This window comes from Natator depressus, chromosome 12, assembly GCF_965152275.1.
Source record: "Natator depressus isolate rNatDep1 chromosome 12, rNatDep2.hap1, whole genome shotgun sequence".
Taxonomy (NCBI): Eukaryota; Metazoa; Chordata; order Testudines; family Cheloniidae; genus Natator; species Natator depressus.
This window is the reverse complement of record NC_134245.1, coordinates 7429490-7500836: the sequence shown is the minus strand read 5'-3', so window position 1 is coordinate 7500836 and position 71347 is coordinate 7429490. Positions and strand designations below refer to the sequence as shown.

The 71347-nt window shown below is 49.7% G+C and overlaps 2 long non-coding RNA genes across 3 annotated transcripts; both read left to right on the top strand.

Moving 5' to 3' along the window:
- The first annotated feature begins 23907 nt into the window (after nucleotides 1–23907).
- LOC141996775 (uncharacterized) lies at nucleotides 23908–28868 on the top strand. Its single transcript, XR_012641610.1, has 3 exons — nucleotides 23908–24793; nucleotides 25324–27675; nucleotides 28233–28868. It is a non-coding gene; the product is annotated as an uncharacterized LOC141996775 (long non-coding RNA).
- Nucleotides 28869–61326: 32458 nt separating this feature from the next.
- On the top strand, nucleotides 61327–66330 carry LOC141996774 (uncharacterized). Of its 2 annotated transcripts, none has more exons than XR_012641609.1 (3): nucleotides 61327–61428; nucleotides 62142–65183; nucleotides 65741–66330. It is a non-coding gene; the product is annotated as an uncharacterized LOC141996774 (long non-coding RNA). The 2 variants fall into 2 exon arrangements; XR_012641608.1 differs by lacking the exon at nucleotides 61327–61428 and adding an exon at nucleotides 61457–61649.
- Nucleotides 66331–71347: the final 5017 nt, after the last annotated feature.

Below are 71347 nucleotides of genomic sequence, written 5' to 3'. Positions count from 1 at the left end.
ACCTGCTCAGAGGTTAAGAAAGGAGGTTGCAATTCTAGCCAATGATCATGAAACCTGCTAATTTCCCCTGTCCAGGGTAATGCCATTGGCTGTTCCTACAAGGATGTAACAATGAAGATATGAATATCTCTCACCAGCAAAAAAGTGCAACTAGGCACAGTTTGAAGGTGAGCATTTAAAGCACTCGTACATTTCCACAGATCAGTTGTGCAACTGGTTAAATTTCTGCCAAGGATTATGGATCATTTCTGCTTATTTACTGGAGATGCATGAAGAGATGGTTGTACCTGGCAAAAAGGAGTAAGTGAAACTGTTCATTTCCATCAAGAGGTAAGGGATATACCCGTGTATAGCACCGGAGTGAAAAGCAGTGGATCTGTTTCTTCTTTCAGTTGAAAGAAATGCAGTTCTTGCCTTTCGAGATGTGCCTGACTTCAAAAGTAAAGTCAGACATGGAACAATGCCTGTCCAGCAGGCAGGAGAGCATCTTCTAGTTCTAGTTTGGGAAAAAGGAAGGCAACCACGTATACACATCAAGCTTCCAAATCAGTGCCATGAATTCAGCAGAACATCACTGAGTAGGAGGTGAGCAAGTTGGAGCTTCTGGAAGTCAAATGATACTTAGTAAAAGGCCATTTCCCTTTATGTCTCTGTATAACTCAAAAGCAAGAATTATAAATGACATTTTTTTCAAACATTGACTATTGCAGGTGATCCTAATGCAAAATGGGAGGAGACCAGAGGTGGCCTTTCCTACTGGGAAGAAATGAGTGAAAGTAACTGTCCTGGGCAAGAGGTACCCAATGTGATAGCAACCAAGTGGCTATTAACACGTCTGGTTTTACTTGCAGGTAGAAGAACTGCCATTGATCTTAGCTGAGAGACCAGGTGGGTGAGGGAATATCTTTTATTGGACCAACTTCTGTTGGTGAGAGAAATAAGTTTTCGAGCTCTTCCTCAGGTCTAGGAAAGGTACTCCGGGCTTTTCTACACTTCCAACACTACAGTGGTACAGCTGTACAGGGATTCTCCCATCACTGTAGTTAATCCACCTCCCTGAGAGGGGGAGCTAGGTTGATGGAAGAATTCTTCCGTCAAGCCTAGCACCGTCTACGCAGGGGTTAGGTTGGCTTACCTGCATCACTTGGGGGTGTGGATTTCTCACACCCCTGAGTGACATAGCTGCCCCACCTCACAGTGTTCCAGTGGACATGAATTGATGTGATCATACTTACAGGTACAAGAAATGCAGCTGGTTTTACCTACTGAGAGAAGAAAGCTCTAAGCAGCTGACAAGCTTCGTAACTGAGCAAATTTAGGAGAAAAAAGAAATTGCAACTGATCAGACCTGGGACTGGATTGGGAGTAAAGTAACCTGTTACCTTGGCCTGCACAGCAAAGAAGTTGGCTGTGTACCTGAAGGAAAGGGATCTAGGTTTATCTGTTAGTGGATAAGCAATTGAGTTGTCTGTAATTTTCAAGATGACGGTCACACAGTTGTCACAGGATGGCAGTAACACAGAAGTGTAAGAAAATACTGCTATTTGCGGCTTCTGAATGATAAACAGCACCACTCAGTCTACCTCTTGTCAGGTTATGAATCAGAGAAGGTTGGCTGTTCTAAGGGGGAAGCAGTGTAGCTGTCTCTGTCAGTGAGGAGTGCAGCTGGTTGTATGTGCAATGGTTCGCAGTGCATCTGCTTCTGCTGTGAATGGTGTTGAAATCTGTCTGGCAAGAGAGAAGCCAAGGAGCTGGTTATGGATGTAGAGGGAGGGACTGGAAGGAGAAGTTAGTGCAGTGGAAGAGGAAAGCAATGCAGGAGGTTGGGTCTGTCAGACCTGAAGAGTGGAGCTGGGCATGAGAGTCCCAGGTCAGAACTATCTGGTTGTATCTGTGACTGTTAACGAAGGAGCTTACTGATGCCTGTCTCCGGAGGAAGTCTGTTGGACCCACCAACGATAGAGCAGTGCAGCTGTTCAGAGCAGCCAGTAGGGAAATGATGAAGTTGCTGACAGTACTGGTGAAGAAACAACCTTCCCCTTGACAACCCTTTTGGAGAACTTCAGAAATGGATCAGGTCGCCTGCCAGGATAAGGAGAGCAGCTTGTTCATTGCTTCCATCCTTGTAGAGATAAGTGAGTTGTGCCTGACAAGAGGAAAGCACTGGAGACTGGTGTATACTGGGACACAGAATGTATCTCAGGGTGCGACTGGGTCAGGGTGTGTAACCACAGCAACCAGTGGCTCCTTTCCCATTGTGGTCCTGGCTCACATGCACAGGGTCAAACTGATCGCCATGTTTGGGGTCAGGAAGGAATTTTCCTCCAGGGCAGATTGGCCAGAGACCCTGGAGGTTTTTTGCCTTCCTCTGGGGCATCGAGCAGGGACCAGCCCTTAGGGCCATTTAGAAACAGACAATAAAAAATAATAGAAAGCGAAATCTGTCCCCTTTCATCATTGCCTCTGTGCTTCTTTAAAAAAAAAAAAAAGCTGTCCTTCCCCTCCCCCATACACATGACCCTTCCCCATCTCTCTGCACGTGGGACCTTCCCTCCATGAGCAGTGTGTCACCCTCCCCCACCCCAGTCATCGCACCTCTCCCCACTTGTTTCCTTCATTTTCTCTCCCTGTATTTATTCTATTTCCTCTTCCATCCCCCCTTTTCTGGGGCTATTTTCATCAGATCTTTTCTTGTCTTTTGTGTTTTTCTTTTTTCTGCTGTCTTTTGTTTTCTATCTTTTCTCTCCATTTACTTCCTGCAACGGGGTGAACTAGGCCCAGAGGCCCCCAGCTGGAGGCCTTAGGGTCCTGCCACATCCCTCCCAGGAAAGGAGCAGTGGAGCGAAGTCCTCTGAGCAGCCTAGAGAGACTGTGCAGGAAGTGACCAATCAGGGAAAGGCTGCAGAAAGCAGCCAATCAGGGCTCAGGAGGGTCATATAAAAGGAGCTGCAGCGGCTGAGCCAGTCAGTTCCTTGTTGGACCTAGAGAAGTGTAGAGGGCCTTTGGCTGGCCAAAGGGAATGGCAGCACTATGGTGGAGCTCCTGGTTGGCTACTGGGACTGAATGTTGAAGGGCCATGAGGTAAGGGTGAAGTATTGTTGAAGGCTGGGGCTGTGGGGAAGTGGCCTAGGGAAGTATCTGTGGGGTATGGCTGCTATTCTTAGGATCCCTGGGTTGGGACTTGGAGTAGTCAAGTGGGTCCCCTCCCATAAGCCCACTTCCCCAGTGGCCTATAGTTGAACTGTGATGCATCCCAGAAGGGGAACTGAACTGCTTGGAGGCCCAGTGGGTGACAATGACTGTCTCCAGGGAGGTAGGACTTCCTGGGGGTATGGCCTGATACTATTTGAAGACTGCAGATGCACTTGACCAGGGTGCTCCTGAGAGGTGGGTGCCACCCTGTTATACTTCCCCTTCCCTCTTTCCCTTGCTGTTCTCTGGTTGCTTCCCCTTCTGGCCCAGTGCTTCCCAATCTCCTGCCCTGCTCCCTGGCTGTTCCTAATTGGCTCCAGCTGTTAACAAAAAAGCAAAATTAGATTCAGATACTATATGAAGGAGTCTTCTGACTACACCTGTAGTAAAGAGATATTGACAAGCTCCCCTATCAGGTGAAATTCCCCATGGTGCAGAGAGGTAGGCCAAGGCCTGTGCCCCAGGTAAACTTGCAAACCAGGGGTTAGCTTACCACCATTCATACACAAGCTCAGAGTTGTGCACTCCACTGTAATGCAGGAGAGTGGCATTTCCCCTGGGTCCTCTAACACCCTATTGCAGTAAAACACAGCCATGTCCTTTGTACCCCTTCAGAGGAAAGCTGTGTGAATGTTCCTAGCTGTGATGGGGAAGGAGCACAGGGTAAAGTTCTAGCCCCACTGAAGTCATTGGGGATTTTGCCATTGACTCCCATAGTGCTGGGATTTCACCCATAGCCTTGCTGATCACAGGTAAAACAGAATCATAGAATATCAGGGTTGGAAGGGACCTCAGGAGGTCATCTAGTCCAACCCCCTACTCAAAGCAGGACCAATCCCCAATTTTTGCCCCAGATCCCAAATGGCCCCCTCAAGGATTGAACTCTCAACCCTGGGTTTAGCAGGCCAATGCTCAAACCACTGAGCTATCCCTCCCCCCAGAAGCATGGACACTCCTCTTGGTTCAATGCACATAGGGGGTGTTTGTTAACCAAGAGATGAACTGCTGTCGGAATGACCTGCAACTGGGAATGCTGGCAAAGTCCAACTGGGGGACTGGATGGGGGATCAGCCATGAACACATGAGTGCAGGTGCTTGGAGAGAGCAGTTATGGAGACTGAACAGGGGGGCAGAGGGAGATTGAGCTGGGTGCATATCTAGGGGCTAGGTAGCATGGTGGGAGGTAGGAAGGGACAGAAGGATTAGGCATTACCAGAGGGTTGATCTCCTTTAGGAGAAGGAATGACCAGTTGGCACCAGAAGTGACTTTACTTGTTCTGGGGACCTGTGAGGATCCGAGGACTGAGTTGACTTGTGCTTGGTGCTCTAAGGGTTAAACAATAAATCTGACCACACAAATAACAGCAGGCACTGCTGTTCCTGACCAGGTGCCGGGGCAAAAGTGCTCCATCAAGAGGCAATCGAAGTGGTAGCTGCTGGTACCATGCATGCCCCACATGCAGCTGCCACCTGGGCTATTATCTAATCTCATCATGTGTGGCAGAGAAGGGGCAGATTTCTGGGTTCTATGTAGTGTTTTATTTGGGTTTAATCTGTGCATCACACTGGGGAGAAATAAAGCTGTTAATTTATGCAAATGACAGATGTGCATTGGTTGCTCAGAGACAGGTCTCCTCTTTAACTGAGAGCTGATTGAAAACCCATCATTGGGAGTACCTCCACTAATTTTAATGCTCATTGGACTGAGCTCCAGGTGTTTTATTTGACTAGGTTGGATCATGTCCAAATCCCACCGCCATTTGTCCTGCCTGCTGGGTAATGGTGTCTACCTGTTCCCATAAAGGTTCACAGGCAGACTCTACCCATTCTCCTCCTAGCTGTTTGTCACCAATTCCCCATTGCCTTCCTGCCCAGATTCTTTTCCCTATAATGTTCCCATTGGCTATAAACAAGGCATTCTATATTGGACAGCAGGCTTGACCTCAATGTTGCAGCAGGACCTCTGTGGAGAGTTGGCTGGATGTGACTGAGTGAGTTTTAATGAGTGGAAGGCAGTGAAAAGCCCAACAACCCAAGCAGCTGTCGATAATAGACTACCCCTGAACATGAAAAGTGGGGCATGGTCCTGTGGCTCCAATTAACCACCAATCTTCTCAGAGGCTGCTGGTGGGAGAGGTCTGGGACCTATGTCAGACCCAGCTCACTCCACTGCTGGAAGGAAAAGCCATGCTAAAGAGCAACAGACTGCTTATGAAGTGGCAGGGGCTGTACTAAAGACCGCATCAGATCTGTCTGGTGACGTGACCCCTTGGAAAAGAAAGTCCTGACTTTAGGGGAGTTTAGGTACAGGCTGAGGCCTACCTCCATATAAAGACTTCAAACAGACAGGAAAAGAAACTTTAGGTTTCTAGAACTTGGTGAACTCATGGGGAAATGGGACTATAAGCAGGTGTAGATGATAAAATAAATACTACAGCAGTCCTCTTTAAAAGAATTGCTACATTCTCTGGCTCCCCTGACACCCTCTTTCCTCCTCCCCCTGTCCCCCCAGTAAACAAATCCTGTGGTGGTCAAGTCACCCTGGCCCACCAGGCAATCACTGATGCTGGGAATTTTTCCCCACAAAAAACTCTTCTGAAAACTAACAGTTGTTCTTGCTCAGATTTCTGTTTGAAACTTTTTTAAATGGACACTCTGAAAAAGTTTCCATGATTTCATACAGAACATTGCTTGTCTGACATGTTTTGATGGGGAAATGTGATTTGACCTTTCTATGTTGCTTAAATGCTACAAGCTGAAGAGCTCGCAGTAGTCATGGCTATATTTTAAACAGTAGATGCCTTTAATTATGTCAATGATTAATATGATCAGTACAGCATACCCTCTGCATTTTACTATTTTTATGCTGTATCTCAATTTATAATTGTGATTGTCTGGCCGAGTTTGGTATTCATTCCCCAGACAGCTTTCACTTGCATTTTTTCCTCACTAGTTCCCATTTGTGAGATAAACACGCTGGTTGCTGATCATTTTAACAGCCAATGAAAGTGAAAATAGACATTACCAATTTGGTACAGAATTAACACTTCTGTTAAGATGCACTGAGCAATTCACATCTCTGAGCTATTTCTGCCTGCCTGCAGGCTCAGGAGGACAGCTCTGCATAAGTTGCACTTGATTAGCAGTAGGAAGGGCTTTTTCTGACACCAAAGGCTAGAATCTGAGGCTGGGGTTGTTAAAGGCTCCCAGGAGAACTGTGACCAAATGCCATCTGTGTCACTGTGGTGGTGGCAGTGTTCAGTGCTGTCTGCTTCAGAAGTGAAATTGCAGTGAAGTCAGCAACTGGGCCAAAGTAAATCCTAGAGCTGTGGAACAAACAGGAGGTGGCTGTCATGCTCCCAGAACTTATTCCCATTCCCCATGGTGGCTCCTCCTTTGCTTTTCTCTCCACACATGCCAATGTGGTTTCTGAGTGTAACTAGCCTGGGTTTCTCAGGCTCACCATTGCTGCTTCTCCCTGGGACCAGAATGTGTTGCTGTCATTCCACTGTTGAATCTCCAGTGACCCAATATTGGGGGTACAAGCTGCTGCCATCCCAGTAATGAGTCATTATTTCTTGGGACACGGTAGACCTTGGGCAGGAGGCCTCCCTCTGAAATACCAGGTCTCAACAGGTGACTGACATCAGAACAAGAAACACAAGAATCAAGTGAGGCAGGGCTTTCTAATGGTCAGGACTCCAGGATCCCATTCCTGGCTCTCTGCTAGACTGTGTCGCTCTGGGCAAGTCACTTCTCCTTTCTGTGTCTCAGATTCTCCCATCTCTGTAAAATGGAGCTAATACTAGTGACCCCTCTGTGCCCCCTTAGTACACTGCTTTCCGCTTCTGTGATAGGGCGTGGTGCTGGTGGGAGTGTTCCTAACAGGGTTCCCCTGCGCTGGGACCTCACTGTGCTATGACCCCATTTTCACTTCAAATGACCTCACAAATGGGCAGGAAGCCCCACCCCATGGCCACTTTAAAATCAATGGAGGCCCTGCTGGAAGAGCAGTGACCCACCGAGCTGCCTTTAAGGAGTCGTCGTCAATGGCCGATCAAGCTGTGGTCTTGGCCACACCACCCTTGCACTTAAGAACTTTCCTGGAGAGGGATTTCAAGGAAGTTCAGTTTGGGTAGAACCAGAGCAGAAACTTTCAGCTTCCAGGCTTCCCTCGGGGAAGGGTCTAGTCAATTCTTTTAAACTCCCCACCCCCACCTGTCCTCACTAATCTGGTGCTGCATAGGGGTCCCTCACCAGAGTTCACTTCCCTCTACTGCAGCTTCAGCCAAGATCCCCCTCAATGCTGCCTCTTCCTGGGAAGTCTCCTCAGTGCCATCTCTTTGCAAAGTCCTCAGTGGAGAGGGTGACAGGATCCCTGAGTGGAGTTCTTGCCACAAGGAAGGAGCCTTGTTCCCCTCTCTCAGTTCAGTCCCATTACCTGACAAACTTGGAGCTCATGTACAGTCCTGCTGAGGACCCAAAATGTCATGGAGGATTTCAGGTAGAAAGCTTAGGAAATGAGTTCTTCAGCTGTACTTTCCCCTGTTTGCTGACAGAGGGTGGCCGAGTTCCTTCTCGGGACGGTTCCTGTCTATGCAGTTCCGGGTAAAGAGCTGATGGAGCAGCTGTTGGCTGCTCTTTCCTCTCTCCATCAATGGATGGTGGTAATGAGCTGTGTTTCAGGCTGCCAGACACACAGGCTGCATGGACTGGTAGCTGTGATCTCTGCTACCAGCTCCACAGAGTCCCAGGTACCCTGGTGACTGACACTCGTAAAACAGAGACAAGGTGGGTGAGGCAGGTAATCTCTTACTGAACCAACTTTTGCTGCCTTTCAAGCTCCACAGAGCTCTTCAGGTCACAAGAAGCTGGAAAGCTTGTCTCCTCCACCATCAGAACTTGGTCCAGTAAAAGAGATTACCTCACATCTTGTCTGACTCCTCCTGGGACCAGCAGAGCTATAACACCACTCCTGAACTGGATAAGTTACATTCTGTTCCAGTGGATGGATTGGTGCATGCAGCCTGAAGGAAAATTGTACAGGGACTCTTGGGCTAGACCTGGTCAGAAACTGTTAAATATTTCCCACAAACTTTGGAAAGGAACAAATGAATGTTTCTGTGAATTCGTTGGGTTTTTCTTTAAAAACACAAAATATTTCCCTAAACTTTTCAGTTTTCAAAAGCTGAATTTTTTGGCTCCCCTACAATTTTGTTTAATGAAACCCTTCCACTGTCGATCAGCATTCTCTCCTGCCTCATTTGAGCACTGGACCACTTTCAGTTTGGTGCTCGGTCTATCGTGAGGTTACTGGACCAGATCCGCCAAGATGTTTAGACTCCTAATTCCCAGTGAGTTCAGGGCCTAAATGCCTTTTGAGGATACAGACGACTGACCCATTCCAATTCTTCATTCCTCTACCAAACCCAGGGTAGGAAAAATGTGCTGTTTCAAGAGTGAAATGCAAGCAAGAAAAACCTTGTCCCAGGTCACAACCCCTATTATGTTCCCTTTTCAAGTGAGCTCACAATGCCCCAGTGATCTAGGAAAGTACAGTTAATCCTAGCTAACAGGCTGGAAAATGGATGAAATGTTAAGGCTGATGGGAGAAAAGGACATTGTATCTCTAGTAACTTATCAGTATCTTAACATGCAGGAGACTGGTTCCAGGGTCCGTCATGGGAGGTAGTGATCAGCTGGCAATAATTCTGCCTGTGGTCAAAGCAGACGGCTATTAAATCCCCAGTGACATTACGGGCTGAAGTGTCACCACTTTGAACCTGGAAACTGCTCCCCTCCCGTGGTAGTGTTACATCCCAGCAGCAATCACAGCAAAGGGGTTACCTGACACGGGCTGCAAGGAGAGTGCGGTGACTCTCTCCTGAAGCGGGGGCAGGGAGTGCTGACACAGCCCATGCAGCAGGGGAGCTGTAGCCACAAGCAGGCTGTGGAGGGGAGACCCTGGAGGACTCGGCAGCACAAACGGCATTTGAAGCCACGGCTGGTACTGCCTCTTGTGGGGGGAGAGGCAGAGAAGTGATGGGCTTTCCCTGTGCTAATTCAGGAAGGAGCAATGAGTGCCCAATAAAAAGAGCTGTTCGCTGAATTTCCCAAAATAAAGTCTCTGAAAAACCAGCTCTGTCCTGTCTCCAGAGGACACTGCTTAATACTTTTGAAGTTTTTTGGGTTCATGAAAAGGGGTTCCCTGACCCAGGCAGAGCTCAGGGCTCTGTGTGTGTGGCGGAGGGAAAGGGGGGCATAGGGACCCAGGTGGAGCCTCCAGGGCCAAGGGAAAGCAGTGATCCCTTGCAGAAGGGGAAATGGGACACGCATTTTATGGTTCCTGTAGTGAGGGCGGGAGCTGCCCCAGGAGGACTGGAGGCTGCAGGATGGAGGTACCGATGGTTCAGTGACAGAAGGAACAGCTGTCTGCAGGACATCAGGGCACTGGGGAGGAGAGGGGTGGCCTGATCCTGACAGCAGAGGGCATTCCCGAGAGGGAGGGGCTGTGAGGAGGAACTGGCTGAGGGAGACTTAAGTAGGAAATGGCAGGAAGTATCTGCCAGAGTCCCCGGAGATGCAGAAAGTGAGCTGAGAAACTGTCTTGATTTGTTCCACTTTGGGACTAACCTGCATCAGAGCCTGGGTGTGGCAGTGAGCCCTTGGCAAGCTGGGGAGAAGCCCGGCCGTGCCACGGTTCCCATTGTGTCCTTTGGAAGGAGTCTCCTGTAGCGCTAGGCTGTGACAGACGCTGCCTTCAATCCGATCTCCCCTCCCCTGCCGGGGTCTCCATCACTCTCCCCACTCATGTGCCTCTGTCCCTGGCCACACGCTGAGCTCCTGCATCTCCCTCTGAAACCAATATGGAGCTGCAGGTGCCCAGCCTCTGTGTCTGCCCTGTGCCTTTGTGCCATCAGCCCCTCTCTGCTTTGTGTCTTGGGGTGTTTGACCCTGGCTAATGCTTGGGGCTCCAGTGTGTGTGGCAGCCGGATGCACAGTTAAGCTCTGCCCTTCTCCATGAAGGGAGGGAGCAGCTCTTTGTGTTGTCGGTGGGGCTGTGATCACCAACGCGCAGAATGTGTCATGTGTTGGGCTCTGGGGTTTTAACTGGTGGTTTTATAGCCCTGCAGCCAGCTCCTCCTAGGCAGGGCGTGTACAGACCGTGGTGCCGTAAGAGGGCCAGGCTGAGACGGGCCGGAACCATCACTCCACCGCTCCATGATCTCTGGGGGGTTACAATAAAGTAAAACCCTGATCTGAGCTTCCTCCCTCCACCCTAGGTTTCGGTTAATTTTGCCAAATAGAAGCTGAAATCCAAGACCACGGCCTGCCCCCATTTTGCTCTTCTCTACTGTTAGGTTCCCTCCTGCACTGCAGTTTGTGAGCCACGCCTACAATTCCCATGGTATCTTAGCACAGGATATCGCATTCTCCCCCCAACCGCCTTCCCAAGGTACGAGTCACTTCCATTGACTTCACCTTGGAGACGCTGTCTCCCTGCAGGGAGAATCAGGCCCCAATGGCTTTCAGTAGATGGGTTTATAGAGGTTTCAGGCCCCACAACAACGTTTTGGGCATTGCCCTGTGGTTTGGGTTCAGCGTGCGGCTGCGAAGCTGACTGGGGGGGCAGGAAGTGGACGCAGGGGGGGTGATAGGCAGGCAGCAGGAACTGGAGGTTAAACAGAAGTGCAGAACTGAAGTAACGTGTTGCTGGCCCCTCTCCCTTCTCCATCCCCACCAGCCGTGTGCTACTAATACTAACTGACCCTGTCCCGTGTCCCCGGGTCGTGCTCCCAGTCCCCCTGGGGCAGATGATGGAGTTCTGATTTCCCAGAATGCCTGCAAGGAGATCTACAGACCCCACGCTGGGCAATACAGGGGGAATGAGCTCGTGTGGGCCAACCCAGCACTGCCCTGAGAGGTGCCAGACTTGGAGCGGGGGTTAAAGGAGAAGACAGCACAGCTGGAGCAGACTGCAGAGGACAGAGGCTTCCAGCCCCCAGATCTGGGGAAAGGGCTGGCTGACGGCAAGAGCTTCGTGGATGTCCGATGTCTCCCTGAGCTGAACCAGCCCTAGGGGACTATTATTCGCTGTTAGCCTGTTTGCCCAGTTCAGATGCTCAGGAAGCAGTGGCACCACCTTGCCAATGGAAGAACTTCTTTGGGGTCTTTGACCACCCCTTTCAGAGCCACTCATCAGTGGCTTCGCCAGAGGGGCTCTTATGACCACAGCAGCGGGGCAGAGCAGGTGGATGTGGCCGACCAAAGGCCTTGCCCTGGCCCCTCAGGGCATCCTGGGAGAGGAACGTGGTAACAGTGCCGCTGTGCTTCCTGCTTTCCCCTCGACCGGTGCACCCGACCATTTCCCCTCCCTATCCCTGGGGGGCTGCGCACATGGCTGTTCCTTCTCTGGGATGGCAGGCTGGTCTCCCCTGTGCTGGGGCCTTGCTGGGGTGGAAGAGCGACATGGGGGGCCATGCTGACTCTGATGGGAGGAGCAGTGCAACAGGGAGGGACTCTGCCCTGCTGTGTGGCTGGGAGCAGGGGCCTGCCAGAGGGGCACAGGATGGGTTTATAGAAAATGCAAAAAACGAAGGTAGGCAAGATCTCTCGAATGGATTTTATTGTCAGTTTCTAAATAGCCCAAAGGGCTGGTCCCTGCTCGATGCCCCAGAGGAAGGCGAAAAACCTCCAGGGTCTCTGGCCAATCTGCCCTGAAGGAAAATTCCTTCCTGACCCCAAACATGGCGATCAGTTTCACCCTGTGCATGCGAGCCAGGACCACAGTGGGGAAAGGACCCACTGGTCACTATGGTTAAACACCCTGTCCCACGCCCCTCCAGGGGATTGTCCCTGTCCCAGAACTAACCAGTGGCCAGTTCTTTCTTCTTTGCTTCCATCCCGGTAGATGGGACCAGCTGCTCCCCTTAGCCCAAGAGGTGACCCCAGGCAACTTTTGAAAATTATTTCTTGAATACTGACCACACTGGCTGTGTTTCCTTCATCTGAAAGTCTAAGCAAAGCCATTGACAAGCAGGTTCATCATCTCCTGATAAAGATGAATCCCCTGAGGTCTGCCATGCCCCTGAGCTCCTCTTCGATCCTGAGATGTGTGATCAGCTGTAACAAACTCTTTGACACAACATAAGTTAGTAATTTTGTAGAGTTGATTATATGCTCATTTGGTAGACTTACCAAATGCTTCTTACCTCTCTTCAGAGCCAATTCTGTTGCTTTATTGAATGAAGGGTCTTTTTCATGGTTTCATATCTTATGAGATCCAATTGTCCTTTCAGGTGTTGGATCTGTTCAGCTCCATTCCTATTCCTTTGTGCTCAAATCCTGAGCGTCTGTAACTCTTCTCCTGAAAAGACAAATCAGCTTCACAAACTAGTTCCTGCAGAGCACAGCTGTGGCTGTAGAGATCAGCATTTGACAGGTAACTTGTTTGCTTATTATCAGTTTTACAGGCCCATAAATGTACACGATGCATCATGATCTGCTCCATTTGGTAATAAGAGAATCCTAAGCGCTCACATCTGTCAGGGACGGTCTCCTGCATTGTGGGTTTGCAACTTGATGGTGATAAGGGATTGTCTTCCCATTCTAGTCAAGGAAGGCAACTTTTTTCCTTCTCTGCAGGTCTGGGAATATGTGTTCCTGTATTCTTAAGTAATATGACTGCTTATCGTCCTCAACCCCTGGGAGATCAGATCAGCTGCATTTCTTTCACCTGAAGGGAAACCAGATCCATTAATTTCTCCATTATGAGGTGAGTTCCTTACCTCTTGGCAGCAGAGATGAGTTTCACTGGTTTCCTTCCTGCAGATATCTCAGATCTTCTCGCAACTTCCTGAAGTTTTCACACCCTCAAAGTTCAAATCAGCTGCGTTTCTCTCATCTGAAAGTATAACAGGATCTATTCATTTCCACCTGAATGTTAAAGAAATGTGCTTTTCCCCCTCCCAACTGAGATGCCCGGTTCAGCTAGTTGCATTTGCATTAATCCCTACAAGAGCACAACAGCCCCCTGGTCTTCTTACCTCTGGAGATGTGCGACGTGTGACCTATTTATTTGGTCTGTAAGTGTTGCTTCAGCATGAGGTTCATTTGACAACCAGGGAAACGTCAGTGCTTACCTCCATGTCAGTGTTCTGCTGACTTGCTTCCTATTCAGATTTGCAACTAGCTGAACTATGTGAAGTGACTGTTTGTCTTCTGTTTGTTCCTTGAAATAAAAGCGTCTTCTCATTGGAGTCCTCCATGGATTGAGCAGCTGGCAAGTCCATCCTGCTTTGTCTTGCCTCTGCTTTTCACACTCTCCCCATGACAAGTAAGGTCCACCACAGTTCTTCTCCCTGAAAGGAAACTCCACACCACTTGATATACACATGGATGTTTGGAGACTGGTATCGCTTACCTCCTTGCCCGGGACAGCCACTTACCCTCACTTCTCCCTGGTAGGAATGCCCACCTGGTCTGTTCACATCTCCAGTTAGGAAAACCTGACAATTATTTATTATTATTATTACTCATTACTAGTTATGAAGAGTCATCAATAGAAATGGTTCCTTACCATCCAGATCGTTAGGCTTCTACAGAATTTTTCGTGCTCACCTACTTGTCAGTGATGTTCCACGACAAGGCTTTGATTCTTCGAGGTACAGCCAGCTACACTGGTTACAACCTGAAGCGTATAATTGGCTGCTTTCCTCTTTCTGAGCTAGAAGTAAAAGATGCTTTTCTTCCCCCTGGCCAGATATCATTACCTGTCTGACTATTATTAAATTCAGCAGCCTCTTATCTTCCCCCACCCACTTAATGGTAAGACCTTCATTTCACCTGAAAATAGAAATAGAGCCAGTTATTCCTGCCCCTGTGCTGAGAGGAGGTGCGTTCCTTACCTCTTGATAGAAATGATCAATTCCACTGACTTCTTCTTCACATTTGATAAATAAGCAACAATGATCCATTCTGCACAAAGAGAATCAGCTGGACAACTCCTCTCTGCAAATATAAGAGAAGGTTAAATGCTCATCTTCACACTCTGGTTAGTTGCACTTCTTCTGTGAAACATCCTTGTCGGAACAACCAACCATTAGCCGGGAAGGAGAAAGGAGCAGATGTCATGATCATCAGTTAGAATGACTTTCCTTACCTCTGAACAGGTAACTCCCTCTTTTTTATTGCTTTATTCAGGACAGCAACTTCTTGTGCCCTTTCGAGAGGTGACGATTTCATCCGTTACATTTCTTCCACCTGAAAGTGTGACCAGAACCATTGACTGTTACGGCAATGGTGTGTTGTATTTCTTACCTCCTTAAAGGGCCAGATCCGCTAATTCCTTCCTGTATCCTACAGCCATCTGTCATCCTTGCCTCTCAAAATATGACCTGCTGCAAAGATCAATGTTTGACAGATTATTTTTGTCAGGGAAGAAATGTCAATGATTTGTCACTGGATTCGTTTTGTAACGGTGAGTATAAATGCACACCTTCTGTGGGATGAATGGCTGTCTTGGTTTATCTTGTTTCTCTCCATACAATCAGCTGTTTTCTTACCAATCTAGTTGGTACAAGTGGCTTCCTTATTTTTGACTAGAAGAAGTAGATATTTCTGTAACCTCTCAGAAGCTTTGGTTCTGTATATTGCTTTATTCTGACGAAACTACTGGTAGCCTTTGACAGCAAAGTATAGATTCACTTCCTTCACCTGAAAGTACATTCACATTGGTTCATTTCCACTCCATTTCTAGGAGAAGGTGCATCCCTTACCTCTTGATAGGAACAGTTTCTCTGACTACTGAAGTGGTACAATAAGAACTTCTAACAGAAAAGCTGCAATGATCCAATCAACAGAATCCGGACCAAGTGCAATGTCATCTCTTGAAAGGTGAGAACCCAACTTATGCCACCTCTCAGCTCCGGCCACTTGTACCCTTTCCTTTCTGAATTGTACAAATGCCTCCATTATTACCCCTAGTCATTACACCTGGCTACTTTGCCTATGTCTTGACAAAGGCAATTGGGATTCTACCTGAAGCTAAAGAAATCCATCCAGGTTCTTACCCCCATCCACTTCCTCTGTGCTTCTCCTTTCTCTTCTCTTGTAGCCTCTTTACCCATTGCTTTTTCTTGTGTGTCTCCCTCTCCTCTCCCAGTCCCCTTCCCTCTTTCTTCTCTGTCCCTTCCTCAGTTCCCTGGTGTTTTTCTCACTAACTTCTTCATTCCCCCGTGCCCCTCTCCGCCATCTGATGCCTCATTTCCCTTCCCCCCAGTCTTTTCCCTGCCTTGTTTCCTTCCTCTTTACAAGAATGCTTTCCTTCATTAGCAATGGGAGCAGGTTGGTCTGACAAGGCTCTGCTCCATCACCCTGGTCCCTGTACTCAGACCCACAGGAAGCAGCCTTGTACTCTGGGCGACATCCTGGTGTGAAATGCTGCAGCCCCTGGTGACCGACCCAACAATCCCTGCATCACAAGAGAGTCACGGGTCATCGTCACCACCTCCTCATCTGGGCAAAGAGACCTGCCCTACGTCCTCCCAGGGGAGCTGTAGAGGGAAGGCCCTGGCTGGCTCTGAACTCTCAAATGAGTCAAATTACATTTCAGATCTAGAGTCACCAGCTGGGGCTCTGTCTGTGACAGTGAGTTCCAGGGTCACAACCGGCTCCTTTCCCTGTGACTTGGATGGAGTGGGACTTACGCAGCCCTCACCTATGAAAGCTTACGTCATAGTTCCCTTCCCCTGCCTGTCTCCACCTCTGGGTTTGTCTCGGTCACCACCCCTACGGTGGAATGTTCCACTTCCATCACAGTGGGCCAATGCTGAGCAGGGCTGAGTTCCTGCATCTCCCTCGGGAACCAGTGGGAGCTGCAGGTGCCCAGCCCCTCAGGACTAACCCTGTTGGCTGCATTTCATGGCACCGTGCTGTGCCCTCCATCTTGGGGTCTAGGCCGATCGCTGCAGACCCACCAGGGGACTGACAGCCAGCACCTTCTGTACCGGGGAATCCAGGCAGGGGTTTCACTGTTAGCTGGAGATGGGCTGATACCAGACCCATCACTCCACCCTTCCATGATGACTGGGGGCTCTGATAAAAGGGCACCTATTATTGGCTGTGCGGGCCCAGACATTGTCCTGGCTCTGGCCAGGTAGCTGGCCCAGCAGACCTCAGTCAAACTGCCCGAAAGACCACAGACTCGTTCGGTGGCAAAGGCACTTGGCCAGGTTTGTCGACAAAGCACTTGTTGCACCCCCTAGACTCTGGGTGGACACTGGGACACGGACACCCCTGAGAATGGACCAGCTCAGTCAGCAGTGGGACTTTCCACCTCTCTCAGGTGGTTAGGTACTATCCTGTAGCTGTGGGTTTGAACCCTAGGAGGGGTCAGTGTGTCCCTGTACCATCTTTGGGGAGTGACTCTCCTGAAGCGGGGGAAGGGAGTGCTGACACAGCCCATGCACCAGGGGAGCTGTAGCCACAAGCAGGCTGTGGAGGGGAGACCCTGGAGGACTCGGCAGCACAAATGGCATTTGAAGCCACAGCTGGTGCTGCCTCTTGTGGGGGGAGAGGCAGAGAAGTGATGGGCTTTCCCTGTGCTAATTCAGGAAGGAGCAGTGACTGCCCAGTAAAAAGGGCTCTTCGCTGAATTTCCCAAAATTATGTCTTTGGAAAAAACAGCTCTTTCCTGTCTCCAGAGGACACTGCTGAATACTTTTGAAGTTTTAGGGTTCATGAAAAGGGGTTCCCTGACCCAGGCAGAGCTCAGGACTCTGTGTGTGGGGGGGTGGAGCCTCCAGGGCCAAGGCGAAAGCAGTGATCCTTTGCAGAAGGGGAAATGGGATATGCCTTTTATGGTTCCCGTAGAGAGGGCGGGAGGTGCCCCAGAAGGACTAGAGGCTGCAGGATGGAGGTACCGATGGTTCAGCAACAGAAGGAGCAGCTGTCTGCAGGATATCAGCCCATGGGGGAGGAGGGGGTGGCCTGATCCTGACGGTCAGGAGCTTGAGGCAGAGCTGGAGACACTGCGTGCAGAGACCTCGAAAACCTGGAGAAGATGAAACTCTATAGACTGACTGAGACGAAGACTGGCGTTAAGAAGCATGGTGAACCTGGGGAATATGGCTACATGTGACTCTCTATGGAGTATGTTCTGGGTTGCGGGGAGAGCAGCCCAGAGGGGGCCTCACAAGTAAGGGAAAAAGCAGGTTTTTCTGAAGGGGGGGTATGTCAGTCGGCGGCTGGCACCTGGAACTGAAGTAGGTCCTGAACCCCTGTAGGCCAATGAAGGGGACAAGGCAGCACCTGGGGCTATTAGGACAGAGGGCATTCCCGAGAGGGAGGGGCTGTGAGAAGGAACTTGTTGAGGGAGACTGCGGTAGGAAAGGGGAGGAAGTATTTGCCAGAATTGAAGCATATAATTGTCTGCTTTCCTCTTTCTGAGCTAGAAGTAAAAGATGCTTTTCTTCCCCCTGGCCAGATATCGTTACCTGTCTGACTATTATTAAATTCAGCAGCCTCTTATCTTCCCCCACCCACTTAATGGTCAGGCCCCAGCTCTGGGCCTGCCAGATCTCTCTAAGCCATTGCAGTTGTATGTACATGAACGAAGGGGGGTGGCCCTAGGAGTGCTCACACAGCTGTAAGGAGCATGGAGACATCCCGTGGCTTATTTTTCTAAGCAACTGGATCAGGTTGCAAAGGGTTGGCCGGCATGTTTACGGGCGGTCGCAGCTACTGCCCTAGTGCTTGAGGAAGCCGAGAAGCTAACATTGGGAGGGGTTATGCAAATCTATACTCCCTATATGGTCCGAGCCTTATTGAATGCCAAGGGAGGGCTTTGGCTCACCCAGGCTCGGATTGCTCGGTACCAGGCTAAGCTGTTAGAGAACTCTGTAGTCACCTTACAGCCTTGCCCCTCCCTTAACCCAGCCACTCTCTTGCCAGAAACAGAGGAACAGAAACATGACTGTTCAGAGATCATAGATGCCCAGTACTCCAGCCGTCCGCATTTAAAGGATGTGTACCCCTCCCAAATGCAGATTATGAGTGGTACACTGATGGTAGCAGTACTGTAATGGATGGGCAAAGGAGGGCGGGTTATGCTGTTGTGACCCTCCATGACACTGTGGAAGCTGAAGGTTTGCCTGCTGGGACCTCTGCCCAGCTTGCCGAACTAATAGCCGTGACCCGTGCACGTGAACTGTCAAAAGGAAAGCCGGTCAACATTTTTACCGATTCAAAGTATGCTTTTGGTGTGCTGCATGCTCATGCTGGCCTATGGAAGCAAAGGGGAATGCTGACAGCCCAAGGCTCCCCAGTCAAGTACAGGCCCCAAATCCTCCAGCTCCTAGAAGCCGTACAACTTCCCTCGGAAGTGGCGGTGGTACACTGTAAAGCCCATCAAAGGGAGGATCAAGATGTGGCCAGAGGTAACGCCCGGGCAGACAGAGAGGCTAAGCATGCTGCCACCCTGCCATCCCCTCAGACTGAGAACGCCCATATGCATGCCCTTATCCCATCAGTAGGGGAGCTTCCAACCCCTCAGTACTCTGGGAAGGAGAGACAGCTAACTGACAGACTTGGTCTCCAGGAAAAGGAGGGATGGCTCCATTCCCCGGAAGGGAAGGTCCTCCTACCAAAGGGCCTGATCCGGCCGGTGCTGCAGAAACTACATCAAACCACTCATGCTGGCAGGGAAGCACTTATCCAACTAATGGGAAAATACTTTATCATATCCGGACTCCGACCCCTGGCTGCCCAGGTACAAGCGGACTGCTTAGTCTGCCAAAAGAATAACCCCCAACCAGGACATCCTGTGCCACCAGCTGCCCTAGAACCCACTCCGGGCCCCGGACGGGTGTGGCAAATAGATTTTACTGAGTTCCTCCAGCCCCAAGGGTTCAAATATCTCCTTGTCATAGTGGATCGGTTCAGCGGATGGCCAGAAGCCTTCCCATGTCGTAATTGTACTGCCAGAATAGTAGCCCTCAAGTTTGTTAGGGAGATCATTCCCCGCTTTGGACTCCCCCAGTGGATGGAATTTGACAATGGGACACACTTCACGTCAAAAATCATTCAAAGCATCTCACTTGCCTTACAGATCCCCTGGAAACTCCATACGCCCTGGAGACCGCAAGCCCGTGGGGTAGGGGAGCGGACCAATCAGACCCGTAAACGGCATCTCTCAAAAGTGTGCCAAGAAGCCTCACTGCGATGGCCTGATGCTTTGCCCCTCATCCTATTCCGTATTCGCGTTCTCCCAAAGGGTAGATTAGGGCTTAGTCCCTTTGAAATTACGTTTGGAAGGGCATGGCCTATGAATGGCACCCCGGTTCTGTCAGGGGAATGGGAGTTGGGTCATGTTTTTTTGTCACAGTATATGTGTTCCCTGTCTGCTGTTCTCTTGTCTCTTCACAGGTATACCAAGGATTCCCAGCCTCTCCCCTTGGACTCTCCCGTCCACTCCTTACAGCCCGGTGACTCCGTGCTTGTTCGTACCTGGAAAGACGAGCCTCTCCAGGAAAAGTGGAAAGGACCCTATACCGTCCCGCTGGTCTCCCACACAGCGGCAAAGATCAAGGGACACAAGAACTGGATCCATCACTTTCGTCTGAAGGCAGTACCCGCCCCCTCGTCAGCAGAATAGTGGACCATCCAACCTGCTGACTCCTCATCTAGTGACGATCTCGGGCTAAAGCTACAGTTTAAAAGACACAAATAGTGGGCACCTTAATGCTAAAATGGGCCCACCCAGGTACTGGAGACCCTGGGTTAAAAAAGACTCTGGTGATAATTAATTGGGTAACATTGTTATTCTCTGTATTGGTATTTCCAAACTGTGCATATCGGGAGCATAACTCCTTTGTTTCGCTTGCGCACCATGTTGCTACTTTAACAAACCAGACTGATTGCTGGGTACGTGCTCCAACTCCACTGTCCCCCAAAACGGGAATGCCCCTTGACATGCTGCCCCTGACCCTAGCAGAATTAGCGGCCACCAAAGAGCAGGAAAGAACGGACTCGCCGTTCTGGAACAAGACCTCTTTCCAGCAAGCCACCTATCAGGGCCAGGAGTATTCAGTTGCAGTACTCACTGAGGGCGTATTATGTTTTACCCGAAACCAATCTGATCACTATGGGCGTCCTGTGGGAAAAAGCTCCTGTGTTATTACACAGTGGGCTGATGGGTATTGGATAAAGACCAAGAGGGGAGGTCAGCAGTGTGGGTGTAATGGTTCCTAATCTTTTAGGGAAACTCTTACGAATAATCTTACCACAAAAGAAGGGTTTGGAAATATAACTTGCCGTCCAGTTAATATCTCCAATGTAGCAAGCCAATGGTGGGTTTGCAGTGGTCCTTATGGCGAGTGTAATTTGAATGGCACAATTAGAAACACTCCCACTTGTACCCAATCAGGAGGATGGGATGCCCCCTTAGGGGCATATGAACTGTTTGGAAAAACAGCCTTAAATATCCCAGGAATCCCCTCAAGAAACAGTCCTTATTGAGCCCTACAGGGTCACTATTTTGTATGTGGCCGAAAGGCTTACAAGGTGCTGCCAGCCAACTGGACAGGTAGCTGTTATATAGCTCATGGAGTTCCTCATCTGTCAATAGCTGCCACGCTGCCCAAAGGAAAGATTAGAAATGCCCAAGACACCTCTGTTGAGTCACAAGAAAAGACCCTGCGGCGACTGACTACAGCATTGGAGGGCAATATGAAGAATTCCCTCACAACCGAGAAGCTTGTAGGGTGCTCTGTACTGGGAATAGCGCCACTGTTTTCCGGGCCAGCCATGGCATGCATAGGCCGCTATACTGTAAGGCTGCAAATGGTACTTGAGAAAGTTGCCTTAGAGTTAGAGAACTCGGTTAGTGATTTAGGGTCAGCAGTAAAAACATTAAATAAAGAGGTACAGCAGCTCAGGACGTTTTCCCTCCAAAACAGGCTGGCTTTGGACTACCTCTTGGCATCCCAAGGAGGGGTTTGTGCCCTTGTCGGGCCCCGATGTTGTGTATATGTAAATGATAGCAGTTATGAGATCTATGTAAAGGTGGTACAGGCTGAGGCCCAGGCCCGAGCCGGAACACAGGTTGCCTATACTGCCCCCGAGAGCGATTGGTTGCAAACCTTGTTTTCAGGCTGGGGTTTGTCGTTTTGGCTTGGTGGTTTATTTAGCCTGTGATTGAAACTTCTTTTTCCTGTATTGCTTGTATTACTGGTATTATGCTGTGCAGTATCATGTGATAGGGCCCTTTTGCAAAAGTTAATAAGTCATTCTCTTCAGGGTTATCACAAAGTGTTTATGCAAAGTCCTATTGTAAAGAAATAAGTAGCCCAAGTGAGAAAACTCAGAGCCAAGGCTGTTGAGTGTTCTCAAAGGAGGGAGTTGTTGGGGACACTGGGGCATGGCCACTAGGTAACTCGAGGGGATGGAAGACCACGAGTGTCGATGAAGCCCCCTCGCACTAGGCCCAAGTGTCCTTGCCCCCCACCCCCCCAACCTGGAGGCAGTCGCAGCAGTTATGCTGAGGATCTGCAACAATATGTTGCAGAGTCAGACTGCTTGAAATTAAGCAAGGCCAAACAGGGCAGATATGGAAGAAAAATGCTGAACAAAGCAGCTTTTATATATGGTTGAACAGATGGTACAGAGAACAGGGGAACTAGCTGGGAATTGGATTGGCTGGCTGTATGATACTTAGGGCAGCTTGCTATTGGATAGGTATGCTGTGAAAAAGGATGTATAAAAGCCTGTGTAACTTCCTGCTCTGGGTGCAGGATTTGAGATTTTCTTCTCCCTGTACCTTTTTGCAGCTGCAAATAAACTTTTCTGCTTCTCCGCCCCGTTGCGATTATTGGGTGACGCACACCGGGTAGCGAACCAACCTCAGCTGTTGTTCAGCCTCTCGGCACTGGGTGCCAGCAACTGTAGGACACGGACGCCCATGAGAAGGGACCAGCTCAGTCAGCAGTGGGACTTTCCACTGCCCCCTTGGCCAGATGTGCCTTCCGTGACCCCTCTTTTATACACTGATACAGACAAGTTGTGTGTTACCCCTCTCACGTGGTTAGTTGTTCAGATATAGATATTCAGGCCTGTCTGCAAAGGCCTGTACTTTAAGAATTTAGGTGTATTCTTATCACTTGGCTAGATATAGAGATATAAAAGAATCAAAATCACTGTCTGCCGGTGTAAGGGCCTTCTCTTACTGTGACAGTCTGAGGCCCTGTGCTTAGGCTAAGGCCTTTGGCTAAGCAGCAGAGGCAGCCATAAGCTGGGAAGCGACCGGTCACCTCCTCCCATTCCAAACTAGTCCCATTGAAAGAAGGTGCTACTGGGCTCTTAGGCACTCTTAGGACAGGATTGTATTCCTATCACCTCCAGAGAAAGGGAAGTGCCTAGAAGATGTAAAAGGAAACTTAGTTTGAGAGCATCCTGTCTGGCAAGAACTCACTTATCAATAGCTGGGATGTGAAATCCTCACTTCTGTATTGTTTTGTCATTATAGTTCCCACTTTGCTATTGTTTGTCTGTATAATCTCTGTCTGGTTCTGTGATTGTTGCTGTCTGCTGTATAATTAATTTTGTGGAGTGTAAACTAATTAAGGTGATGGGATATAATTGTTACAATACGTTAGGATAGGTTAGTTAAATTTCAGGAAAATGATAGCTTAAGGTATAGCTAAGCGGAACTCACGTTTTACTATATAGTCTGCAGTCAATCAGGAAGTGGGGATGTGGGTGGGTGGGTGTGGGGAGGGGAAATGGGAACAGGGGATGGGGAAACTGGAATCATGTTTGGCTAAGGGCAGGAATGGGAACAGGGACACAGGTGTAAGGCTCTGGTGTCAGAGCTGGGAAGGGGGACACTAAGGAAGGAAACTGGAATCATGCTTGCTGGAAGTTTACAACAATAAACATCGAATTGTTTGCACCTTTGGACTTGGGGTATTGTTGCTCTCTGTTCATGCGAGAAGGACCAGGGAAGTAAGTGGGTGAAGGAATAAGCCCCCTAACATCTTGGTGCCGGTGACTGACTCGGACGCATCGCATTGGATAGGTGAGTGGCAGCCTGTAAGTCCCCCTCCCCAACAGGCCGCGCAGCTGCTTGGAGGGGGTATCGCGGACTCTCATGATGGTAGTTGCGGGTTTTGGCAAGCCAGGGTAAAGGATTTTTTTGGATAAATGGATGAGGAAGAACCAGGGCCCATACCAGGTGCAGGGGTCAACCTGGGATGAGATTAAAAAGGAAATGGAGGAAGTGTTAGGGGACCCAGAGGGATGGGGGGTGGCTGAGGAGCCCACCCTCCTTGGTATGTGGGTAGTGGAAGAAGGTCCCTGCCCATGGGGACTGAATGCCTTCCAGGGAAAGGAGGCACTTCAGTCTGCTTGTGAGAGGGTTGAAGTAAGGGCAGCATTATGGGAAGCTGCTAGGAATCTTTCAAGTTTGGTACTGCTTCAGCAAGGGCTGCTGAAGGGTTGTAAATTAGTTAGGGGTAGTGGAAGATGATGTGGCCCAAAAGGGTTTCTAGTCAAAAGCAGAGTTAACAGACGACCTTTAGAGACTGGAGCTGGGACTTGGTCCTGGGGGAGTGGAGAGAAAGAAGGGGGGGGGGGGAAGTTTCAAAGTGCAACCTGCCTTTCCAAACTCATTTGTTTTTCTGATGTTTTAATGGAGGGTACTTTGGATACTTATGTGAGATGTCAAGAAGGAAGTTTTTGTTTAATGATAAAACCCAGTTATATAAAGGTAACTGTATGTGCAACTCTGTGCAGTCACATTGGATGGAAGCTTGGCAATTAAATTATCCAAGGGGGTCAGGTCGAGTGGCTACTACCACCACTAGGCTTCTGTCCCCAGAAGCCTCTACAGCTCTTCTGAGGGAAAATGGGCCCTTTTCCTACAGAAATGGTCTATAAGGGACTGCTGCAGGCAGAGAGAGAATCTGATCAAAATTATTTGACTATTGGGTAATGTAATCAAAATCATTAAAGGATGTAAGGGGTTTCTATTGGAACTTAAATTGGCTGCCCCTGGTTGTGTCTCGTTGTACAAGATGGAAGTGTAATCGGGGTACAGTTGTGTAAAAGAGTAATCACAGTGCAAGGGATGTTAGGTAAAAGAGAATTTTGTGTGTTTGCACTGGTAAAAGAAAAGGAAAAGGGGAGGAATGATGGGAACACTGAGCCTTGGGGTGGCTCTGGGGGATCAGATTGTTGCTTTGGTGGGTGTGCATGAAAACTCTGTGGGCCTGGGGGAGGCAGTTACACCTTGTGTAAAATTAATATGGCTAATATAATGTTATGGAGGTTAAACTGTATGGAAGGAATGTGCATTTTCCCAGGACGTGTGCAATGTATATTGGAGAAGGGGTAAAAGAAATGCAAATAAAACATGGTACTTAATTAAAATCCTATTAGGACTCCAAAAGGGTCCACAATAGGTTGTGCTTTCTTTTTCAGATCTGTGTGTGTTTTGGAGCAGGAGATGAAAGTGGAAAGTAATCAGAACTCTGGTGGAAGTAAAATGTTTCCCTTTTAAGACAGTGTCTGAGCTGCTAACAGCTTTGGATCCAGAAGCAAGCTAGTAAGCCTCTGTGTAAATGCAAATTACCTAGCTGATGGGCACAAAGGAGCTGCAAATAATGAATACATCTGATCAGCAAACAGGCTACTAGAAGACTCAGATTATGGCCCTCCAAAGAAAGGGAGGTGAAAAAACAAGTCAAGCCTGAAAATAAGGGGGACAGGTTAACTTTGTGTGTGTGTGTGTGTGTGTGCGCGCACGAGCAGTACTAAAATCTGAAGCTGTGTCTCAGCTATTACCTGAGAATAAACTTAAAGCTTGGTACAGCAGAGAAACTATTGCAAACTTGGTCTGTTGTACAAGAGGGGAAACTGAGGCACACCACCTCATGAATTTCATAAATGACCAGTGAGTGGGGTAATTCACTAGCTTGACTATAGAACAAAATAAGGACAGCCTGGAGGTAATTCTTCAGTTTTTCCTGCAATTAGCAAGGAAATGTGTAAAAGAAAGTGGTATTATTATTATTTATTATTAAGCAATAATCTGTCCCCAACAAGGGGGTGGACATTGTTTCTTTTGTTTTTCAGACACTACAAGCAAGCTGGCGCCAGTGGGAAAAATAACCCACAATACCATGGATCTGTGTTTTGTGTTTGTCTTGTTGCTAGCATTGTTGTGTTTTAATGAACAGAAAACCTCATGACACGGGTGGGGGATGGCTTCAAAAGCCTGACCTTGGGGGGGAAGATGTGTATGGGAATGCAAAATGCTCCACTAGGAGGCCAGCACCTGTGTAATAGCTACCGTGGTACCTGGAAATGGAATGGCAGCTAAGGTGGCCCCCACAAGCCCTATGGAAATAATGAGAAGGGGAGGAGCTCACTGGGAATCAATGGAGGGGTGTGTAAAATAGTGGAAATCAACAGAAGATGTTTGGATGTGCCCCTCTCCTGTGACTATGGAGGAGCAGGATCAATGGTCTATGCAAGGGGTGGACAGTTGGGTGTACTGTGTATAAGGTGTTTTGCTGGGAATGTACATATTACTGTGGGCACAATTACACCAGCCTATAATCAAACTACACACATCTGCATGCTGCTATCTGGACTTTGGTGCACAAATGGATCTGTGAGTCTTATTGCTGTGAATAATCAAACCAGGGCCTACTGCCTGATTCCATACCAAGTGGTCAAGCTGGTTTGGACAATATCCCATTTCTCTGTGAACATTCAATGGACTTATGATATGGACAAAAGCAAGCAAAACCTGCAGGGGCAGCTTGTTGCAACTGCCAGCAACTGGACACATCAGATCGTGACCCCGTCGAAGGAGGAGAGGCAGTGTTTTGGGGGTGTCTCGGATGTTGGACCATACTGCAGTGGTCAGGACTCGATGTTGCTGTGGATTTTGTATTGTTAACCGTACTTGTGTTACGTTGCATATGGAGATAATCTCTAAGTAATGTAGTAAGCCCTCCAAACCCTACAGTGTACTAGACAACCCGGACTCAACCTTCTCGGGCCCACTGTAATGGGAAGTCTGGAACACTAATTGGAATAGGTGTGGTATGCCCGTACGAGAGAAGGTGCAGGGCACTAGACTACACAAGGGGCAGTGGGAGAAATGGAATATCGACACCTTCCACCTTGATGCCTGGCCCTATCAGGAAGTGTGTCGCCATATGTCCTATGCTTTTCCAGGGATACCTAGGCAGGAGGATCCCAAAAGAAAAAGAAAAAAAAGGGGTGGAGTGTTAGGATATAGATATTCAGGCCTGTCTGCAAAGGCCTGTATTTTGAGAATTTAGGTGTATTCTTATCACTTGGCTAGTTATAGAGATGTAAAAGAATCAAAATCACTGTTTGCCGGTGTAAGGACCTTCTCTTACCGTGACAGTCTGAGGCCCTGTTCTTAGGCTAAGGCCTTTGGCTAAGCAGCAGAGGCGGCCATAAGCTGGGAAGCGACCGGTCACCTCCTCCCATTCCAAACTAGTCCCATTGAAAGAAGGTGCTACTGGGCTCTGAGCCCTGGTCTACACTAGGACTTTAGGTCGAATTTAGCAGCGTTAAATCGATGGAAACCTGCACCCGTCCACATGATGAAGCCCTTTATTTCGACTTAAAGGGCTCTTAAAATCGATTTCTTTACTCCACCCCTGACAAGTGGATTAGGGCTTAAATCAGCCTTGCTGGCTCAAATTTGGGGTTCTGTGGACACAATTCGATGGTTTTGGCCTCCGGGAGCTATCCCAGAGTGCTCCATTGTGACCGCTCTGGACAGCACTCTCAACTCAGATGCACCGGCCAGGTAGATGGGAAAAGAACCGCGAACTTTTGAATCTCATTTCCTGTTTGGCCAGCGTGGCAAGCTGCAGGTGACCATGCAGAGCTCATCAGCAGAGGTGACCATGATGCAGTCCCAGAATCGCAAAAGAGCTCCAGCATGGACCGAACGGGAGGTACGGGATCTGATCGCTGTATGGGGAGAGGAATCCGTGCTATCAGAACTCCGTTCCAGTTTTCGAAATGCCAAAACCTTTGTCAAAATCTCCCAGGGCATGAAGGACAGAGGCCATAACAGGGACCCGAAGCAGTGCCGCGTGAAACTTAAGGAGCTGAGGCAAGCCTACCAGAAAACCAGAGAGGCGAACGGCCGCTCCGGGTCAGAGCCCCAAACACGCCGCTTCTATGATGAGCTGCATGCCATTTTAGGGGGTTCAGCCACCACTACCGCAGCCGTGTTGTTTGACTCCTTCAATGGAGATGGAGGCAACACGGAAGCAGGTTTTGGGGACGAAGAAGATAGCTCACAGCAAGCAAGCGGAGAAACCGGTTTTCCCGACAGCCAGGAAATGTTTCTCACCCTGGACCTGGAGCCAGTACCCCCTGAACCCACCTGAGGCTGCTTCCTGGACCCGGCAGGCGGAGAAGGGACCTCCGGTGAGTGTACCTTTTAAAATACTATACATGGTTTAAAAGCAAGCATGTGAAAGGATTACTTTGCCCTGGCATTTGCGGCTCTCCTGGGTGTACTCCCAAAGCCTTTGCATCCTTCATGGTAGGACACTTTACCACTCCAGGCCAGTAACACGAACTCGGGAATCATTGTACAACAAAGCATTGCAGTGTATGTTTGCTGGCGTTCAAACAACATCCGTTCTTTATCTCTCTGTGTTATCCTCAGGAGAGTGAGATATAATTCATGGTCACCTAGTTGAAATAGAGTGCTTTTCTTCAGGGGACACTCAGAGGAGCCCGTTCCTGCTGGGCTGTTTGCCTGCGGCTAAACAGAAATGTTCCCCGCTGTTAGCCACGGGGAGGGGGGAGGGTTGAGGGGGTAGCCACGCGGTGGGGGGAGGCAAAATGCGACCTTGTAACGAAAGCACATGTGCTATGTATGTAATGTTAACAGCAAGGTTTACCCTGAAAGAGTGTAGCCACTGTTTTATAAAATGTGTCTTTTTAAATACCGCTGTCCCTTTTTTTTTCTCCACCAGCTACATGTGTTTCAATGATCACAGGATCTTCTCCTTCCCAGAGGCTAGTGAAGATTAGAAAGAAAAAAAAACGCACTCGAGATGAAATGTTCTCCGAGCTCATGCTGTCCTCCCACACTGACAGAGCACAGACGAATGCGTGGAGGCAAATAATGTCAGAGTGCAGGAAAGCACAAAATGACCGGGAGGAGAGCTGGCGGGCTGAAGAGAGTAAGTGGCGGGCTGAAGACAGGGCTGAAGCTCAAATGTGGCGGCAGCATGATGAGAGGAGGCAGGATTCAATGCTGAGGCTGCTGGAGGACCAAACCAGTATGCTCCAGTGTATGGTTGAGCTGCAGCAAAGGCAGCTGGAGCACAGACTGCCACTACAGTCCCTGTGTAACCAACCGCCCTCCTCCCCAAGTTCCATAGCCTCCACACCCAGACGCCCAAGAACGCGGTGGGGGGGCCACCGGCCAACCAGCCACTCCGCCACAGAGGATTGCCCAAAAAAAAGAAGGCTGGCATTCAATAAATTTTAAAGTTGTAAACTTTTAAAGTGCTGTGTGGCATTTTCCTTCCCTCCTCCACCACCCTTCCTGGGCTACCTTGGTAGTCATCCCCCTATTTGTGTGATGAATGAATAAAGAATGCATGAATGTGAGAAGCAACAATGACTTTATTGCCTCTGCAATCGGTGATCGAAGGGAGGAGGGGAGGGTGGTTAGCTTACAGGGAAGTAGAGTGAACCAAGGGGCGGGGGGTTTCATCAGGGAGAAACAAACAGAACTTTCGCACCGTAGCCTGGCCAGTCATGAAACTGGTTTTCAAAGCTTCTCTGATGCGTACCACGCCCTCCTGTGCTCTTCTAACCACCCTGGTGTCCGGCTGCGCGTAACCAGCAGCCAGGCGATTTGCCTCACCCTCCCACCCCTCCATAAACGTCTCCCCCTTACTCTCACAGATATTGTGGAGCACACAGCAAGCAGTAATAACAGTGAGAATATTGGTTTCGCTGAGGTCTAAGTGAGTCAGTAAACTGCGCCAGCGCGCCTTTAAACGTCCAAATGCACATTCTACCACCATTCTGCACTTGCTCAGCCTGTAGTTGAACAGCTCCTGACCACTGTCCAGGCTGCCTGTGTACGGCTTCATGAGCCATGGCATTAAGGGGTAGGCTGGGTCCCCAAGGATACATATAGGCATTTCAACATCCCCAACAGTTATTTTCTGGTGTGGGAATAAAGTCCCTTCCTGCAGCTTTTGAAACAGACCAGAGTTCCTGAAGATGCAAGCGTCGTGTACCTTTCCCGGCCATCCCACGTTGATGTTGGTGAAACGTCCCTTGTGATCCACCAGAGCTTGCAGCACTACTGAAAAGTACCCCTTGCAGTTTATGTACTCGGCAGCTTGGTGCTCTGGTGCCAAGATAGGGATATGGGTTCCGTCTATGGCCCCACCACAGTTAGGGAATCCCATTGCAGCAAAGCCATCCACTATGACCTGCACATTTCCCAGGGTCACTACCCTTGATATCAGCAGATCTCTGATTGCGTGGGCTACTTGCATCACAGCAGCCCCCACAGTAGATTTACCCACTCCAAATTGATTCCCAACTGCAACACTATGCGGTCCCACCAGTCTGTGCTTGTTTCCCGAGCCCAGAATCGGCGTTCCACAGCATGAACCTGCCCCATTAGCACCATGATGCATGCATTGGCAGGGCCCATGCTTTCAGAGAAATCTGTGTCCATGTCCTGATCACTCACGTGACCGCGCTGACGTCGCCTCCTCGCCCGGTAGCGCTTTGCCAGGTTCTGGTGCTGCATATACTGCTGGATAATGCGTGTGGTGTTTAATGTGCGCCTAATTGCCAAAGTGAGCTGAGCGGCCTCCATGCTTGCCTTGGCATGGCGTCCGCACAGAAAAAAGGCGCGGAACGATTGTCTACTGTTGCTCTGACGGAGGGAGGGGCGACTGACGACACGGCTTACAGGGTTGGCTTCAGGGAGCTAAAATCAACAAAGGGGGTGGCTTTACATCAAGGAGTATTTCAGGCAGGACTTCACGGAGGGTTCCAATAAGAAATGGTGCACCTAAGTTATTGTTCTTATTAGATCAAGGAGGTTAGTCTGGCCTCTGATTGATACATGGCTAGATTTACCTCGCTGCACTTTCTCTGTGAGTGACTGCAGTGTGACCTAGAGGAATGAGTCCCCTAGACGGGGGAGGAGGCAAATGAGTACAAAACAAATCTGGTCTATTTCTTGTTTTGATCCACTCCATCTATCTTTTACATCTTTGGCTGGCAGCAGACGGTGCAGAAGGACTGCATGCCATCCACATCTCATGGCTGCTCGGCAGAAGATGGTGCAGTAGGACTGCTAGCCATCCTCATCTCTTGCCTGCCCGCCAGAAGATGATGCAATAGGACTGCTAGCAATCCATATCGCCTGCCTGCTCACCATAAGACGGTTCAATAGGACTGACTGCAGGACTAAAGAGAATGACCTGGTCAAGTCACTCCAAATTTAGTCCCTGCGCCCATGTCTGCCCAGGCGCTCCCAGCCGACGTGGCCAGGAGCACCTCGGACACGACGATGTCGGCTACCAGTCGTATTGCACCGTCTGCTGCCACAAGGCAATGGGTTGCTGCTGCTGTGTAGCAATGCCGTACCGCGTCTGCCAGCACCCAGGAGACATACGGTGACGGTTACCTGAGCGGGCTCCATGCTTGCCGTGGTATGGCGTCTGCACAGGTAACTCAGGAAAAAAGGCGCGAAACGATTGTCTGCCCTTGCTTTCACGGAGGGAGGGAGGGAAGGAGGGCCTGACGATATGTACCCAGAACTACGCGCGACAATGTTTTAGCCCCATCAGGCATTGGGATCTCAACCCAGAATTCCAATGGGCAGCAGAGACTGCGGGAACTGTGGGATAGCTACCCCCAGTGCAACACTCCGGAAGTCGACTCTAGCCTCAGTACTGTGGAAGCACTCCGCCGAGTTAATGCACTTAACGCACTTAGAGCATTTTCTGTGGGGACACACACACTCGAATATATAAAACCGATTTCTAAAAAACCGACCTTATTCCATAGTGTAGACATACCCTGAGGCACTATCACGACAGGATTGTATTCTTATCACCTCCAGAGAAAGGGAAGTGCCTAGAAGATGTAAAAGGAAACTTAGTTTGATAGCATCCTGTCTGGCAAGAACTCACTTATCAATAGCTGGGATGTGAAATCCTCACTTCTGTACTGTTTTGTCATTATAGTTCCCACTTTTCTTTTTGTGAATACAGACTAACACGGCTGCTACTCTGAAACCTGTCACTTTTGTCTGTCTGTATAATCTCTGTCTGGTTCTGTGATTGTTTCTGTCTGCTGTATAATTAATTTTCCTGGGTGTAAACTAATTAAGGTGGTGGGATATAATTGGTTACATAGTCATGTTACAATATGTTAGGATTGGTTAGTTAAATTTCAGGAAAATGATTGGTTAAGGTATAGCTAAGCGGAACTCACGTTTTACTATATAGTCTGCAGTCAATCAGGAAGTGGGGTGGGGGGTGTGGGGAGGGGAAATGGGAACAGGGAATGGGGATGGGGAAACTGGAATCATGTTTGGCTAAGGGCAGGAATGGGAACAGGGACACAGGTGTAAGGCTCCGTGGTGTCAGAGCTGGGAAGGGGGACACTAAGGAAGGAAACTGGAATCATGCTTGCTGGAAGTTCACCCCAATAAACATCGAATTGTTTGCACCGTTGGACTTGGGGAATTGTTGCTCTCTGGTCATGCAAGAAGGACCAGGGAAGTAAGTGGGTGAAGGAATAAGCCCCCTAACGTTACTTGCTATCCTGTAGCTGTGGGTTGAACCCTAGGACGGGTCAGTGTGTCCCTGTACCATCTTTGGGGAGTGACTCTCCTGAAGCTGGGTGTTAGGGGGCTTATTCCTTCACCCACTTACTTCCCTGGTCCTTCTCGCATGAACAGAGAGCAACAATACCCCAAGTCCAAAGGCGCAAACAATTCGATGTTTATTGGGGTGAACTTCCAGCAAGCATGATTCCAGTTTCCTTCCTTAGTATCCTCCTTCCCAGCTCTGACACCACAGAGCCTTACACCTGTGTCCCTGTTCCCATTCCTGCCCTTAGCAAAACATGATTCCAATTTCCTAACCCCCATTCCCTGTTCCCATTTCCCCCTTTAGCAAAACATGGTTCCAATTTCCTTACCCCCATTCCCTGTTCCCATCTCCCCTACCCACACACCCATCCCCTCCCACCCACGCCCACTCACTTCCTCATTGACTATAGATTATATAGTAAAACTTGAGTTCTGCTTAGCTATACCTTAACCAATCATTTTCCTGAAATTTAACTAACCAATCCTCACATATTGTAACATGATTATGTAACCAATTATATCCCACCACCTTAATTAGTTTACACCAAGCAAAATTAATTATACAGCAGACAGGAACAATCACAGAACCAGACAGAGATTATAGAGATAAAACAATAGAAAAGTGGGAACTATAATGACAAAACAATACAGAAGTGAGGATTTCACATCCCAGTATTGATAAGTGAGTTCTTGCCAGACAGGATGCTGTTTTCTTTACATTTTCTAGGCACTTCCCTTTCTCTGGAGGTGATAGGCATGATCAGGACAGGATTGTATTCCTAACAGCCCAATAGCACCTTCTTTCAATGTGACAAGTTTGGAATGGGAGGAGGTGACCGGTCACTTCCTAGCTTATGGCTGCCTCTGCTGCTTAGCCAAAGGCCTTAGCCTAAGCACAGGGCCTCAGACTGTCACAGTAAGAAAAGGCCCTTACACCGGCAGACAGTGATTTTGTTTCTCTTTTGTACCTCTCTAACTAGCCAAGTGATAAGAATACACCTAAATTCTTAGAGTATAGGCCTTTACAGACAGGCCTGAATATCTATATCCTAATACTGGGGAAGGGAGTGCTGACACAGCCCATGCAGCAGGGGAGCTGTAGCAACAAGCAGGCTGTGGAGGGGAGACCCTGGAGGACTCGGCAGCACAAATGGCATTTGTAGCCACGCCTGGTGGTGCCTCTTGTGGGGGGAGAGGCAGAGAAGTGATGGGCCTTCCCTGTGCTAACTCAGGAAGGAGCAGTGACTGCCCAATAAAAAGGGATCTTTGCTGAATTTCCCAAAATCATGTCTCTGAAAAATCAACTCTGTCCTGTCTCCACAGGACACTGCTTAATACTTTTGAAGTTTTTTGGGTTCATGAAAAGGGGTTCCCGGACCCAGGCAGAGCTCAGGGCTCTGTGTGGGGGGAGGGGTGCGGGGGGGCATGGGGACCCAGGTGGAGCCTCCAGAGCCAAGGCGAAAGCAGTGATCCTTTGCAGAAGGGGAAATGGGACACCCGCTTTATAGTTCCCGTAGTGAGGGCGGGAGGTGCCCCAGGAGGACTGGAGGCTGCAGGATGGAGGTACGGATGGTTCAGCGACAGAAGGAGCAGCTGTGTGCAGGACATCAGGCCACGGGGGAGGAGCGGGGTGGCCTGATCCTGATGGTCAGGAGCTTGTGGCAGAGCTGAAGACACTGCGTGCAGAGACCTCGAAACACTGGAGAAGATGAAACTCTATAGACTGACTGAGACGAAGACTGGCGTTAAGGAGTGTTAATGAAGGGGGCAAGGCAGCACCTGGGCCTATAAAGGGCAGAGGGCATTCCCAAGAGGGAGGGGCTGTGAGGAGGAACTGGCTGAGGGAGACTGAGGTAGGAAATGGCAGGAAGCATCTGCCAGAGTCCCCGGAGATGCAGAAAGTGAGCTGAGAAACTGTCTTGATTTGTTCCAGTTTGGGACTAAACTGTGTCAGAGCCTGGGTGTGGTAGTGAGCCCTTGGCAAGCTGGGGAGAAGCCTGGCCGTGGGATGGTTCCCATTGCGTCCTCTGGAAGGAGTCTCCTGTAGCCCTAGGCTGTGACAGACGCTGCCTTCAATCCGATCTCCCCTCCCCTGCTGGGGTCTCCATCACTCTCTCTACTCATGTGTCTCTGTCCCTGGCCACACGCTGAGCTCCTGCATCTCCCTCTGAAACCAATATGGAGCTGCAGGTGTCCAGCCTCTGTGTCTGCCCTGTGCCTTTGTGCCCTCAGCCCCTCTCTGCTCTGTGTCTTGGGGTGTTTGACCCTGGCTAACGCTTGGGGCTGCAGTGTGTGTGGCAGCCGGATGCACAGTTAAGCTCTGCCCTTCTCCATGAAGGGAGGAAGCAGCTCTTTGTGTTGTCAGTGGGGCTGTGATCACCAACGCGCAGAATGTGTCACGCGCTGGGCTCTGGGGTTTTAACTGGTGGTTTTATAGCCCTGCAGCCAGCTCCTCCTCAGCAGGGCGTGTACAGACCATGGTGCCGTGAGAGGGCCAGGCTGAGACGGGCCGGAACCATCACTCCACCGCTCCATGATCTCTGGAGGGTTACAATAAAATAAAACCCTGATCTGACTTTCTTCCCCTCACCCTAGGTTTGGGTTCATTTTGCCAAATAGAAGCGGAAAACCAAGACCACGGCCTGACCCCATTTTGCTCTCCTCTACTGTTAGGTTCCCAATTCCCATGGTATCTTAGCCCAGGATATCGCATTCTCCCCGCAACCGCCTTCCCAAGGTACGAGTCACTCCTATTGACTTCACCTTGGAGACGCTGTCTCCCTGCAGGGAGAATCGGGCCCCAATGGCTTTCAGTAGATGGGTTTATAGAGGATTCAGGCCCCACAACAACGTTTTGGGCATTGCCCTGTGGTTTGGGCTCAGCGTGCGGCTGCGAAGCTGATTGGGGGGGCAGGACGTGGACGCAGGGGGGGTGATAGGCCGGCAGCAGGAACTGGACGTTAAACAGAAGTGCAGAACTGAAGTAACGTGTTGCTGGCCCCTCTCCCTTCTCCATCCCCGCCAGCCATGTGCTACTAATACTAACTGACCCTGTCCCGTGTCCCCGGGTCGTACTCCCAGTCCCCCTGGGGCAGATGATGAAGTTCTGATTTCCCAGAATGCCTGCAAGGAGATCTACAGACCCCACGCTGGGCAATACACGGGGAATGAGCTCGTGTGGGCCAGCACTGCCCTGAGAGGTGCCAGACTTGGAGAGGGGTTAAAGGAGAAGACAGCAGAGCTGGAGCAGACTGCAGAGGACAGAGGCTTCCAGCCCCCAGATCCTGGGAAAGGGCTGGCTGACGGCAAGAGCTTCGTGGATGCCCGATGGCTCCCTGAGTTGAACCAGCCCTGGGGGACTATTATTTGCGGCTAGCCTGTGGGCCCCGTTCGGATGCTCAGGAAGCGTGGTCCCACCATGCCAATGGAAGAACTGCTTTGCGGTCATTGACCACCCCTTTCAGAGCCGCTCATCAGTGGCTTGGCCAGAGGGGCTCTTACGACCACAGCAGGAGGGCAGAGCACTTGGCTGTGGCAGACCAAAGGCCTTGCCCTGGCCCCTTGGGGCATCCTGGGAGAGGAACGTGGTAACAGTGCTGCTGTACTTCCTGCTTTCCCCTCGACCGGTGCACCTGTCCATTTCCCCTCCCTATCCCTGGGGGGGCTGTGCACATGGCTGTTCCCTCTCTCGGATGGCAGGCTGCTCTCCCCTGTGATGGGGCCCTGCTGGGGTGGAAGAGCGACATGGGGGGCCATGCTGGTTCTGATGGGGAGAAGCAGTGCACCATGGAGGGACTCTGCTCTGCTGTGTGGCTGGGAGCAGGGGCCTGGCAGAGGGGCACAGGATGGGTTTATAGAAAATGCAAAAAACGAAGGGAGGCAAGATCTCTCGAATGGATTTTATTGTCAGTTTCTAAATGGCCCAAAGGGCTGGTCCCTGCTCCATGCCCCAGAGGAAGGCGAAAAACCTCCAGGGTCTCTGGCCAATCTGCCCTGGAGGAAAATTCCTTCCTGACCCCAAACATGGCGATCAGTTTCACCCTGTGCATGCGAGCCAGGACCACAGTGGGGAAAGGACCCACTGGGCACTGTGGTTGCACACCCTGTCCCACGCCCCTCCAGGGGATTGTCTCTGTCCCAGTACTAACCAGTGGCCAGTTCTTTCTTCTTTGCTTCCACCCCAGCAGATGGGACCAGCTGCTCCCCTTAGCCCAACAGGTGACCCCAGGCATCTTTTGAACATTATTTCTTGACTACTGACCACACTGGCTGTGTTTCCTTCATCTGAAAGTCTAACCAAAGCCACTGACAAGCAGGTTCTTAATCTCCTGATAAAGATGAATCCCCTGAGGTCAGCCATGCCCCTCAGCTCCTCTCAGATCCTGAGATGTGTGATCACCTGTAACAAACTCTTTGACACAACATAAGTTAGTAATTTTGTAGAGTTGATTGTATGCTCATTTGGTAGACTTACCAAATGCTTCTTACCTCTCCTCAGAGCCAATTCTGTTGCTTTATTGAATGAAGGGTCTTTTTCATGGTCTCATATCTTATGAGATCCAATTGTCCTTTCAGGTTTTGGATCTGTTCAGCTCCATTCCTATTCCTTTGTGCTCAAATCCTGAGCGTCTGTAACTCTTCTCCTGAAAAGACAAATCAGCTTCACAAACCAGTTCCTGCAGAGCACAGCTGTGGCTGCAGAGACCATCATTTGACAGGTCACTTGTTTGCTTATTATCAGATTTACAGGCCCATAAATATACACGATGTGTCATGATCTGCTCCATTTGGCAATAAGGGAATCCTAAGCGCTCACCTCTGTCAGTGACGGTCTCCTGCATTGTGGGTTTGTAACGTGACGGTGATAAGGGATTGTCTTCCCATTCTAGTCAAGGAAGGCAACTTTTTTCCCTCTGCCGGTCTGGGAACATGTGTTCCTGTATTCTTCAGTAACATGACTGCTTATAGTCCTCAACCCCTGGGAGATCAGATCAGCTGCATTTCTTTCACCTGAAGGGAAACCAGATCCATTAATTTCTCCATTATGAGGTGAGTTCCTTACCTCTTGGCAGCAGTGATGAGTTTCACTCTTTTCCTTCCTGCAGATATCTCAGATCTTCTCGCAACTTCCTGAAGTTTTCACACCCTCAAAGTTCAAAGCTTCTGCGTTTCTCTCATCTGAGAGTATAACAGGATCTATTCATTTCCACCTCATTGTTAAAGAAATGTGATTTTTTCCTTCCCAACTGACATGCCCGGTTCAGCTAGTTGCATTTCCATTAATCCCTACAAGAGCACAACAGCCCCCTGGTCGTCTTCCCTCTGGAGATGTGCGACGTGTGACCTATTTATTTGGTCTGTAAGTGTTGCTTTAGCATGAGTTTCATTTGACAATCAGGGAAACGTCAGTGCTTACCTCCATGTCTGTGTTCCGCTGACTTGCTTCCTATTCAGATTTGCAACTACCTGATCTATTTGAAGTGACTGTTTTCTGTTTGTTGTTCCTTGAAATTACAGCGTCTTCTCATTGGAGTCCTCCATGGATTCAGCAGCTGGCAAGTCCAGGTTGCTTTGTCTTGCCTCTGCTTTTCACACTCTCCCCATGACAAGTAAGGTCCACCACAGTTCTTCTCCCTGAAAGGAAACTCCACACCACTTGATATACACATGGATGTTTGGAGACTCACCTACTTGTCAGTGATGTTCCACCACAAGGCTTTGATTCTTAGATGTACAGCCAGCTACACTGGTTACAACTTGAAGCATATAATGGGCTGCTTTCCTCTTTCTGAGCTAGAAGTAAAAGATGCTTTTCTTCCCCCTGGCCAGATATCGTTACCTGTCTGTTAAATTCAGCAACCTCTTGTCTTCTCTCCTCCCCCCTTAATGATCAGACCTTCATTCACCTGAAAATAGAAATAGAGCCGGTTATTCCTGCCCCTGTGCTGAGAGGAGGTGCGTTCCTTACCTCTTGATAGAAATGATCAATTCCACTGACTTCTTCTTCACATTTGATAAATAAGCAACAATGATGCATTCTGCAGAAAGAGAATCAGCTGGACAACTCATCTCTGCAAATGGAAGAGCAGCTTAAATGCTCATCCTCACACTCTGTTTAGTTGTACTTTTTCTGTGATACATCCTTGTCGGAACGGAAGGGGAAAGGAGCAGATGTCATGATCATTGGTTAGAATTACCCACTTTCCTTACCTCTGAACAGGTAACTCCCACTTTTTTATTGCTTTATTCAGGACAGCAACTTCTTGTGCTCTTTCGAGAGGTGACGATTTCATCTGTTACATTTCTTCCACCTGAAAGTATGACCAGAACCATTGACTGTTTGTTTGGGCAATGGCGTATTGTATTTCTTACCTCCTTAAAAGGATGGATCTGCTAATTCCTTCCTGTATCCTACAGCCATCTGTCATCCTTGCCTCTCAAAATATGACCTGCTGCAAAGATCAATGTTTGACAGATTATTTTTGTCAGGCAACAAATGTCAATGATTTCTCACTAAATTCGTTTTGTAACGGTGAGTATAAATGCACACCTTCTGTGGGATGAATGGCTGTATGGGTTTATCCTTTTTCTCTCCTTACAGTCAGCTGTTTTCTTACCAGTGTAGTAGGTATAAGTGGCTTCCTTAGTCACGTTCCCTTCTTTAGCAATGGAAGCAGGTTGGTCCGAGAAGTTCCTACTCCATCACCCTGGTCCCTGTACTCAGACACACAGGCAGCAGCCATGTGTTCTGGGCGTAATCCTGGTGTGAAATGCTGCAGCCCCTGGTGGCCGACCCAACAATCACTGCATCACAACAGTCGCAAGTCATTCTAACCACCTCCTCGTCTGGGCAAAGTGACCTGGTCCACATCCCACCAGGGGAGCTGTAGGGGGAAGGCTCTGGCTGGCTCTGAACTCTCAAATGAGTCAAATTACACTTTAGATCTAGAATCACCAGCTGGGGCTCTGTCTGTGACAGTGAGTTTCAGGGTCAAGAGTTTCCCTGTGACTTGGATGGAGTGGGACTTACGCAGCCCTCACCTATGAAAGCTTACGTCATAATTCCCTTCCCCTGCCTGTCTCCACCTCTGGGTTTGTCTCGGTCACCACCCCTACGGTGGAATGTTCCACTTCCATCAGAATGGGCCAATGCTGAGCAGGGCTGAGTTCCTGCATCTCCCTCGGGAACCAGTGGGAGCTGCAGGTGATCAGCCCCTCTCAGGACTAACCCTGTTGGCTGCATCTCATGGCACCGTGCTGTGCCCTCCATCTTGGGGTCTAGGCCGATCGCTGCAGACCCACCCTGGGACTGACAGCCAGCACCTTCTGTACCGGGGAATCCAGGCAGGGCTTTCAGTGTTAGCTGGAGATGGGCTGATACCAGACCCATCACTCCAGCCTTCCATGATCAGGTGTCCTTTTATCAGAGCCCCCAGCATTGTTGGCTGTGTGGGCCTATATGTTGTCCTGGCTCTGGCCAGGTAGCTGGCCCAGCAGACCTCAGTCAAACTGCCCAAAAGACCACAGACTCGTTCAAAGCTGGCTAAGCGCCTTTGCCACCGTTGTCAACAAAGCACTTGTACTCGCACCCCATAGACTCTGCGTGGACACTGGGACACGGACACCCATGAGAAGGGACCAGCTCAGTCAGCAGTGGGACTTTCCAATGCCCCCTTGGCCAGATGTTCCTTCCGTAACCCCTCTTTTATACACTGATACAGACAAGTTGTGTATTACCCCCTCACATGGTTAGGTACCATCCTCCAGCTGTGGGTTTGAACCCTAGGAGGGGTCAATGTGTCCCTGTACCATCTTTGGGGAGTGACTCTCTCCTGAAGCGGGGGAAGGGAGTGCTGACACAGCCCATGCAGCAGGGGAGCTGTAGCCACAAGCAGGCTGTGGAGGGGAGACCCTGGAGGACTCGGCAGCACAAATGACATTTTTAGCCAGGGCTGGTGGTGCCCCTTGTGGGGGGAGAGGCAGAGAAGTGATGGGCTTTCCCTGTGCTAATTCAGGAAGGAGCAGTGATGGCCCAGTAAAAAGGGCTCTAGGCTGAATTTCCCAAAATCATTTCTCTGAAAAACCAGCTCTGTCCTGTCTCCAGAGGACGCTGCTTCATACTTTTGAAGTTTTAGGGTTCATGAAAAGGGGTTCCCTGACCCAGGCCGAGCTCAGGGCTCTGTGTGTGTGTGGGAGGGGTGGGGGGCATGGGGACCCAGGTGGAGCCTCCAGGGCCAAGGTGAAAGCAGTGATCCTTTGCAGACGCGGAAATGGGACACCCATTTTATGGTTTCCGTACTGAGGACAGGAGGTGCCCCAGGAGGCTGCAGGATGGAGGTATCGATGGTTCAGCAACAGAAGGAGCAGCTGTCTGCAGGACTTCACACCAGCGGGGAGGAGAGGGGTGGCCTGATCCTGATGGTCAGGAGCTTGAGGCAGAGCTGGAGACACTGCGTGCAGAGACCTCGAAACCCTGGAGAAGATGAAACTCTATAGACTGTGACTGAGAGGAAGACTGGCGTTAAGGAGCGTGGGAAACTTGGGGAATACGGCTACATGTGACTCTCTATGGACTCTGTTCTGCGTTGCGGGGAGAGCAGCCCAGAGGGGGCCTCACAAGTAAGGGAAAAGGCAGGTTTTCCTGAAGGGGGGTATGTCAGTCGGTGGCTGGCACCTGGAACTGAAGTAGGTCCTGCACCCTGTTGGGCCAGTGAAGGGGGCAAGGCAGCACCTGGGCCTTTAAAGGGCAGAGGGCATTCCTGAGAGGGAGGGGCTGTGAGGAGGAACTGGCTGAGGGAGACTGAGGTAGGAAATGGCAGGAAGCATCTGCCAGAGTCCCTGGAGATGCAGAAAGTGGGCTGAGAAACTGTCTTGATTTGTTCCACTTTGGGACTAAACTGCATCAGAGCCTGGGTGTGGCAGTGAGCCCTTGGCAAGCTGGGGAGAAGCCCGGCCGTGCGACGGTTCCCATTGCGTCCTCTGGACGGAGTCTCCTGTAGCCCTAGGCTGTGACAGACGCTGACTTCAATCCGATCTCCCCTCCCCTGCCAGGGTCTTCCTCACTCTCCCCACTCATGTGTCTCTGTCCCTGGCCACATGCTGAGCTCCTGCATCTCCCTCTGAAACCAATATGGAGCTGCAGGTGTCCAGCCTCTGTGTCTGCCCTGTGCCTTTGTGCCGTCAGCCCCTCTCTGCTTTGTGTCTTGGGGTGTTTGACCCTGGCTAACGCTTGGGGCTGCAGTGTGTGTGGCAGCCGGATGCACAGTTAAGCTCTGCCCTTCTCCATGAAGGGAGGGAGCAGCTCTTTGTGTTGTCGGTGGGGCTGTGATCACCAACGTGCAGAATGTGTCACATGTTGGGCTCTAGGATTTTAACTCTTGGGTTTATAGCCCTGCAGCCAGCTCCTCCTAGGCAGGGCGTGTACAGACCATGGTGCCGTGTTAAGGCCAGGCTGAGACAGGCCAGAACCATCACTCCATCACTCCATGATCTCTGGGGGGTTACAATAAAATAAAACCCTGATCTGACCTTCTTCCCCTCACCCTGGGTTTGGGTTCATTTTGCCAAATAGAAGCTGAAAACCAAGACCACGGCCTGCCCCCATTTTGCTCTTCTCTACTGTTAGGTCCCCTCCTGCACTGCAGTTTGTGAGCCACGCCTACAATTCCCATGGTATCTTAGCCCAGGATATCGCATTCTCCCCCCAACCGCCTTCCCAAGGTACGAGTCACTCCTATTGACTTCACCTTGGAGACGCTGTCTCCCTGCGGGGAGAATCGGGCCCCAATGGCTTTCAGTAGACGGGTTTATAGAGGTTTCAGGCCCCACAACAACGTTTTGTCTGTTGCCCTGTGGTTTGGGTTCAGCGTGCGGCTGCAAAGCTGATTGGGGGGGCAGGAAGTGGACGCAGGGGGGGGTGATAGGCAGGCAGCAGGAACTGGAGGTTAAACAGAAGTGCACAACTGAAGTAACGTGTTTCTGGCCCCTCTCCCTTCTCCATCCCCGCCAGCCATGTGCTACTAATACTAACTGACCCTGTCCCGTGTCCCCGGGTCGTGCTCCCAGTCCCCCTGGGGCAGATGATGGAGTTCTGATTTCCCAGAATGCCTGCAAGGAGATCTACAGACCCCACGCTGGGCAATACGGGGGGAATGAGCTTGTGTGGTCCAACCCAGCATGGCTCTGAGAGGTGCCAGACTTGGAGGGGGGCTTAAAGGAGAAGACAGCACAGCTGGAGCAGACTGCAGAGGACAGAAGCTTCCGGCCCCCAGCTCCTGGGAAAGGGCTGGCTGAAGGCAAGAGGTTTGTGGATGCCCGATGGCTCCCTGAGCTGAACCAGCCCTGGGGGACTATTATTTCCTGCTAGGGTGCTCAGGAAGCGGTGGCTCCACCTTGCCAATGGAAGAGCTGCTTTGGGGTCATTGACCACCCCTTTCAGAGCCGCTCATCAGTGGCTTGGCCAGAGGGGCTCTTATGACCACAGCAGCGGGGCAGAGCGTTTGGATGTGGCCGAGCAAAGGCCTTGCCCTGGCCCCTCGGGGCATCCTGGGAGAGGAACGTGGTAACAGTGCCGTTGCACTTCCTGCTTTCCCCTCGACCGGTGCACATGGCCATTTACCCTCCCCATCCCGCGGGGGCCATGCACACGGCTGTGTCCTCTCTGGGATGGCAGGCTGGTCTCCCCTGTGCTGGGATCCTGCTGGGGTGAAAGAGTGACATGGGGCTGGGCCAGGCTGGCTCTGAGGGGGAGGAGCAGTGCACCACGGAGGGACTCTGCCCTGCTGCCTGGCTGAGAGCAGGGGCCTGGCAGAGGGGCACAGGACAGGTTTATAGAAAATGCAAAAAACGAAGGGCGACAAGTTCTCTCTAATAGATTTTATTGTCAGTTTCTAAATGGCCCAAAGGGCTAGTCCCTGCTCCATGCCCCAGAGGAAGGCAAAAAACCTCCAGGGTCTCTGGCCAATCTGCCCTGGAGGAAAATTCCTTCCTGACCCCAAACATGGCGATCAGTTTCACCCTGTGCATGCGAGCCAGGACCACAGTGGGGAAAGGACCCCTGGTCACTGTGGTTACATACCCTGTCCCAGGCCCCTCCAGGGGATTGTCTGTGTCCCAGTACTAACCAGTGGCCAGTGCTTTCTTCTTTGCTTCCATCCCAGCAGATGGAACCAGCTGCTCCCCTTAGCCCAAGAGGTGACCCCAGGCAACTTTTGAACATTATTTTTGAATACTGACCACACTGGCTGTGTTTCCTTCACCTGAAAGTCTAACCAAAGCCACTAATGTCACTCAGAAGTGACAAGCAGGTTCTTAATCTCCTGATAAAGATGAATCCCCTGAGGTCAGCCATGCCCATCAGCTCCTCTTAGATCCTGAGATTTGTGATCAGCTGTAACAAACTCTTTGACACAACATAAGTTAGCAACTTTGTAGAGTTGATTGTATGCTCATTTGGTCGACTTACCAAATGCTTCTTACCTCTCCTCAGAGCCAATTCTGTTGCTTTATTGAATGAAGGGTCTTTTTCATGGTTTCATATCTTATGAGATCCAATTGTCCTTTCAGGTGTTGGATCTGTTCAGCTCCATTCCTATTCCTTTGTGCTCAAATCCTGAGCGTCTGTAACTCTTCTCCTGAAAAGAGAAATCAGCTTCACAAACTAGTTCCTGCAGAGCACAGCTTTGGCTGTAGAGATCAGCATTTGACAGGTAACTTGTTTGCTTATTATCAGTTTTACAGGCCCATAAATGTACTCGATGCATCATGATCTGCTCCATTTGGCAATAAGAAAATCCTAAGCGCTCACCACTGTCAGTGACGGTCTCCTGCATTCTGGGTTTGAAACTTGATGGTGATAAGGGATTGTCTTCCCATTCTAGTCAAGGAAGGCAACTTTTTTCCCTCTCTGCAGGTCTGGGAACATGTGTTCCTGTATTCTTATGTAATATGACTGCTTATAGTCCTCAACCCCTCGGAGATCAGATCAGCTGCATTTCTTTCACCTGAAGGGAAACCAGATCCATTAATTTCTCCATTATGAGGTGAGTTCCTTACCTCTTGGCAGCAGTGATGAGTTTCAGTGGTTTCCTTCCTGTAGATATCTCAGATCTTCTCGGAACTTCCTGAAGTTTTTCACTCTCAAAGTTCAAATCAGCTGCATTTCTCTCATCTGAAAGTATAACAGGATCTATTCATTTCCACTTGCATGTTAAAGAAATGTGCTTTTATCCTTCCCAACTGAGATGCCTGGTTCAGCTAGTTGCATTTGCATTAATCCCTACAAGAGCACAACAGCCCTCTGGTCTTCTTCCCTCTGGAGATATGCAATGTGTGACTTATTTATTTGGTCTGTAAGTCTTGCTTTAGCATGAGATTCATTTGACAACCAGGGAAACTTCAATGCTTACCTCCGTGTCTGTGTTCTGCTGACTTGAAGTGACTGTTTGTTTTATGTTTGTTTTTCCTTGAAATAACAGCGTCTTCTCATTGGAGTCGTTTATGGATTGAGCAGCTGGCAAGTCCATGCTGCTTTGTCTTGCCTCTGCTTTTCACACTCTCCCCATGACAAGTAAGGTCCACCACAGTTCTTCTCCCTGAAAGGAAACTCCACACCACTTGATATACACATGGATGTTTGGAGACTGGTATTTCTTACCTCCTTGCCCGGGACAGCCACTTACCCTCACTTCTCCCTGGTAGGAATGGCCAACTAGTCTGTACACATCTCCAGTTAGCAAAACCTGTCAATTATTTATTATTACTCATTACCAGTTATGAAGAGTCATCAATAGAAACGGTTCCATAGCATCCAGATCATTAGGCTTCTACAGACTTTCCAGTGCTCACCTATTTGCCAGTGATGTTCCACGACAAGGCTTTGATTCTTCGAGGTACAGCCAGCTACACTGGTTACAACTTGAAGCATATAATTGGCTGCTTTCCTCTTTTTGAAAAAGAAGTAAAAGATGCTTTTCTTCCCCCTGGCCAGATATCGTTACCTGTCTGACTATTATTAAATTCAGCAGCCTCTTATCTTCCCCTGCCCCCTTAATGGTCAGACCTTCATTCCACCTGAAAATAGAAATAGAGCCAGTTATTCCTGCCCCTGTGCTGAGAGGAGGTGCGTTCCTTACCTCTTGATAGAAATGATCAATTCCACTGATTTCTTCTTGACATTTGATAAATAAGCAACAATGATCCATTCTGCACAAAGAGAATCCGCTGGACAACTCATCTCTGTAAATATAAGAGCAGGTAAAATGCTCCTCTTCACACTCTGGTTAGTTGCACTTCTTCTGTGAAACATCCTTGTCGGAACAACCAACCATTTAGCCAGGAAGGGGAAAGGAGCAGATGTCATGATCATTGGTTAGAATTACCGACTTTCCTTACCTCTGAACAGGTAACTCCCTCTTTTTTACTGTTTATTCAGGAAAGCAACTTCTTGTGCTCTTTCGAGAGGTGACGATTTCATCCGTTACATTTCTCCCACCTGAAAGTATGACCAGAACCATTGACTGTTTGTTTGGGCAATGGCGTATTGTATTTCTTACCTCCTTAAAAGGATGGATCTGCTAATTCCTTCCTGTATCCTACAGCCATCTGTCATCCTTGCCTCTCAAAATATGACCTGCTGCAAAGATCAATGTTTGACAGAGTATTTTTGTCAGGCAACAAATGTCAATGATTTCTCACTAAATTCGTTTTGTAACGGTGAGTATAAATGCACACCTTCTGTGGGATGAATGGCTGTATTGGTTTATCCTTTTTCTCTCCTTACAATCAGTTGTTTTCTTACCTATCTAGTAGTTATAAGTGGCTTCCTTAGTCACGTTCCCTTTTTTAGCAATGGAAGCAGGTTGGTCCGAGAAGTTCCTACTCCATCACCCTCAGTAGATCACCCTCTACTCCATCACCCTCTGTACTCAGACCCACAGGCAAAAGCCATGTGCTCTGGTCGTAATCCTGGTGTGAAATGCTGCAGCCCCTGGTGGCCAACCCAACAATCACTGCATCACAACAGTCGCAGGTCATTGTCACCACCTCCTCATCTGGGCAAAGTGACCTGCCCCACATCCCACCAGAGGAGATGTAGGGGGAAGGCTCTGGCTGGCTCTGAACTCTCTAATGAGTCAAATTACACTTTAGATCTAGAGTCACCAGCTGGGGCTCTGTCTGTGACAGTGAGTTCCAGGGTTACGAACGGCTCCTTTCCCTGTGACTTGGATGGAGTGGGACTTACGCAGCCCTCACCTATGAAAGCTTACGTCACAGTTCCCTTCCCCTGCCTGTCTCCACCTCTGGGTTTGTCTCGGTCACCACCCCTACGGTGGAATGTTCCACTTCCATCACAGTGGGCCAATGCGGAGCAGGGCTGAGTTCCTGCATCTCCCTCAGGAACCAGTGGGAGCTGCAGGTGATCAGCCCCTCTCAGGACTAACCCTGTTGGCTGCATTTCATGGCACCGTGCTGTGCCCTCCATCTTGTGATCTAGGCCGATCGCTGCAGATCCACCAGGGTGTTGCCGGCACCCACTGTCAGGGGCGAACAACAGCAAGATTCATTGCCCGGTGTGCGTCACCCAATAATCACAACGGGGTGAAGAAGCAGAAAAGTTTATTTGCAGCTGGAAACAAGGTACAGGGAGAACAGAATCTCAAATCCTGCACACAGAGCAGGAAGTTACACAGGCTTTTATACATCCTTTCTTCAGCATACTTATCCAATAGCAAGCTGCCCTAAGTAGCCATATAGCCAGCCAATCCAGTTACCAGCTAGTTCCCCTGTTCTCTGTACCATCTGTTAAACCATACATAAAGCTGCTTTATTCAGCATTGTTCTTCCATATCTGCCCTGTTTGGCCTTGTTTAGTTTCAGGCAGTCCGACTTTGCAACATATTGTTGCAGATCCTCAGCAGAACTCCTGCGAGTGCCTCCAGGCGGGGGGGCCAAGGACACTTGGGCCTAGTGCGAGGGGGCTTCATCGACACTCGTGGTCTTCCATCCCCTCGAGTTACCTAGTGGCCATGCCCCAGTGTCCCCAACAACTCCCTCCTTTGAGAACACTCAACAGCCTTGGCTCTGAGTTTTCTCACTTGGGCTCCTTATTTCTTACAATAGGACTTTGCATAAGCACTTTGTGATAGCCTTGAAGAGAATGATTTATTAACTTTTGCAAAAGGGTCCTAACACATGATACTGCACAGCATAATACCAATAATACAAGCAATACAGGAAAGAGAAGTTTCAATCACAGGCTAAATAAACCACCAAGCCAAAACGACAAACCCCAGCCTGAAAACAAGGTTTGCAACCAATCGCTCTCGGGGGCAGTATAGGCAACCTGTGCTCCGGCTCGGGCATGGGCCTCAGTCTGTACCACCTTTACATAGATCTCATAACTGCTATCATTTACATATACACAACATCGGGGCCCGACGAGGGCACAAACGCCTCCTTGGGATGCCAAGAGATAGTCCAAAGCCAGCCTGTTTTGGAGGGAAAACGTCCTGAGCTGCTGTACCTCTTTATTTAATGTTTTTACTGCTGACCCGAAATCACTAACCGAGTCCTCTAACTCTAAAGCAACTTTCTCAAGTACCTTTTGCAGCCTTACAGTATAGCAGCCTATGCATGCCATGGCTGGCCCGGAAAACAGTGGCGCTATTCCCAGTACAGAGCACCCTACAAGCTTCTCGGTTTTGAGGGAATTCTTTATATTGCCCCCGAATGCTGTAATCAGTAGCCGCAGGGTCTTTTCTTGTGACTCAACAGAGGTGTCTCGGGCATTTCTAATCTTTCCTTTGGGCAGTGTGGCAGCTATTGACAGATGAGGAACTCCATGAGCTATATAACAGCTACCTGTCCAGTTGGCTGGCAGCACCTTGTAAGCCTTTCGGCCACATACAAAATAGTGACCCTGTAGGGCCCAGTAAGGACTGTTTCTTGAGGGGATTCCTGGGATATTTAAGGCTGCTTTTCCAAACAGTTCATATGCCCCTAAGGGGGCATCCCATCCTCCTGATTGGGTACAAGTGGGAGTGTTTCTAATTGTGCCATTCAAATTACACTCGCCATAGGGACCACTGCACACCCACCATTGGCTTGCTACATTGGAGATATTAACTGGACGGCAAGTTATATTTCCAAACCCTTCTTTTGTGGTAAGATTATTCGTAAGAGTTTCCCTAAAAGGGGAGGAACTATTACACCCACACTGCTGGCCTCCCCTCTTGGTCTTTATCCAATACCCATCAGCCCACTGTGTAATAACACAGGAGCTTTTTCCCACAGGACGCCCATAGTGATCAGATTGGTTTCGGGTAAAACATAACACTCCCTCAGTGAGTACTGCAACTGAATACTCCTGGCCCTGATAGGTGGCTTGCTGGAAAGAGGTCTTGTTCCAGAACGGCGAGTCCGTTCTTTCCTGCTCTTTGGTGGCGGCTAATTCTGCTAGGGTCAAGGGCAGCATGTCAAGGGGCATTCCCGTTTTGGGGGACAGTGGAGTTGGAGCACGTACCCAGCAAGCAGTCTGGTTTGTTAAAGTAGCAACATGGTGCGCAAGTGAAACAAAGGAGTTATGCTCCTGATATGCACAGTTTGGAAATACCAATACAGAGAATAACAATGTTACCCAATTAATTATTACCAGAGTCTTCCCAACCCAGGGTCTCTAGTACCTGGGTGGGCCCATTTTGGCGTTAAGGTGCCCGCTATTTGTGTCTCTTAAACAGTTGCTTTAGCCCGAGATCGTCACTAGATGAGGAGTCAGCAGGCTGGACGGTCCACTGTTCTGCTGACGAGGGGGCGGGTACTGCCTTTAGACGAAAGTGATGGATCCAGTTCTTGTGTCCCTCGACCTTTGCCGCTGTATGGGAGATCAGCAGGACGGTATAGGGTCCTTTCCACTTTTCCTGGAGAGGCTCGTCTTTCCAGGTACGAACAAGCACGGAGTCGCCGGGCTGTAAGGAGTGGACGGGAGAGTCCAAGGGGAGAGGCTGGGAATCCTTGGTATACCTGTGAAGAGACAAGAGAACAGCAGACAGGGAACAAATATACTGAGACAAAAAAACCATTACCCAGCTCCCATTCCCCTGACAGAACCGGGGTGCCATTCATAGGCCATGCCCTTCCAAACATAATTTCAAAGGGACTAAGCCCTAATCTACCCTTTGGGAGAACGCGGATACGGAGTAGGACGAGGGGCAAAGCATCAGGCCATCGCAGTGAGGCTTCTTGGCACACTTTTGAGAGATGCCGTTTAAGGGTCTGATTGGTCCGTTCCCCTACCCCACGGGCTTGCGGTCTCCAGGGCGTATGGAGTTTCCAGGGGATCTGTAAGGCAAGTGAGATGCTTTGAATGATTTTTGACGTGAAGTGTGTCCCATTGTCAAATTCCATCCACTGGGGGAGTCCAAAGCGGGGAATGATCTCCCTAACAAACTTGAGGGCTACTATTCTGGCAGTACAATTACGACATGGGAAGGCTTCTGGCCATCCGCTGAACCGATCCACTATGACAAGGAGATATTTGAACCCTTGGGGCTGGAGGAACTCAGTAAAATCTATTTGCCACACCCGTCCGGGGCCCGGAGTGGGTTCTAGGGCAGCTGGTGGCACAGGATGTCCTGGTTGGGGGTTATTCTTTTGGCAGACTAAGCAGTCCGCTTGTACCTGGGCAGCCAGGGGTCGGAGTCCGGATATGATAAAGTATTTTCCCATTAGTTGGATAAGTGCTTCCCTGCCAGCATGAGTGGTTTGATGTAGTTTCTGCAGCACTGGCCGGATCAGGCCCTTTGGTAGGAGGACCTTCCCTTCCGGGGAATGGAGCCATCCCTCCTTTTCCTGGAGACCAAGTCTGTCAGTTAGCTGTCTCTCCTTCCCAGAGTACTGAGGGGTTGGAAGCTCCCCTACTGATGGGATAAGGGCATGCATATGGGCGTTCTCAGTCTGAGGGGATGGCAGGGTGGCAGCATGCTTAGCCTCTCTGTCTGCCCGGGCGTTACCTCTGGCCACATCTTGATCCTCCCTTTGATGGGCTTTACAGTGTACCACCGCCACTTCCGAGGGAAGTTGTACGGCTTCTAGGAGCTGGAGGATTTGGGGCCTGTACTTGACTGGGGAGCCTTGGGCTGTCAGCATTCCCCTTTGCTTCCATAGGCCAGCATGAGCATGTAGCACCTCAAAAGCATACTTTGAATCGGTAAAAATGTTGACCGGCTTTCCTTTTGACAGTTCAAGTGCACGGGTCACGGCTATTAGTTCGGCAAGCTGGGCAGAGGTCCCAGCAGGCAAACCTTCAGCTTCCACAGTGTCATGGAGGGTCACAACAGCATAACCCGCCCTCCTTTGCCCATCTATTACAGTACTGCTACCATCAGTGTACCACTCATAATCTGCATTTGGGAGGGGTACATCCTTTAAATCCAGATGGCTGGAGTACTGGGCATCTATGATCTCTGAACAGTCATGTTCCTGTTCCTCTGTTTCTGGCAAGAGGGTGGCTGGGTTAAGGGAGGGGCAAGGCTGTAAGGTGACTTCAGAGTTCTCTAACAGCTTAGCCTGGTACCGAGCAATCCGAGCCCGGGTGAGCCAAAGCCCTCCCTTGGCATCCAATAAGGCTCGGACCATATAGGGAGTATAGATTTGCATAACCCCTCCCAATGTTAGCTTCTCGGCTTCCTCAAGCACTACGGCAGTAGCTGCGACCGCCCGTAAACATGCCGGCCAACCCTTTGCAACCTGATCCAGTTGCTTGAAAAATAAGCCACGGAATGTCTCCATGCTCCTAACAGCTGTGTCAGCACTCCTAGGGCCACCCCCCTTCGTTCATGTACATACAACTGAAACGGCTTGGAGAGATCCGGCAGGCCCAGAGCCAGGGCTTCCATCAACTTCCTTTTCAAGATTTTAAATGCCCTGTCAGCCTCTGGGGTCCAATAGAAGGGGTCATGATCTGCTCCTTTTACACAGTCGTACAGGGGTTTAGCCCATAGTCCAAACTTTGGGATCCATATCCTGCAAAAGCCTGCCATACCCAGAAAAGCTCTGAACCGTTTACGAATGCTTGGGGTAGGGACTTGACAGACAGCTTCCTTTCTTTCGCTGGAAAGCTGATGCTCCCTTGCCTTAGCTGTAACCTGATTCCGCTCCACCTCAGACAACAGAGTTCTCAGGAGGATATTACAATTGTCCCAATCCGGCTTGTGACTACTGAGGCACCCCTCAAAGACTGAAATAAACCAGCTTGGGTTCATGGAGAATTCCCCAGCCTGTGTTTTAAAAGCTGCTAAGTCTATTCGATTGAATGGCACATGGGTGTAAACTTGCATAATGGTAGCCTGACGTCTGTCTGCCCCTGGGCAAGCTACAACAATCTTGGTAATCAAAGGATAGAGTCCCACCGAGGGGGCAATCTCTGTAACCCGAGGCTTCCTACCCTTGTAAGGTGGGGATGTGGGGGCCGAATGGGACACCGAATCTGCCATTACAACATTGGGGGGGTTCTGGGGGCTAACATTAGCTACTACCGAACCAGTCGGAGTCAAATTACAGCTCTGCACAATTACAGCTCTGTTCTATCTCTTAAAGCCATAAACGCTTGTGCATACAAATGTTCATTCCATTTACCCGTTCGCTGACAAAACAAAACTAATTGGAGGATTGTATTATAATTGGTTGACCCTCCCGGTGGCCACCGTTCCTGGTCCTCTAGCCGATATTGAGGCCAGTTTATTGTACAAAACTTTTCAATTTGCTTTTTGTTATTGGATCTGATCCAAACACTTTCCAGTTTGCTAGAATGCATTCTAGGGGCGTACACTGTGCCCTAACCCCCGAGCTCTGTCCCTGTCCCATACCTACAGGGTAACTCTGGGCGTCCCCAGGTTCCAACAGAGGATACAATCTGGATTTCAAAAGGTTCCTACCTTATCCAAGGGACCGGTTCCCCACCGTCTCCCGCAGCTGCTCCTCCCCTTATCCAAGGAACCGGTTCCTCACCGTCGCCCACAGCTGCTTCTCCACTATATGAGTGCATTGCACGATTGTGCCCTCCGGGGTCAATCAAATCGCGTCTCCTCCGAGGCCCCCGATGAACTCACCGGTGCGCGCTGGGCGTCGGTTCTCGAAGCAATCCTCGACCTCCAGGAGGGGTCCGGGCAAGGCTAAATAGAGGCCTCGTCGCCCACCCAGGGACGCCAAGTGCTGTTGCGGCACCCAGTGCCAGAGGCGAACAACAGCAAGGTTCGTTGCCCGGTGTGCGTCTCCCAATAATCACAAAGGGGCGGAGAAGCAGAAAAGTTTATTTGCAGCTGCAAAGAAGGTACAGGGAGAATAAAATCTCAAATCCTGCACACAGAGCAGGAAGTTACACAGGCTTTTATACATCCTTTCTTCAGCGTACTTATCCAATAGCAAGCTGCCCTAAGTAGCCATATAGCCAGCCAATCCAGTTCCCAGCTAGTTCCCCTGTTCTCTGTACCATCTGTTAAACCATACATAAAGCTGCTTTATTCAGCATTGTTCTTCCATATCTGCCCTGTTTGGCCTTGTTTCGTTTCAGGCCGTCTGACTCTGCAACATATTGTTGCAGATCCTCAGCAGAACTGCTGCGAGTGCCTCCAGGCGGGGGGGCCAAGGACACTTGGGCCTAGTGCGAGGGGGCTTCATCGACACTCGTGGTCGTCCATCCCCTGGAGTTACCTAGTGGCCATGCCCCAGTGTCCCCAACAAGGGGACTGACAGCCAGCGCCTCCTGTACAGGGGAATCCAGGCACGGGTTTCAGTGTTAGCTGGAGATGGGCAGATACCAGACCCAACACTCCACCCTTCCATGGTCGATGGGGGCTCTGATAAAAGGACACCTGTTCTTGGCTGTGCGGGCCCATAGGTTGTCCTGGCTCTGGCCAGGTAGCTGGCCCAGCAGACCTCAGTCAAACGCCCAAAAGACCACAGACTCGTTTGGTGGCAAAGGCGCTTGGCCAGGTTTGTTGTCAACAAAGCACTTGTACTCGCACCCCATAGACTCTGCGTGGACACTGGGACACGGACGCCCCTGAGAATGGACCAGCTCAGTCAGCAGTGAGACTTTCCACCCCTCTCACGTGGTTAGTTACCATCCTCTAGCTGTGGGTTTGAACCCTAGGAGGGGTCAGTGTGTCCCTGTACCATCTTTGGGGAGTGACTCTCCTGAAGCTGGGGAAGGGAGTGCTGACACAGCCCATGCAGCAGGGGAGCTGTAGCCACAAGCAGGCTGTGGAGGGGAGACCCTGGCGGACTCGGCAGCACAAACGGCATTTGTAGCCAGAGCTCGTGGTGCTTCTTGTGTGGGGAGAGGCAGAGAAGTGATGGGCTTTCCCTGTGCTAATTCAGGAAGGAGCAGTGACTGCCCAGTAAAAAGGGATCTGAGTAGTGAGCCCTTGGCAAGCTGGGGAGAAGCCCGGCCGTGCGACGGTTCCCATTGCATCCTTTGAAAGGAGTCTCCTGTAGCCCTCGGCTGTGACAGACGCTGCCTTCAATCCGATCTCCCCTCCCCTGCCGGGGTCTCCATCACTCTTCCCACACATGTGCCTCTGTCCCTGGCCACATGCTGAGCTCCTGCATCTCCCTCTGAAACCAATATGGAGCTGCAGGTGTCCAGCCTCTGTGTCTGCCCTGTGCCTTTGTGCCGTCAGCCCCTCTCTGCTTTGTGTCTTGGGGTGTTTGACCCTGGCTAACGCTTGGGGCTGCAGTGTGTGTGGCAGCCTGATGCACAGTTAAGCTCTGCCCTTCTCCATGGAGGGAGGGAGCAGCTCTTTGTGTTGTCGGTGGGGCTGTGATCACCAATGCGCAGAATGTGTCACGTGTTGGGCTCTGGGGTTTTAACTGGTGGTTTTATAGCCCTGCAGCCAGCTCCTCCTAGGAAGGGCATGTACAGACCATGGTGCCGTGAGAGGGCCAGGCTGAGACGGGCCGGAACCATCACTCCACCGCTCCATGATCTCTTGGGGGTTACAATAAAATAAAACCCTGATCTGACCTTCCTCCCTGCATCCTAGGTTTGGGTTCATTTTGCCAAATAGAAGCTGAAAACCAAGACCACGGCCTGCCCCCATTTTGCTCTTCTCTACTGTTAGGTTCCCTCCTGCACTGCAGTTTGTGAGCCACACCTACAATTCCCATGGTATCTTAGCCCAGGATATCGCATTCTCCCCCCAACTGCCTTCCCAAGGTACGAGTCACTCCTATTGACTTCACCTTGGAGACGCTGTCTCCCTGCAGGGAGAATCGGGCCCCAATGGCTTTCAGGAGACTGGATTTATAGAGGATTTAAACCGCACAACGTTTTGTCCGTTGCCCTGTGGTTTGGGCTCAGCGTGCGGCTGCGAAGCTGATTGGGGGGCAGGAAGTGGACGCAGGGGGGGTGATAGGCAGGCAGCAGGAACTGGAGGTTAAACAGAAGTGCAGAACTGAAGTAACGTGTTGCTGGCCCCTCTCCCTTCTCCATCCCCGCCAGCCGTGTGCTACTAATACTAACTGACCCTGTCCCGTGTCCCCGGGTCGTGCTCCCAGTCCCCCTGGGGCAGATGATGGAGTTCTGATTTCCCAGAATGCCTGCAAGGAGATCTACAGACCCCACGCTGGGCAATACAGGGGGAATGAGCTTGTGTTGGCCAAACCAGCACTGCCCTGAGAGATGCCAGACTTGGAGCGGGGGCGAAAGGAGAAGACAGCACAGCTGGAGCAGACTGCAGAGGACAGAGGCTTCCGGCCCCCAGCTCCTGGGAAAGGGCTGGTTGAAGGCAAGAGCTTCGTGGATGCCCGATGGCTCCCTGAGCTGAAGCAGCCCTGGGGGAGAATTATTCGCTGCTAGCCTGTGAGCCCAGTTCAGACACTCAGGAAGCGGTGGCACCACCTTGCCAATTGAAGAGCTGCTTTGGGGTCATTGACCACCCCTTTCAGAGCCGCTCATCAGTGGCTTGGCCAGAGGGGCTCTTTTGACCACAGCAGCAGGGCAGAGCATTTGGATGTGGCCGACCAAAGGCCTTGCCCTGGCCCCACAGGGCATCCTGGGAGAGGAACGTGGTAACAGTGCCGCTGTGCTTTCTGCTTTCCCCTCAACCAGTGCACCCAGCCATTTCCCCTCCCTATCCCTGGGGGGCTGTGCAGACGGCTGTTCCCTCTCTGGGATGGCAGGCTGGTCTCCCCTATGCTGGGGTCTTGCTGGGGTGGAAGAGCGACATGGGGGGCCATGCTGGCTCTGATGGGGAGGAGCAGTGCACTAGGGAGGGACTCTGCTCTGCTGTGTGGCTGGGAGAAGGGGCCTGGCGCAGGACGGGTTTATAGAAAATGCAAAAAATGAAGGGAGGCAAGATCTCTCTAATGGATTTTATTATCAATTTCTTAATGGCCCAAAGGGCTGGTCCCTGCTCGATGCCCCAGAGGAAGGCGAAAAACCTCCAGGGTCTCTGGCCAATCTGCCCTGGAGGAAAATTCCTTCCTGACCCCAAACATGGCGATCAGTTTCACCCTGTGCATGCGAGCCAGGACCACAGTGGGGAAAGGACCCACTGGTTACTAAGGTTACACACCCTGTCCCAAGCCCCTCCAGGGGATTGTCTGTGTCCCAGTACTAACCAGTGGCCAGTTCTTTCTTCTTTGCTTCCATCCCAGCAGATGGGACCAGCTGCTCCCCTTAGCCCAAGAGGTGACCCCAGATAACTTCTGAACATTGTTTCTTGAATACTGACCACACTGGCTGTGTTTCCTTCATCTGAAAGTCTAACCAAATCCACTGAAGTCACTCAGAAGTGACAAGCAGGCTCATCACCTCCTGATAAAGATGAATCCCCTGAGGTCTGCCATGTCCCTGAGCTCCTCTTTGATCCTGAGATGTGTGATCAGCTGTAACAAACTCTTTGACACAACATAAGTTAGCAACTTTGTAAAGCTGATTATATGCTCATTTGGTAGACTTACCAAATGCTTCTTACCTCTCCTCAGAGCCAATTCTGTTGCTTTATTGAATGAAGGGTCTTTTTCATGGTTTCATATCTTGAGATCCAATTGTCCTTTCAGGTGTTGGATCTGTTCAGCTCTATTCCTATTCCTTTGTGCTCAAATCCTGAGTGTCTGTAACTCTTCTCCTGAAAAGAGAAATCAGCTTCACAAACTAGTTCCTGCAAAGCACAGCTGTGGCTGTAGAGATCAGCATTTCACAGGTAACTTGTTTGCTTATTATCAGATTTACAGGCCCATAGATGTTCACGATATGTCATGATCTGCTCCATTTAGCAATAAGAGAATACTAAGCGCTCACCTCTGTCAGTGATGGTCTCCTGCCTTGTGGGTTTGAAACATGACAGTGATAAGGGATTGTCTTCCCATTCTAGTCAAGGAAGGCAACTTTTTTCCCTCTCTGCAGGTCTGGGAACGTGTGTTCTTGTATTCTTATATAATATGACTGCTTATAGTCCTCAATCCCTGGGAGATCAGATCAGCTGCATTTCTTTCACCTGAAGGGAAACCAGATCCATTAATTTCTCCATTATGAGGTGAGTTCCTTACCTCTTGGCAGCAGTGATGAGTTTCACTGCTTTCCTTCCTGTAGATATCTCAGATCTTCTCGGAACTTCCTGAAGTTTTTCACCCTCAAAGTTCAAATCAGCTGCATTTCTCTCATCTGAAAGTATAACAGGATCTATTCATTTCCACCTGAACATTAAAGAAATGTGCTTTTTTCCTCTCCAACTGACATGCCCTCTGGTCTTCTTCCATCTGGAGACGTGTGATGTGTGACCTATTTATTTGGTCTGTAAGTGTTGCTTTGGCATGAGGTTCATTTGACAACCAGGGAAACGTCAGTGCTTACCTCCATGTCTGTGTTCTGCTGACTTCCTTCCTATTCAGATTTGCAACTAGCTGAACTATTTGAAGTGACTGTTTGTTTTCTGTTTGTTGTTCCTTGAAATAACAGCGACTTCTCATTGGAGTCATCTATGGATTGAGCAGCTGGCAAGTCCATGTTGCTTTGTCTTGCCTCTGCTTTTCACACTCTCCCCATGACAAGTAAGGTCCACCACAGTTCTTCTCCCTGAAAGGAAACTCCACACCACTTGATATACACATAGATGTTTGGAGAGTGGTATTGCTTACCTCCTTGCCCGGGACAGCCACTTACCCTCACTTCTCCCTGGTAGGAATGGCCACCTGGTCTATTCGCATCTCCAATTAGCAAAACCTGACAATGATTTATTATTATTACTCATTACCAGTTATGAAGAGTCATCAACAGAAATGGTTCCTTACCATCCAAACCATTCGGCTTCTACAGACTTTACAGTGCTCACCTACTTGTCAGTGATGTTCCACCACAAGGCTTTGATTCTTCGAGGTACAGCCAGCTACACTGGTTACAACTTGAAGCATATAATTGGCTGCTTTCCTCTTTCTGAGCTAGAAGTAAAAGATATCGTTACCTGTCTATTATTAAATTCAGCAACCTCTTATCTTCCCCTGCCCCCTTAATGGTCAGACCTTCATTCACCTGAAAATAGAAATAGAGCCAGTTATTCCTGCCCCTGTGCTGAGAGGAGGTGCGTTCCTTACCTCTTGATAGAAATGATCAATTCCACTGACTTCTTCTTCACATTTGATAAATAAGCAACAATGATCAATTCTGCACAAAGAGAATCCGCTGGACAACTCATCTCTGAAAATGTAAGAGCAGGTTAAATGCTCATCTTCACACTCCGGTGAGTTGCACTTTTTCTGTGTTATGTCCTTGTTGGAACAACCAACCATTAGCCGGGAAGGGGAAAGGAGCAGATGTCATGATCATTGGTTAGAATTACCAACTTTCCTTACCTCTCAACAAGTAACTCCCACTTTTTTATTGCATTATTCAGGACAGCAACTTCTTGTGCTCTTTCGAGAGGTGATGATTTCATCCGTTACATTTCTTCCACCTGAAAGTGTGACCAGAATCATTGACTATTGTGGCAATAGCGTATTGTATTTCTTACCTCCTTAAAAGGATGGATCCGCTAATTCCTTCCGGCATCCTACAGCCGTCTGTCATCCTTGCCTCTCAAAATATGACCTGCTGCAAAGATCAATGTTTGACAGAGTATTTTTGTCAGGCAACAAATGTCAATGATTTGTCCTTGGATTCATTTTGTAACAGTGAGTATAAATGCACACCTTCTGTGGGATGAATGGCTGTATGGGTTTATCTTGTTTCTCTCCATACAATCAGCTGTTTTGTTCCAAATCTAGTTGGTACATGTGGCTTCCTTATTCTGAAGCTAAAGAAATCCGTCCAGTTCTTACCCCCACCCACTTCCTCTGTGCGTCTCCTTTCTCTTCTCTTGCAGCCTCTTTGCCCATTCCTTTTTCATGTCTCTCTCCTCACCCAGTTCCCTTCCCTCTTTCTTCTCCCTCCCTTCCTCAGTTCCCTGGTGTTTTTCCTCACTAACTTCATACTCACTCCCTCACTCCCCCCGCAAGTTATCTGATGCCTTGTCCCTGCCTTGTTTCTTTCATCCTTCTGTCTCACATTCCCTTCTTTAGCAATGGAAGCAGGTTGGTTGCAGAAGGCCCTACTCCATCACCCTGGTGCCTGTACTCAGACCCACAGGCAGCAGCCATGTGCTCTGGGTGACATCCTGGTGTGAAATCCTGCAGCCCCTAGGGGCCGACCCAACAATCACTGCATCACAACAGAGTCACGGGTCATCGTCATCACCTCCTCATCTGGGCAAAGTGATCTGCCCCCCATCCTCTCAGGGGAGGTGTAGGGGGAAAGCTCTGGCTGCCTCTGAAGTCTCAAATGACACTTGAGATCTAGAGTCACCAGCTGGGGCTCTGTCTGTGACAGTGAGTTTCAGGGTCAAGAACGGCTCCTTTCCCTGTGACTTGGATGGAGTGGGACTTACGCAGCCCTCACCTATGAAAGCTTACGTCATAGTTCCCTTCCCCTGCCTGTCTCCACCTCTGGGTTTGTCTCAGTCACCACCCCTACGGTGGACTGTTCCACTCCCATCACAGTGGGCCAATGCTGAGCAGGGCTGAGTTCCTGCATCTCTCTCGGGGAACCAGTGGGAGCTGCAGGTGCCCAGCCCCTCAGGACTAACCGTGTTGGCTTCATTTCATGGCACCATGCTGTGCCCTCCATCTTGGGGTCTAGGCCACTCGCTGCAGACCCACCAGGGGACTGACAGCCAGCACCTCCTGTTCAGGGGAATCCAGACAGGGGTTTCAGTGTTAGCTGGAGATGGGCAGATACCAGACCCATCACTCCCCCCTTCCATGATCGCTGGGGGCTCTGATAAAAGGGCACCTGTTGTTGGCTGTGTGGGCCCATACGTTGTCCTGGCTCTGGCCAGGTAGCTGGCCCAGCAGACCTCAATCAAACTAGCCAAAAGACCACAGACTCGTTCGGTGGCAAAGGCACTTGGCCAGATTTGTGGTCATCAAAGCTCTTGTACTCGCACACCATCGACTCTGGGTGGACACTAGGACACGGACGCCCCTGAGAATGGACTAGCTCAGTCAGCAGTGGGACTTTCCACTGTCCCTTTGGCCAGATGTATCTTCCTTGACCCCTTTTATACACTGATACAGACAAGTTGTGTATTACCCCTCTCACGTGGTTAGTTGTTCAGATATAGATATTCAGGCCTGTCTACAAAGGTCTGTAGTTTAAGAATTTAGGTGTATTCTTATCACTTGGCTAGTTATAGAGATATAAAAGAATCAAAATCACTGCCAGTGTAAGGGCCTTCTCTTACTGTGACAGTCTGAGGCCCTGTGCTTAGGCTAAGGCCTTTGGCTAAGCAACAGAGGCAGCCATAAGCTGGGAAGCGACCGGTCACCTCCTCCCATTCCAAACTAGTCCCATTGAAAGAAGGTGCTACTGGGCTCTTAGGCACTCTTAGGACAGGATTGTATTCCTATCACCTCCAGAGAAAGGGAAGTGCCTGGCAGATGTAAAAGAAAACTTAGTCTGAGAGCATCCTGTCTGGCAAGAACTCACTTATCAATAGCTGGGATGTGAAATCCTCACTTCTGTATTGTTTTGTCATTATAGTTCCCACTTTGCTATTGTTTGTCTGTGTAATCTCTGTCTGGTTCTCTGATTGTTGCTGTCTGCTGTATAATTAATTTTGCTGGGTGTAAACTAATTAAGGTGGTGGGATATAATTGTTACAATACGTTAGGATTGGTTAGTTAAATTTCAGGAAAATGATAGCTTAAGGTATAGCTAAGCGGAACTCACGTTTTACTCTATAGTCTGCAGTCAATCAGGAAGTGGGGGTGTGTGGGGAGGGGAAATGGGAACAGGGAATGGGGATGGGGAAACTGGAATCATGTTTGGCTAAGGGCAGGAATGGGAACAGGGACACAGGTGTAAGGCTCTGGTGTCAGAGCTGGAAAGGGGGACACTAAGGAAGGAAACTGGAATCATGCCTGCTGGAAGTTTACAACAATAAACATCGAATTGTTTGCACCTTTGGACTTGGGGTATTGTTGCTCTCTGTTCATGCGAGAAGGACCAGGGAAGTAAGTGGGTGAAGGAATAAGCCCCCTAACATCTTGGTGCCGGTGACTGACTCGGATGCATCGCACTGGTTAGGTGAGTGGCAGCCTGTAAGTCCCCCTCCCCAACAGTCCGCGCAGCTGCTTGGAGGGGGTATCGCGAACTCTTGTGATGGTAGTTGCGGGTTCTGGCAAGCCAGGGTAAAGGATTTTTTGGATAAATGGATGACGGAGAACCAGGGCCCATACCAGGTGCAGGGGTCAACATGGGATGAGATTAAAAAGGAAATGGAGGAAGTGTTACGGGACCTGGAGGGATGGGGGGTGGCTGAGGAGCCCACCCTCCTTGGTATGTGGGTAGTGGAAGAAGGTCCCTGCCCATGGGGACTGAATGCCTTCCAGGGAAAGGAGGCACTTCAGTCTGCTTGTGAGAGGGTTGAAGTAAGGGCAGCATTATGGGAAGCTGCCAGGAATCTTTCAAGTTTGGTGCTGCTTCAGCAAGGGCTGCTGAAGGGTTGTAAATTAGTTAGGGGTAGTGAAAGATGATGTGGCCCAAAAGGGTTTATAGTCAAAAGCAGAGTTATCTAATGACCTTTAGAGACTGGAACTGGGACTTGGTCCTGGGGGAGTGGAGAGAAAGAAGGGGGGGGGGGAAGTTTCAAAGTGCAACCTGCCTTTCCACACCCTTTTGTTTTTCTGAAGTTTTAATGGAGGGTACTTTGGATACTTACGTGAGATGTCAAGAAGGAAGTTTTTGTTTAATGATAAAACCCAGTTATATAAAGGTAACTGTATGTGCAACTCTGTGCAGTCACATTGGATGGAAGCTTGGTAATTAAATTATCCAAGGGGGTCAGGTCGAGTGGCTACTACCACCACTAGGCTTCTGTCCCCAGAAGCCTTTACAGCTCTTCTGAGTGAAAATGGGCCCTTTTCCTACAGAAATGGTCTATAAGGGACTGCTGCAGGCAGAGAGAGAATCTGATCAAAATTATTTGACTATTGGGTAATGTAATCAAAATCATTAAAGGATGTAAGGGGTTTCTATTGGAACTTAACTTGGCTGCCCCTGGTTGTGTCTCGTTGTACAAGATGGAAGTGTAATCGGGGTACAGTTGTGTAAAAGAGTAATCACAGTGCAGGGGATGTTAGGTAAAAGAGAATTTTGTGTGTTTGCACTGGTAAAAGAAAAGGAAAAGGGGAGGAATGATGGGAATACTGAGCCTTGGGGTGGCTCTGGGGGATCAGATTGTTGCTTTGGTGGGTGTGCATGACAACTCTGTGGGCATGGGGGAGGCAGTTACACCTTGTGTAAAATTAATATGGCTAATATAATGTTATGGAGGTTAAACTGTACGGAAGGAATGTGCATTTTCCCAGGACGTGGGCAATGTATATTGGAGAAGGGGTAAAAGAAATGCAAATAAAACATGGTACTTAATTAAAATCCTATTAGGGCTCCAAAAGGGACCACAATAGGCTGTGCTTTCTTTTTCAGATCTCTGTGTGTTTTGGAGCAGGAGATGAAAGTGGAAAGTAATCAGAACTCTGGTGGAAGTAAAATGTTTCCCTTTTAAGACAGTGTCTGAGCTGCTAACAGCTTTGGATCCAGAAGCAAGCTAGTAAGCCTCTGTGTAAATGCAAATTACCTAGCTGATGGGCACAAAGGAGCTGCAAATAATGAATACATCTGAACAGCAAACAGGCTTCTAGAAGACTCAGATTATGGCCCTCCAAAGAAAGGGAGGTGAAAAAACAAGTCAAGCCTGAAAATAAGGGGGACAGGTTAACTTTGTGTGTGTGTGCGTGTGTGTGTGTGTGTGTGTGTGTGTGTGTGCGCACGCGCAGTACTAAAATCTGAAGCTGTGTCTCAGCTATTACCTGAGAATAAACTTAAAGCTTGGTACAGCAGAGAAACTATTGCAAACTTGGTCTGTTGTACAAGAGGGGAAACTGAGGCACACCACCTCATGAATTTCATAAATGACCAGTGAGTGGGGTAATTCACTAGCTTGACTATAGAACAAAATAAGGACAGCCTGGAGGTAATTCTTCTGTTTTTCCTGCAATTAGCAAGGAAATTTGTAAAAGAAAGTGGTATTATTACTATTATTAAGCAATAATCTGTCCCCAACAAGGGGGTGGAAATTGTTTCTTTTGTTTTTCAGACACTACAAGGAAGCTGGCGCCAGTGGGAAAAATAACCCACAATACCATGGATCTGTGTTATGTGTTTGTCTTGTTGCTAGCATTGTTGTGTTTTAATGAACAGAAAACCTCATGACATGGGTGGGGGATGGCTTCAAAAGGCTGACCCTGGGGGGGAAGGTGTGTATGGGAATGCAAAATGCTCCACTAGGAGGCCAGCACCTGTGTAATAGCTACCGTGGTACCTGGAAATGGAATGGCAGCTAAGGTGGCCCCCACAAGCCCTATGGAAATAATGAGAAGGGGAGGAGCTCACTGGGAATCAATGGAGGGGTGTGTAAAATAGTGGAAATCAACAGAAGATGTTTGGATGTGCCCCTCTCCTGTGACTATGGAGGAGCAGGATCAATGGCCTATGCAAGGGGTGGACAGTTGGGTGTACTGTGTCTAAGGTGTTTTGCTGGGAATGTACATATTACTGGGGGCACAATTACACCAGCCTATAATCAAACTACACACATCTGCATGCTGCTATCTGGACTTTGGTGAACAAATGGATCTGTGAGTCTTATTGCTGTGAATATCAAACCAGGGCCTACTGCCTGATTCCATACCAAGTGGTCAAGCTGGTTTGGACAATATCCCATTTCTCTGTGAACATTCAATGGACTTATGATATGGACAAAAGCAAGCAAAACCTGCAGGGGCAGCTTGTTGCAACTGCCAACAACTGGACACATCAGATCGTGACCCCGTCGAAGGAGGAGAGGCAGTGTTTTGGGGGTGTCTCGGATGTTGGACCATACTGCAGTGGTCAGGACTCGATGTTGCTGTGGATTTTCTATTGTTAACCGTACTTGTGTTACGTTGCATATGGAGATAATCTCTAAGTAATGTAGTAAGCCCTCCAAACCCTACAGTGTACTAGACAACCCGGACCCAACCTTCTCGGGCCCACTGTAATAGGAAGTCTGGAACACTAATTGGAATAGGTGTGGTATGCCCGTACGAGAGAAGGTGCAGGGCACTAGACTACACAAGGGGCAGTGGGAGAAATGGAATATCGACACCTTCCACCTTGATGCCTGGCCCTATCAGGAAATGTGTCGCCATATGTCCTATGCTTTTCCAGGGATACCTGGGCAGGAGGATCCCAAAAGAAAAAGAAAAAAAAGGGGTGGAGTGTTAGGATATAATTATTCAGGCCTGTCTGCAAAGGCCTGTATTTCAAGAATTTAGGTGTATTCTTATCACTTGGCTAATTATAGAGATGTAAAAGAATCAAAATCACTGTCTGCCGGTGTAAGGGCCTTCTCTTACCGTGACAGTCTGAGGCCCTGTTCTTAGGCTAAGGCCTTTGGCTAAGCAGCAGAGGCGGCCATAAGCTGGGAAGCGACCGGTCACCTCCTCCCATTCCAAACTAGTCCCATTGAAAGAAGGTGCTACTGGGCTCTGAGCCCTGGTCTACACTAGGACTTTAGGTCGAATTTAGCAGCGTTAAATCGATGGAAACCTGCATCCGTCCACACGATGAAGCCCTTTATTTCGACTTAAAGGGCTCTTAAAATCGATTTCTTTACTCCACCCCTGACAAGTGGATTAGGGCTTAAATCGGCCTTGCCGGCTCGAATTTGGGGTACTGTGGACACAATTCGACGGTATTGGCCTCCGGGAGCTATCCCAGAGTGCTCCATTGTGACCGCTCTGGACAGCACTCTCAACTCAGATGCACTGGCCAGGTAGACAGGAAAAGAACCGCAAACTTTTGAATCTCATTTCCTGTTTGGCCAGCGTGGCAAGCTGCAGGTGACCATGCAGAGCTCATCAGCACAGGTGACCATGATGGAGTCCCAGAATCGCAAAAGAGCTCCAGCATGGACCGAACGGGAGGTACGGGATCTGATCGCTGTATGGGGAGAGGAATCCGTGCCATCAGAACTCCGTTCCAGTTTTCGAAATGCCAAAACCTTTGTCAAAATCTCCCAGGGCATGAAGGACAGAGGCCATAACAGGGACCCGAAGCAGTGCCGCATGAAACTTAAGGAGCTGAGGCAAGCCTACCAGAAAACCAGAGAGGCAAACGGCCGCTCCGGGTCAGAGCCCCAAACATGCCGCTTCTATGATGAGCTGCATGCCATTTTAGGGGGTTCAGCCACCACTTCCCCAGCCGTGTTGTTTGACTCCTTCAATGGAGATGGAGGCAACACGGAAGCAGGTTTTGGGGACGAAGAAGATGATGATGATGAGGTTGTAGATAGCTCACAGCAAGCAAGCGGAGAAACCGGTTTTCCCGACAGCCAGGAACTGTTTCTCACCCTGGACCTGGAGCCAGTACCCCCTGAACCCACCTGAGGCTGCTTCCTGGACCCGGCAGGCGGAGAAGGGACCTCCGGTGAGTGTACCTTTTAAAATACTATACATGGTTTAAAAGCAAGCATGTGAAAGGATTACTTTGCCCTGGCATTCGCGGCTCTCCTGGGTGTACTCCCAAAGCCTTTGCATCCTTCATGGTAGGACACTTTACCACTCCAGGCCAGTAACACGAACTCGGGAATCATTGTACAACAAAGCATTGCAGTGTATGTTTGCTGGCGTTCAAACAACATCCGTTCTTTATCTCTCTGTGTTATCCTCAGGAGAGTGAGATATAATTCATGGTCACCTGGTTGAAATAGAGTGCTTTTCTTCAGGGGACACTCAGAGGAGCCCGTTCCTGCTGGGCTGTTTGCCTGTGGCTAAACAGAAATGTTCCCCGCTGTTAGCCACGGGGAGGGGGGAGGGTTGAGGGGGTAGCCACGCGGTGGGGGGAGGCAAAATGCGACCTTGTAACGAAAGCACATGTGCTATGTATGTAATGTTAACAGCAAGGTTTACCCTGAAAGAGTGCAGCCACTGTTTTATAAAATGTGTCTTTTTAAATACCGCTGTCCCTTTTTTTTTCTCCACCAGCTGCATGTATTTCAATGATCACAGGATCTTCTCCTTCCCAGAGGCTAGTGAAGATTAGAAAGAAAAAAAAACGCACTCGAGATGAAATGTTCTCCGAGCTCATGCTGTCCTCCCACACTGACAGAGCACAGACGAATGCGTGGAGGCAAATAATGTCAGAGTGCAGGAAAGCACAAAATGACCGGGAGGAGAGGTGGCGGGCTGAAGAGAGTAAGTGGCGGGCTGAAGAGAGGGCTGAAGCTCGAATGTGGCGACAGCGTGATGAGAGGAGGCAGGATTCAATGCTGAGGCTGCTGGAGGACCAAACCAGTATGCTCCAGTGTATGGTTGAGCTGCACCAAAGGCAGCTGGAGCACAGACTGCCACTACAGCCCCTGTGTAACCAACCGCCCTCCTCCCCAAGTTCCATAGCCTCCACACTCAGACGCCCAAGAACGCGGTGGGGGGGCCACCGGCCAACCAGCCACTCCGCCACAGAGGATTGCCCAAAAAAAGAAGGCTGGCATTCAATAAATTTTAAAGTTGTAAACTTTTAAAGTGCTGTGTGGCATTTTCCTTCCCTCCTCCACCACCCTTCCTGGGCTACCTTGGTAGTCATCCCCCTATTTGTGTGATGAATGAATAAAGAATGCATGAATGTGAAGCAACAATGACTTTATTGCCTCTGCAATCAGTGATCGAAGGGAGGAGGGGAGGGTGGTTAGCTTACAGGGAAGTAGAGTGAACCAAGGGGCGGGGGCTTTCATCAGGGAGAAACAAACAGAACTTTCACACCGTAGCCTGGCCAGTCATGAAACTGGTTTTCAAAGCTTCTCTGATGCGTACCACGCCCTCCTGTGCTCTTCTAACCGCCCTGGTGTCCAGCTGCGTGTAACCAGCACCAGGCGATTTGCCTCAACCTCCCACCCTGCCATAAACGTCTCCCCCTTACTCTCACAGATATTGTGGAGCACACAGCAAGCAGTAATAACAGTGGGAATATTGGTTTCGCTGAGGTCTAAGCGAGTCAGTAAACTGCGCCAGCGCGCCTTTAAACGTCCAAATGCACATTCTACCACCATTCTGCACTTGCTCAGCCTGTAGTTGAACAGCTCCTGACCACTGTCCAGGCTGCCTGTGTACAGCTTAAGGGGTAGGCTGGGTCCCCAAGGATACATATAGGCATTTCAACATCCCCAACAGTTATTTTCTGGTCTGGGAATAAAGTCCCTTCCTGCAGCTTTTGAAACAGACAAGAGTTCCTGAAGATGCGAGCGTCGTGTACCTTTCCCGTCCATCCCACGTTGATGTTGATGAAACGTCCCTTGTGATCCACCAGAGCTTGCAGCACTACTGAAAAGTACCCCTTGCGGTTTATGTACTCGGCGGCTTGGTGCTCCGGTGCCAAGATAGGGATATGGGTTCCGTCTATGGCCCCACCACAGTTAGGGAATCCCATTGCAGCAAAGCCATCCACTATAACCTGCACATTTCCCAGGGTCACTACCCTTGATATCAGCAGATCTCTGATTGCGTGGGCTACTTGCATCACAGCAGCCCCCACAGTAGATTTACCCACTCCAAATTGATTCCCAACTGACCGGTAGCTGTCTGGCGTTGCAAGCTTCCACAGGGCTATCACCACTCGCTTCTCAACTGTGAGGGCTGCTCTCATCTTGGTATTCATGCGCTTCAGGGCAGGGGAAAGCAAGTCACAAAGTTCCATGAAAGTGCCCTTACGCATGCGAAAGTTTGGCAGCCACTGGGAATCGTCCCAGACCTGCAACACTATGCGGTCCCACCAGTCTGTGCTTGTTTCCCGAGCCCAGAATCGGCGTTCCACAGCATGAACCTGCCCCATTAGCACCATGATGCATGCATTGGCAGGGCCCATGCTTTCAGAGAAATCTGTGTCCATGTCCTGATCCCTCACGTGACCGCGCTGACGTCGCCTCCTCGCCCGGTATCGCTTTGCCAGGTTCTGGTGCTGCATATACTGCTGGATAATGCGTGTGGTGTTTAATGTGCTCCTAATTGCCAAAGTGAGCTGAGCGGCCTCCATGCTTGCCTTGGTATGGCGTCCGCACAGAAAAAAGGCGCGGAACGATTGTCTGCCGTTGCTCTGACGGAGGGAGGGGCGACTGACGACACGGCTTACAGGGTTGGCTTCAGGGAGCTAAAATCAACAAAGGGGGTGGCTTTACATCAAGGAGTATTTCAGGCAGGACTTCACGGAGGGTTCCAATAAGAAATGGTGCACCTAAGTTATTGTTCTTATAAGATCAAGGAGGTTAGTCTGGCCTCTGATTGATACATGGCTAGATTTACCTCGCTGCACCTTCTCTGTGAGTGACTGCAGTGTGACCTAGAGGAATGAGTCCCCTAGACGGGGGAGGAGGCAAATGAGTACAAAACATATCTGGTCTATTTCTTGTTTTGATCCACTCCATCTATCTTTTACATCTTTGGCTGGCAGCAGACGGTGCAGAAGGACTGCATGCCATCCACATCTCATGGCTGCCCGGCAGAAGATGGTGCAGTAGGACTGCTAGCCATCCTCATCTCTTGCCTGCCCGCCAGAAGATGATGCAATAGGACTGCTAGCAATCCATATAGCCTGCCTGCTCACCATAAGACGGTTCAATAGGACTGACTGCAGGACTAAAGAGAATGACCTGGTCAAGTCACTCCAAATTTAGTCCCTGCGCCCATGTCTGCCCAGGCGCTCCCAGCCGATGTGGCCAGGAGCACCTCGGACACGACGATGACGGCTACCAGTCGTATTGCACCGTCTGCTTCCACAAGGCAAGGGGTTGCTGATGCTGTGTAGCAATGCCGTACTGCGTCTGCCAGCACCCAGGAGACATACGGTGACGGTTACCTGAGCGGGCTCCATGCTTGCCGTGGTATGGCGTCTGCACAGGTAACTCAGGAAAAAAGGCGCAAAATGATTGTCTGCCCTTGCTTTCACGGAGGGAGGGAGGGAAGGAGGGCCTGACGATATGTACCCAGAACTACGCGCAACAATGTTTTAGCCCCATCAGGCATTGGGATCTCAACCCAGAATTCCAATGGGCAGCGGAGACTGCGGGAACTGTGGGATAGCTACCCCCAGTGCAACACTCCAGAAGTCGACTCTAGCCTCGGTACTGTGGAAGCACTCCGCCGAGTTAATGCACTTAATGCACTTAGAGCATTTTCTGTGGGGACACACACACTCGAATATATAAAACCGATTTCTAAAAAACCGACCTTATTCCGTAGTGTAGACATACCCTGAGGCACTATCAGGACAGGATTGTATTCTTATCACCTCCAGAGAAAGGGAAGTGCCTAGAAGATGTAAAAGGAAACTTAGTTTGATAGCATCCTGTCTGGCAAGAACTCACTTATCAATAGCTGGGATGTGAAATCCTCACTTCTGTACTGTTTTGTCATTATAGTTCCCACTTTTCTTTTTGCGAATACAGACTAACACGGCTGCTACTCTGAAACCTGTCACTTTGCTATTGTTTGTCTGTATAATCTCTGTCTGGTTCTGTGATTGTTTCTGTCTGCTGTATAATTAATTTTCCTGGGGGTAAACTAATTAAGGTGGTGGGATATAATTGGTTACATAGTCATGTTACAATATGTTAGGATTGGTTAGTTAAATTTCAGGAAAATGATTGGTTAAGGTATAGCTAAGCGGAACTCACGTTTTACTATATAGTCTGCAGTCAATCAGGAAGTGGGGGGGGGGTGTGGGGAGGGGAAATGGGAACAGGGAATGGGGGTAAGGAAATTGGAACCATGTTTGGCTAAGGGCAGGAATGGGAACAGGGACACAGGTGTCAGGCTCTGTGGTGTCAGAGCTGGGAAGGGGGACACTAAGGAAGGAAACTGGAATCATGCTTGCTGGAAGTTCACCCCAATAAACATCGAATTGTTTGCACCTTTGGACTTGGGGTATTGTTGCTCTCTGGTCAAGCAAGAAGGACCTGGGAAGTAAGTGGGTGAAGGCATAAGCCCCCTAATGTTACTTACTGTCCTGTAGCTGTGGGTTTGAACCCTAGGACGGGTCAGTGTGTCCCTGTACCATCTTTGGGGAGTGACTCTCCTGAAGCTGGGTGTTAGGGGGCTTATTCCTTCACCCACTTACTTCCCTGGTCCTTCTCGCATGAACAGAGAGCAACAATACCCCATGTCCAAAGGCGCAAATAATTCGATGTTTATTGGGGTGAACTTCCAGCAAGCATGATTCCAGTTTCCTTCCTTAGTGTCCCCCTTCCCAGCTCTGACACCACAGAGCCTTACACCTGTGTCCCTGTTCCCATTCCTGCCCTTAGCAAAACATGATTCCAATTTCCTAACCCCCATTCCCTCTTCCCATCTCCCCCACCCACACACCCATCCCCTCCCACCCACGCCCACTCACTTCCTCATTGACTACAGATTATATAGTAAAACTTGAGTTCTGCTTAGCTATACCTTAACCAATCATTTTCCTGAAATTTAACTAACCAATCCTAACATATTGTAACATGATTATGTAACCAATTATATCCCACCACCTTAATTAGTTTACACCCAGCAAAATTAATTATACAGCAGACAGGAACAATCACAGAACCAGACAGAGATTATACAGACAAACAATAGAAAAGTGGGAACTATAATGACAAAACAATACAGAAGTGAGGATTTCACATCCCAGTATTGATAAGTGAGTTCTTGCCAGACAGGATGCTGTTTCCTTTTACATTTTCTAGGCACTTCCCTTTCTCTGGAGGTAATAGGCATTATCAGGACAGGATTGTATTCCTAACAGCCCAGTAGCACCTTCTTTCAATGTGACTAGTTTGGAATGTGAGGATGTGACCGGTCACTTCCCAGCTTATGGCTGCCTCTGCTGCTTAGCCAAAGGCCTTAGCCTAAGCACAGGGCCTCAGACTGTCACAGTAAGAAAAGGCCCTTACACCGGCAGACAGTGATTTTGTTTCTCTTTTGTACCTCTCTAACTAGCCAAGTGATAAGAATGCACCTAAATTCTTAGAGTATAGGCCTTGACAGACAGGCCTGAATATCTATATCCTAACACTGGGGAAGGGAGTGCTGACACAGCCCATGCAGCAGGGGAGCTGTAGCCACAAGCAGGCTGTGGAGGGGAGACCCTGGAGGACTCGGCAGCACAAATGGCATTTGTAGCCACGCCTGGTGGTGCCTCTTGTGGGGGGAGAGGCAGAGAAGTGATGGGCCTTCCCTGTGCTAATTCAGGAAGGAGCAGTGACTGCCCAATAAAAAGGGATCTTTGCTGAATTTCCCAAAATCATGTCTCTGAAAAATCAACTCTGTCCTGTCTCCATAGGACACTGCTTAATACTTTTGAAGTTTTTTGGGTTCATGAAAAGGGGTTCCCGGACCCAGGCAGAGCTCAGGGCTCTGTGTGGGGGGAGGGGTGCGGGGGGGCATGGGGACCCAGGTGGAGCCTCCAGAGCCAAGGCGAAAGCAGTGATCCCTTGCAGAAGGGGAAATGGGACACCCGCTTTATAGTTCCCGTAGTGAGGGCGGGAGGTGCCCCAGGAGGACTGGAGGCTGCAGGATGGAGGTACGGATGGTTCAGCGACAGAAGGAGCAGCTGTCTGCAGG